This window comes from Lynx rufus, unplaced genomic scaffold (genome assembly GCF_022079265.1).
Source record: "Lynx rufus isolate CCGP_SWC_20201006 ecotype Redwood Valley unplaced genomic scaffold, mLynRuf1.p SCAF_6, whole genome shotgun sequence".
NCBI classification, from domain to species: domain Eukaryota; kingdom Metazoa; phylum Chordata; class Mammalia; order Carnivora; family Felidae; genus Lynx; species Lynx rufus.
Window position 1 is genome coordinate 25,398,694 of NW_025814878.1, and position 72,089 is coordinate 25,470,782.

Consider the following 72,089-nt stretch of genomic DNA (forward strand, 5'->3'; position numbering starts at 1 on the left):
GGGAATTTCCAAAAGGGGTTGTCCTTCCTGTTTGCTTGTTGGCTTATTTTTGTTTGTTTGTTTTTGTAGATCAGAAAGCTAGAGGATCTTCTGCTCCTAGCATAGGAAGGGCAGAGTTCTAGACTGAGCATGCTCAAAGTTGCACGACACGCTGCGAGCTCGGCCACATTGGCTTGTGCCATTATTGTGCCAAACTGTTCTCTGTCAACCTAGTTTCTAGGTTTTATGCTTGCAGTCTCTTCTGAACACACTATCAGGGGAGAAGATGTGTGTGGGGAACAGCACTAGGTGATGTAATTGGTGACCCTCCCTTTGCCCTGTGAAGGGGTATTCCTCTCTGTACCTGCTGGTTTAGCAGCATTAGAAGCCTTGCTTGTTTGATATGGAAAAAGAATGAAAAATCTAGGTATAATGCCGCAATTCTATCATTTAAAGAAACTGGCGATAAAGATAATTTCGTTTTATTCACAGTAATAAATATTTAAAGTTTTAGTGCACAAAACATAATTATTGATAGCCAGTGCAGCTCTTCGATTTTTTTAAACTGCTATTTTCAAGCTAAAGGCCAATATAAATGTAAGATTATTATTAGTATTATTATCATTATCATTATCATTATTATTAAAAGTCTTGCAACCTTACTTTATCTGCACCAGTACCTGGGGCAGAGAGAGTCAAAAGTTACAAAATTTAAATATGTTGAAGGTTCGCATGATGAAATCACAGCCTTACAATCTGCAACATTGGATCTCAAGCTCTTTCTGCCTGATGGAAGTATGGCCTCGGCATTCAGTAAAGAAATACGGGTTTATAGCTTGCAAAATGAAATCACATTTCCATAGTGAATGCTGCGATCAGTGTGCAAAGCACTGATCCCTGGGAGCCACCGAAGCGATCACGGACCAGCCTCTGGTTAGGGGCGCTGCCTACGGACTGGACTCCTGGTTCCACATTATGACATTTTAAACACAGAACTGCAGGTGCACACCCCACTCAAACATTCCTAGATCTTGAAGTCTTAAATTCCCACAAGGGAAATCATGTCATACGAAATGACAGGAGAACCTGTATCGTGTTCCTAACGTGGGCTACACACCACGAAAAAAAAAAAAAACACATGCACACACGACGATGACAGGTTCTCCTTGCAATGAATGCAGGTCATTGTGCAGAAACAGTGCAGGCAGAAATGAAGGTGCAGGGGTCTCTAAGGGAGAGAAACTGGACTGACGCATTAAGACAGAGAACCAGATACTACTTCACTGCTGCAATTTCGGTCTTGCTCCCAAGATCTGGCTCACTTGCCAATTTATTTTATGATGATATTCTAGGTAAAATTTTCATCGACTCACTCCTTCCTTTAGAAACCATCTGGGCATTCGCCTTCCGCCACGGAAGACCTTTCGTTTTTGCCACGGCATCAGGAATGAATGCACTTAGCTTGACGTCAAGCCATAGTTCGCTCGACGTGAATTCCAAGCCATGTTCACGGCTTCTCCTAAGAAAGTTTGGGTACTATTTGCTTATGATTTTAATGAGACTATTTTCCTCTACACGACTTACACATATCGGAAGGTCAAACTCAAAATAATGTTAAGTAGTCATGAATATGGCTCTTAGTTTTCTCCAGGAGAACTGTAGAAAGGGTACTCGAGACTTCAACATACATTTCACTTTCTAAGTAAAGGTCCCACAGTCTTTCTCAAACCTTCTGCTTATGGTTGGATGCACAAGTAGTTGCCTCATATAATTATTGGAATTATTAAGAACCCAAATAAAACACAAGCTTTCTTTTATTATCATTGTTTTCTTATTGCAACAAATACTCAGTTTCTTGCTGATGCAGTATTAAGCTTTTGATAGCTTGAATTTTAAATTTGGTCATCTTAAGAATGATCACAAAGGTTTTTTTTTTTTTTTTTCATTATCTACAGATTTTAACCAAAGTTACATTGTAACACACAAACGCTGTCTTGTCTTTAAGGCACAACACATCAGTATGAACATTCTGTTTGCCAAACTTAAAAAAGAGACATTTCAGACTCCCATTTCCACCCCACCCCACCCCCGCTTACCCCCTTCCCCCCCAACAAATGAAAGAAAAATTGCATCCACTTTCAAAGTCAGCTGCTAATAAAGTCACAGTAAATTATTTTCATCAATAATTTACACAAATTACAGGTCTAGATAGGATTGTCCTTATACAGTCTGAGTGCATTCCAATTCAGATTTTCTGGGCTAGGTAGGCTAAAGTCAGATTCAAACCTCAGGGCTGAGAAGATCTCCCATTTTGAGGAATGTTGTTGAGCACCACCTTGTCGGACGGAGCACGTGTTGGTACTTTGCCAGGGTAAGAGTTCTTTGCTAAAGCTGTTAATTCCAGTTAGGACTTGTTCGGTGTGTACCAGCAACCTCCACAGATTTTTTTTTTTTTAAACATTAAAGTGTTGTAAATATAAGACCATAGAGCTTCCTTTCTGTAGCACTAAAGTTTAACTTCCATTCAGCAATCTGAATTCTTCATTCTGGAACTGTCATTCCAAATATGATTTCATCCTTTAAGACAATTTATATGTGTAAAAGCCAGAGGCATTGAATCACACATAAAAATTCAGTGTACTTGAAATATATATATAAAAAAAAAATGGATCTCCAGCTAGAGAACACAGTTACAAATACTCTAATTCCAGTGCTTGATGTAGAGCCAAGAGGTCTGAATGACTTGAAATCCTCCAAAAGGGCATGTTGTGCTGTGTGTTGACAGAGGGAGGTACGGGGGAGAGAAGGGGAAGGAATGGAGAGAAATCGTAACTATTGTCTCAACGAAGCAACAGTAGACACAGAAACGTGTGGTTCACCCACATTCAAGGGAGGCATGATTGTATTTGAAGGCTTGGTAACATCAGTATCATACTGTCTTCAAATAAGAGAGAAATAGATCTGAACTGGATTTGAATATTTATAAAAGCAAATACTGAAATTTCTGAAGTGGCTTAGTATTTATTCTGGAACGTATGTATCATTACCAAGATTAGCATCTGGGGGTGCAAGCTGAGCATCAAAATCCTCCCTGGCTGAGGGGACGCGATTTTTAACCACAACACTCCTTAGGGTTCCCCTCTCGGTTAGAAACAAAATTTTGACAATGACACACTTCCTAAGTCCCAGGCTTTTTATCTATTTGAGAGGAAGAGGGTGAATTCTTTTGTATGTAAAAAATAATTTGAAGCTGGACTACGTAAGGTAGAAAACAATGCAGGGATAATCAATCTTCTTCCTTGTCTCGGGTAAGTAATAACTTAAGCCGGTAGCACTGACTTAACTCACTTCATAGTGTGGGACTGAGAGAAATTTCGCACTCCGGCATCCATTCACAATAGGAGCGATATGTACCCGAAGGAACAATAATGGGCTCTTGTGGGGAAAAATATGCTTAGACATTACAATGGTTTGTGGCTCTCCAAAGATATACCAGGATACGGTATATGTGTGGTAAATTTCATGACAAAATGTGATTAGAAAAAAAAATGTTGAAAAATTCTCCATTATGGACAATAATGAAAACAAAGAAATAATGCACTATAGCAATTAACAAAGTCAAGCATTACTTGTAATTTTGGGCTGATGGCACCTTATAGAATATATATGCATGGAATATATATCTATATATACAATGGAAATAAATATATCCATATATATAAAACAGGGAAAATAGTATAAAAGTTAAACATTCAACTAATAATCACTATTGTTATAATTCTTTGCTGTCCAATATGGTAGCCACCAACCCCATGTGTCTAGTGAGCACTTGAAATATGGCAAGTCCTGTCCAAAATGCATACTGAATTTCAAAGACTTAGAATACAAACATCACATTAGTAATTATTACATTTGTTAGGTGTCGAGTCAGTAATATTTTACACATAGTGGGCTAAAGTATATTACTAAAATTAATTCTACCTGTCTCTTTTTACTTTTCTTTTTTTTTAAATGCAGCTTCCAGAAAACTGAAAAGTACAATAATGGCTCACATTATATATTCCTATGGGGGAGTGTGGTTATACGTTCTTAAACTTTCAACTTTCTGCTAAAATTTGCAAAACAAAGCATGTTTCTAGGTCCAATGAAAGCACAGCTATTCACGTAAAGTAACATTTTGTTTTTCCATTCAGCTCAGATCTATTTATAGTAACGACATAGTACTTTGTATTTCTGCGCATGCGGTAACAGCCACATCCAAAGAAAAGCATGCATCCTGGATACTAGAGGAACCAGCCACCTGTGTTTCAAAACAGAGCTGTAAGCCTTCACCATCACCAAAACTGCACCTACATAAACAACCATTTGGAAGTAGCATTCTAACCCAGGTTCTCATCCACTTGGAGTCAGGCCTTTTTCCCCTGAAGTTTCAGGTGTAAAGCAGAGGGGAGGACAACTGTTGGGTCATATCCTGTTTTCACACCACGGGCAAACGGTGTAGACTCTATACATTTTCATTTTCAAAGGCATATAACATTCCTGGTTTGGAAAAGCGAATTTTATTAGCCCTGACCCAGACAGATGTGAATTTCGCGTAAGCTGCAATAGTTGCAAAATGTGTGCGGCAGTGGCTGCATTGACTACTTGTGTGTTAATTCTGGTGCCAACATGAAAAATCGAAACAACAGGGACTCAGGCCATTGACAAACTCCAGAAGTTATTTCAACTGTGTGCAAAGAGGAGGATTCTATGTAGCAGTCCGCACTGAAAGTGGTGTTTCTTGAGGCTGCATCCCTGGCCTTCTACAGAACGTCCTGGGAGGGGGGGGCAGGGTGCGGTCTGGGGTCACTGACACGGCTAATTGAGACCAAGAGCTCTGCGGGTGTCAGAGCCTGCACCAACTCTCTCAAGGTTATGGAAAAGCAGGAGATTTTTCAATTACGGCTTCCAATACTTGACCAAACCTTCTAAAGTAGAAGCTCCTTCTTCACTTTGCTTGATTTGAATGATCTACAAACATAAATCACGTTTTTTATCTTTCTAGTATAGCTATAAATTTTCTTAAGCCCTCTCCCTCCTGTTTTTCGAAAACAGATATCAGGTGAACACAGCAGCACATACAAGTGTCTCAGTGAAGGCTTTATTCGATGATGATTTGAGGTCTCCTCAGGATAAGGACAACATTCTTTTTATGTAAAACAAGATAAGCCAATGTGTTGCTGTTTAAAAACAGCAGTTATCATTTTGCTTTATTTTATGAATTCTATGATTTTTATCGTGGCCAGATGATAGATATTTTGCGGTCATTCAGTAAAGGAAGCATTAGATCTCAGTGTTGTTTCGACTGATGGTTTGGTGTCTAGGACCAATCTTGGAATCACTCCTCTTTTGATCTTTTGACCACTTAATGATCTTTTGATAATTTCATGGTTTTTAACTGCCTTAGTTTCTTCTTCAGAAATATGGGCCAGATGAAGGGCTTATTTAAATACCTAGGGCCTATGAGGTCTCCTGAATATGTTCAACGCCAGCTGCTTGGCTGCAATCACGCACTGACATCTCACTAAAACAGACAACATTCTTCTAGAAGATAACGAGGCATACTGCCTCTGAGTCTCTATGACAAGTTGGCACCAAAGGATCTGAATAATACACGTCATTCCAACAGCCTTTATTAATTTCGCTAGCAAGGTTTTTCTTCAGCTATTAAAAATAGCCTCAGCATTTATCACCACGGAACACGCTTACTACAAGGCGTTCACCAGGACCATAGGGCATAAAAGCTGGGTGAGCAAAAAGGGAAGAACTGAGTCACTCGTGTGATTTCTATGGAGCTCATTAAACTTATCAGGTGGACCTTCGTGTTTAAAAATGGTTCCCCCCCCATCTTTCTTAAAGATCACTGGATCTGTGTGCATGACGCACACACGTAAATAAACCTGACTGAATTTTCCTACATTTCTATCAAATTTCAGGCAAAAAATGCTAGACTCCAAATGGTTTATTTCAATGTAAGTATCGACCTTCTCATGCTCTTTACTGCTTTGCATCTATAAATTTAGATCATTTGTCAAGCTGCCATTGGGCCAAACTACAGGAATGCAAACACAAAAGCTTGCATTAGAAGTTATCACACCAACATTGTTTGAGACAGGTTACCTTTTTTGCTGCCTGTTCTTCTTCTACACCATCCCCAATTACAACATATACTACTTTTCTGCCAAACCTTTGCATTATTCGTTCAAAGCAACTTTCTTTCCCTGGAAGATAAATGAGATAAAGTTCAGAGTGAAGTTACCTGGTTAGCGGCATGTTCTTCGTCTCGGCCATCTCCGATCACAACATAAGTTATGTTAGTGCCAAACCTGGACACTATACGCTCAAAACAGCTTTCCTTGCCTGAAAAACAATGCACTGCTTATTCTTCCAGCCACTGCATTCATTAACCTAAAGATTCATAAAGTGTTAGGTTAATTTCTCTCGAACATCAATCACTTAAACTAGCTTGCAACCTCTGGGTTTACGAAATCAACCAATATGTTTGAATAATGTCAGTCTTCACTTGAGACAGATTATTAAACAAATGTGTCTCACACTCCACAAAAGCCAGTAGGGTTAAGCATCTGACCCAGAGAAAATGTCAGCGTCTTGTACATGAGCAAGAGAATTCTGGAACAACTTTGATAAGCAACTGTGAGTTTTAATATCTATTTGTTTAACCCTGCGGATCAATTGTGTCTCGTCTGAGCAGTATAGACAAGTCGGCTAAAAACAGTATTGTAAAAAAAAACTGAAGGCTGATCTGTAAGGAAAGAGGAAATACTAAGATGTAAATTTACCTTGATAAAAAAAAAAACAAAAAAAAAAAACTCCCTTCTTCAAGTGGCTAGGAGCTAGTCTGTTCAGATTAATTGTACCAAGGGTGCTGTCTGGGCCACAGCACTGGTGACACCCGTCTCCTCTGACTGCACTATGAGAATAACACCGTGGAATTTCTACATGTTCTTCATTTTACAACACTGCCATAATCCTCTGAATTTCATTCCCAGAATGTTCATGCAGTCATGGCTATTTTTGCATTTTTTTTTCTTAATCTGATAGTTCAGAACTCCAAAAAATACTAGCTTAAAGGGAAAAATAAGAATGATTGTGGTTTTTTTTTTTTCAGATTAAATATAAGGAACAATTTGACCAATAAAAAAGAATATTGTCCTTCCTAGAAGAAATGTTTATGCTGGTGTCAAATTATTTGATTTGCCAGAATGGAAGACAAAGTGTGAGACATTAATCCTGCTGCGTAAATACATACATTTATGTAAGAAGTGAATGGGATTGGTATCACGGTTCTGAATTGTATGTAGTGCCGTGACAATGTGGAATTGACATCATGAAGGCTTGGCTCTCTTTAACTATCCTCCTGGAACAGCTGCAAATGGGGGCTCTTTCTGCCTGTGCCAATATCAAAACTCGGCGAGACCCAGGGCAGGTTATTTTTGGTAGGGGATTTTAGGATTCTGAACTCTTGTCAAGGTGCCAGACCCTAAGTCTGTTGACCTTCAGGGTGCACTAGACAACCTGTTTCCCCAGTCATTTCCTTGACAGACAGTGGAATACAGGAGCTGTTTTCTTTTAACTCTTTCAGGACAGCAGAAGTCAGGAAGTTCTGTTTTTGAAAGATGCTTAGAGACTTGGTCTGTGAAAGGCAGTTAAAACTCCAAGATGGCTCCGCAGATAGATATTAAGCAAATGAACAAGGCTGGAGGTCTTTGGTTACTGATTGAACATTTTTGGAAGTGTGTATTTCTAGCCATTCGTGGGTTATAATTCATGAAATTGTTATTTTTTTTTTCTGAAGTGTAGGATCCTACTCAATCCATCTGGCACTCCCCTGTAATGTCAAAAGAGTATTTTATCTTAGATCTAGATTACTGCATCTGCAAAGAGGCAATTAAGATATTTAAGATATTAAATCATTAAGGTATTAAATACCATGGCTAAAGACACTGTCTAGTATTTAGAAAACACGTGTGGTCCTGAAGTGTAAATACAAACACATAACTAAGCAAATAGAATTGTCCAGATACTGAATTCAGAATTTCACTGGGCAACAGTTTTCATAAAATTTGCACACATACATTGGGTTTCAGGGTACTTTGTTATTTGCACTCCATTCAAATTTGCTTGACAATCTAATAGCAAAACTCATGGAAGAGGGAATCAAGCAGACAGACATATCAAGGAAATCCCCCAAAACCCAGCTGTGAGCACATTCCACACAGAGTTGGAAGTAATTGCTTACCTATTTTAGTTGCACTGTAAATATTCTCAATGGGGAAAGCACCTCCTAAACTATAGAGTAGAACCTTCGCGAGAGCTGGGATCAGTTGGGTTGTCGTTACCAAGACATTTACGCAGTTACTCCTAAGATAGGGAGGAAATATGCAGAGTTGTTTTCCAACACTAAATAATTTCGAATGGCACAGATTTTAAATTGTCACTGTGGCCTTTCAATTCCATAATAAATGGGTCCTGATAAGCTAACCTTTAAACATCAACAGTTATTCATGGAGTGCCTGCTATCTGGAAGGTACCAGGACAGGTGCGAGGAATACATCCCCAAATGGGGGAAGTGGAAGAAAACGGGCAAAACGAAGTCATGGATGAATGACGTTTTTGTCCCCCTCCCCTGCCCCCCGCATCCCAGAGAGATAGGAGAGACACAAGTAAATAGACACCTGCAATATGAAATATGTTCTATAATAAGGATCTCCTCAGGCTCCTGTGGAACCTCAGAGAAGAATACCTACCTCAGCCAATGGCAATCATGGGAAGGTTATCAGAGGGATGGCTTAGCTCTAAGTTTTACAAGTATCCAGATGAGGTAATTTTTTAGGGTGATAAGACTCTATGTCTCAGGGTTTTCAGAGCCTGGAAAAGTAGTGGACATAGGCAGAAAGAAGGTAACGGGATGGGTAAAAGTAGTTTTTGGATTTTGTGCAAGAAATAGCCCAGTGTCCCAGTCAAGGGGCTGACAGACGGGGATCCTGGAGAAGAATGAGAGGGCCCTTATTTAGTCCAGAAGACGTGACTCTCTGAATCTCCTTTCCAACAACAACATAGGGCTACATTTAATGGACCCGGTTTTAATCCATCTCCACAGGCCTTCCTCTTTGAAAGTAACAATCTTCCATTTTACAATTTACAGTTGTTTCTTTCACAGTCATATTGCAGGGAGATAAAGGAAACACCAAGAGAGTGGGAACTGTGAGGCAGAGATTCCTTCTGGCTTATGGGAAAATTGAGCCATCCTGCCTTGAGGGGCTCACACCACACACACGAAACTGGGACTCGGATTGCCTTTCTCTCCTGGTATTTTGTAGCAGGAGCCTTAAATACGTATTGGTAAGGGCCCCTAGAATTCTCTGGATTGACTGTCAGAAGCCTGGTTTCAACAGTAAGTCAGAAGAGCAAGGTGAGTGTCAACTCTTCATGGGTATGTATATACTGAGCCCCCAGTACACTTAATATCATGCTTCATATTCTTTAGACATATCCTGTATAAAGAAAAACTACATTTTATTCGAAAACAATTATAAAATCTTTATAATGACAGCCTTGTAGACATTTCCATTTGTAAGTTGTTTCCAGAGGTACCCTGATCTTGTAACAGAAGCTCTAACTCCTGGAGACAAATGATGAGATTATCACTTATATGGGCTAAAGAAACAAAGCCTTCCAGAGGTAGAACTTTAATAAGCACCACCAATGCAATCCTTAATTTTGCCAATGAGGAAATAAAGACCTGAAAAGTGATTTGCCTGCCTATCATCAGAAAGAAACTCCCCAAATAATGGCAGATTATCAGGCATAGTACACAAACACATCACTGGATCGAAATAATATTGGGAAATCTAGCGTTGCCACTTACGCCGTGTGATAACTGGAGTTATAGCATTTCTTTTTTAAATGGCATACGTTGCATACATTTATAAATTACAGATTTATAAGTGGCAAACACTGCATATATTTAAATCCAATTTATAATGCATTGTAACTTTCAATTCCAAACATCGCATATATTTATATATGGCCTGTATATACTTGTGCGAAGTATGAACAAACATAAAGAAGAACGTGAACAGGCGAACAGCATCAATAATTTAGCCATCCAGAGATGGTAACTGGTTTCTCCATTTTGTGTGTTTACTTTCAGAATTTCTATTTGTGTACAGGTTTTTTTTTTTTTCTCATTAGTACCATACTTCATATATATCTAAGTTTTTATTCTACTTTTTTCACTCATTTATATCGTGAGCCTATTCATTTATGTCATATTGTCTACTAGTCCTCTTTTCCTAACAAGACAGAATGTGTGAAGACTGTATGTGGCTCCAACATAATTCTTTAAAGTGAGGCTCACTCAGTCACTGGTTTTGATTCCTAAATATTGTAAATAATGCTGCCTTACATAGAAAAATTTCCTACACATTTAAGTATGTCCTTTGACTATACTCACAGGAGAGGAATTAGAGCTGGAGGGGGCAACCTTTGCTAAAGACTCTGATATATAATTCTGCCATTTTGTAAAAGCCTCTGTTTTTCTGATATCCTAGAAATTCTGTAAAAAAAATTACCAATATGGTCATCCCTGTGGATAGCTTAGCAAATTTCACGTCATTTAAATCTTCAATGTGTAATGACTTATTTTTCCCCTTCTTTTCCTTGTTAATATTTTTATTTCTGAAAATCACATACCCATATAGTTGCTTTAAGGCCATGCGTTTACTAATAATCTCTCTATATTATGGATAGCACACATATAATCTACACAACAAGGTAATAGCCTTGGTTTTTAACTATCTAGAACTTTTTTAGAAATAATGAAAGCCATTGACCTCCTCCGCAGGGAAATGCACATGCCCCTACATTTTGCACACGATTTCAGGGACTTAGGAGGCCTTACATCCCAGCCTCCTTGACCCTTCATCCCCATATCATCAGTTACAGAGATCACAAGGCAGCAAGTCCCATTGTAAAACAGCTTCAACTGTGGGACAATTCTTCCTTACACAGACCTAGAACCTTCCTTCCTAGGATTCCTATTCATCCCTCCTAATTCTCTCCTTTACAGACCAGAGAGAGATGTTTATTTTTGGCCTAACAGCTCAAACAGTTGACATCGGTAATCGTGTCCCATGTAGGACTCTTCTTCAAACTAAACTCCTTGGTTCCTCCCTCCAACTATTCCTTTTATGTGGTTTCCACAGCCAAAAACTCTTCTGGACACTTTGCTGGTCCAACAAGATGTTTCAAATATGTCCGAGCGCCTGCTGGAATGTGGTGCCCAGAACTAAAGCAAAGTACTCTGTTCTGGCTTTCCCAGCCTGACCCAGGACACTACGGCTCCCTTCCCGCCCCATTTATCCTTCCCACCATCGATGTGGTTGCTGCCGGTGTTGCGGCTAGAAGCCACGTGCAGGATTTCAGGCACATGCATTTACTTCCACGCTCTAATCCGGGACTCCCCTTTTACCCTGCCAAGGCTTTCTGTATCCCGGTTCCATCAGTCCACATGGTCTTTCTCTGAATGTGTGCTACTTACAGGTTTGCTATGCATGCTTCTACTTGCCCACCTAACTCAGAAGTAAAATGAGGGAACAGGATGGTGCGAAGATTCATCCCCACCCCAACTAGCTATCACTTTCCAGGTTTATATTATTTTATTAGGTAGCATTTATGGCACACGCCATACCCATGTAGTCAGAAGTCTATTCAGTTCTACTGCCTGTACCAGTAAGTCAGTATTTCTCTGTTTAGCTCAAACAACACAAGGGTTACAAGTTCTTCAAACAGGCTTGTCTTACTATTTTGCTGCATTTAAATCATGTATATTATCTATAATGGCCTAAGACACTTTAAAATATGCACTCTGTGGGTAAACTACATGCTCCTGTTTGATTGCGAGTCACATGACCTTCCTGTGGAGACTGCCAGTAGTTATGCAGAAAGAAGGGTAAAGACAAAGGATCTCCTGGCTATTCTGAGAAGCATCAACTCCCAGCTGCCACCCCCCATCCACCTCCCCCTCAACGTACATTGAAAATACTAGATTCACTACATTCTTAGGTTCCTTCAAACTCTAAAATACTCTAGGAATTAAAAAAAAAATGATGCATATTACACTATTAAAACTACATCCTGAATATAATAAATATAGAAACTGCAACAATACCACTTACCTAGTACTAATAATCGATAATGATTTAAGTGCATTTGTTAGCCAGGAGTCTGTCAGACCTTCAATCTCTGCCCTCAACTGCAACCATGCGTCTCTCTTGGCAGGGCCAAGGAGTCCTGCAACGATGAAAAGCAAGGTAGAATCAACAGATGAAAAGTTTTCAGGAAAACCTAGTTTAGCCTCCCTTCTGTCCAGTATAGATAATATCGGAAGCCGAGAGAGACTGACTTAGATCAATACTGATCCTTCATTTCAGAACTAATTACTCCTTCTTCCAACAAACATTTACCGAACAACTCAGGTTTCAGGTAGTGGGCCCCAAACTGGGGATGTAACAGTGAAAAAGTGGATCTCGGTCTCTGTACTCACTGAACCTAGAATCTGGCACGGTGGGCACCCACCACCTGCGGAGCTGCGACAGTTTTCGTGCCTGGGTCCCACTCCAAAAGACAGTGATAGAATAGAGCTGGAGAAGAAGGTGGGGCTTCACCAGTCTAGGGATTCAAACTTCAAACACTCTGGCTATCTGAACATGCTTCACTTCTTAATAATCACAATCATTACCACTTTTAACCAGCAGTGATGACATTATCCTATGTTGCCAAGTAGTACCGAAGCTATCACAAATACTCTGTTTTTAAAAAAGGCAAGAACTGCGCTTGAAATTCGGAAGCATATGACACAGTTATAAACAATGGTTAAAGCTGCAGTAATGTTGGGGTAAGAGAAGAAGCAGGCATGCTATCTTTTTTATTTCAAAAGCCCTTGTTTTTATGAAAAAAATAAGATCATGCAATCCACCAGAAATAAGTTTCTTATTTAAATTGTATTTCAGGGCATCAGGAGCACATACACAGGTAGATGATTTTTTAAAAATTTTTGTTAATGTTTATTATTGAGAGACAGAGAGAGACAGAGCATGAGCATGGGAGGGGCAGAGAGAGGGGGAGACACACTCTGAAGGAGGCTCCAGGCTACGAGCTGTCAGCACAGAGTCTGATGCGGGGGCTTGAACTCACAAACCGTGAGATCATGACCTAAGCCGAAGTTGGTCGCTTAACCAACTGAGCTACCCAGGCGCCCCAGGTGGAGGATTTTTTAAATCAAAATTTCTATTTTTTAGCAACTCATTTGTCCTTATTTCAATATAGCGATGCTAACAGATTAGCACAGAAAAATGGACTTACATGTCACCAAACTTTCAAAGCTATAATACTATTTATTACTCATCTCGTTCATTTTTAAATGATTCTAGTAATACCCTTCACGAGGGAAACAATGTCACGTCTGAATGATAAAACTTAGTTCAGATTTCTCAAAGGAATTATTTCAAAATTAAGCATATTGCCCACAATTGATGTGAAAGAGAACACCTGTTTCTTTGATTTTACTAAAGTGTCCTACATAGAGCTTTAGAGTGAATTAGGAAACCGGAATTGTCTGCTCAGGACCCTGGACAAGTCAGAAGTCTGCCGGGCCTATTTCTCACCGGGAAATGAAGATCTCTCATTTGTGTTTTTTTTTTTTTTTAATGTTTATTTATTTTGAGAGAGAGAAAGAGAAACAGAGCACAAGTGGGGGAGAGGCAGAGAGAGAAAGACACAGAATCCGAAGCAGGTTCAGGCTCTGAGCTGTCAGCACAGAGCCCCACGCTGGGCTCGAACTCACGAGCCATGAGATCGTGACCTGAGCTGAAGGTGGACGCTTAACTGACTTGAGCTACCCAGGAGCCCCGCAGATCTCTCGTTTCTAAGATCCTTTTTGGTTCTAACAACAATAATAATAACGTGAGTATTGATTATGGTTCTACATGTTTTCTTTGTTCTCTTGTAGCTACTGAGTATCTACTAAGCACCTAGGGCTAGCTGGACACTGGGGATACATGATGAACAGAAAACACAGCCCTGCCCTCATGACATGTGTGGTGTGTGTAATAATATATACTGGAGATGAAAATGTTACTTACTGTTGTGTATTGTATTCTATGATATGTATATAAATACACATTTGTATAGTATGCATAAGTATATATAGCTTATCATTCAGTATTAGATTCTGATTTAAACTCCTCAACCATCCGTCCTTTAAAAAGAGAAAGAGAGAGACAGAGAGAGAGAGAGAGAGACAGAGAGACAGAGAGACAGAAAACCCTGGGAGAAAAAATTTATATGACTTCATAGCTAATCTTAGAATCTTGCTGACCTACAACTGATCATAATAATAGAAATAATTATGGTTTATTTTACCAAGAAGAACATCCAAGATTTTAGTTTTGAGGTCACAAGTTGTAATATCACCCATACATATGAATGAAAATAAAATGGCTTAGATATAACCCACAGAGTATCTGAATATTTAAAGACCATGATGGGGTGCCTGGATGGCTCATTCGCTTAAACATCCGACTCTTGATTTCGGCTCAGGTGTTGATCTCAGGGTTCATGGGTTCGAGCCCCATGTTGGGCTCTGTACTGACAGTGTGGAGACTGCTTGGGATTCTCTCTCTCTCTATGTCTCTCTGACCTCCCCCACTCATATTCACTCTCTCTTTCTCTCTCAAAATAAATGAATAAAAAAAAACCCCATGATAATCACATTTAATACTATACATGGGAAAGATACACTGTCAGATAACGTGCCATTACAAAATACAGACTTAAGTCTTTGAAATGACATAAAGCACTGTTGATATTTATTTCTAAAAGAATTCCAGAAAGGTAATGATGACTAACAACTGTGCTCTAATGACTGGGGGCCCTCGCTTCTAGACAGGTCTTCCCGCTGCCTCAATTGCTTCCTCTGTCTGGTTTACACCAACAATGTCTGCTGACGAGGGGTAAGCGAAATGCCCTGCTGTAAATCTTAACCAAGTATCTGGGCCCAAAGAATTCCCAGTTCTTTTGGCAGAGATGCACATTTTATTTTGCACTTACATTTTTTTTTTCTGCTACCAACTCTAAGGGACTTAGAATTCTGACAGAGTAGTTCAGCATGAGCGCTCGGTAATTTACCTTAGAGTAGGATAGCCTTTAATACGGAACACGGCACTACAGTTCAAACCCTACCTCTGTCTACAGTAGCTTTATTAGAGTTAAAGAGCCGCACATACCTCCAACATTGTTCTTGTAGGTGTTGTATAATTCTTTTACTCTTCTGTAACGAAAAGCCAACTTCCTCATCCAGTCAACCCCTCCTCTTACACCTGTTGGCAAACAAAGGTTTGCACTACTTGCAGCTGCATGGAAGCCATCAGTTGCAAAACTGTAGGTACTGTAACACCCAAAATACATTAAAAAGAAATAAAAGAAATAATTACATGTGCAAAACTCCGCAGCCGAATTTCTGTAGGAAATAGCATACTGAAAGGCATGGCTTACCTTAAGTCTTGCCCATTATCATCAGAGGAAACATCATCTATGTGAACTTGATCACACTCCTGTTAAAAACATTGGAAAAGTTACTTGTTTTTCAAACGATGTCTGTATGGTGTTGGAGGGTTTTCCAGCTTTCCATTTGGCCAGGCTATGGCCAGAAGGTGGCAGCATTTGCCCATCCATCCCACTGCCAGCCTGGGGAAATGGCATCATTTCTCTTCTGAGCCCAGAAGAGTGACATAGAAACAGGTCTGAAAACATACGCCCTGTAGGTTTCTTTAGAGCCGTTTAAAGATTTTTAATCTTGAAATTATGGATAAGAAATTACCTTTGAGTCTCTACAGGAATGACTGCTGTTCACTTCCAGCCATCTCTGTTGTGCATACTTAAGTAAGGGAATAACGCTGATCTGAAGATACACAGAATTCGTTTGGTCCGAACCTCAGGTGGTTACTATTCTTTGGTGTTTGTTGAGCAACAACAGAGGGGCCTGATGCTTATGGTGCCCTGTGAGACTTCTGTGACTTCCTGCCTTTTGCTGGGCCAGGGATACCATGTAAGAACCAAGCTGATGTTATTTTAAAAGTCCTGGTCTCTCAACGCAGAAAAAAGCTAATAACCACACAAGTCGGCATTTTCTTTTTTTTTTTTTCACTTTTGTTCAAGTTTTGAAATCTTTAAGCTGAAAACAATACTTAGAAACAAAAGGGAAATAATGAAGATTTACCATCTCCAGTATGCTACAAATTCAGAGGAAAATAAACTTGAGGTACATATACCCATATAATTGACCTGATCTAAGTTACAGTGTTCTCAGAACAAACGGTAACTTTTCTGGATAAGGATTAAATTCTTTGCTGTTCTAAGAATCCTGTTCTCTCTTCAAATAATCTGAAAAGTTCCAGTGAAACAGCATGTGATCTGAAGGTGGAATCTGGCTAGGGCATTTAAAATACCGAGTACTTATGAAATTTAGGATAGGTAAGTTTAGCCTTTTGGGCTCTTTTTCTCTACTCAAATTATTTCAGTCATATTCACAGATGCTGACTGTATACATGGTACTTACTATTCAAAATCAATTTTTAAAAATTATTAACTTTGACAATAAGATGCCATATCAAACAAGGGCTTTTCAGCTACCATTTATATTCATTATAGGACCTGGGAAGTGCCTGGTACTGAAATATTTATCATCTCCGGTTTTCTATACTGAATATGTTAGATCCTATTATAGTCTGGGGTGAACTAATTGACTCAGGCTTCTTTTAAAAAAGAAAATATAGGAGCGCCTGGGTGGCTCAGTTGGTTAAGCATCTGACTTTGGCTCAGATCATGACTTGTGGTTCGTGAGTTTGAGTCTTGCACTGGGCTCTGTGCTGACAGCTCAGAGCCTGGGGCCTGCTTCGGATTCTGTGTCTCCTTCCCTACCCCTCCCCAACTCATGCTCTGTCGCTCTGTCTCTCTCTCTCTCAAAAAATGAATAAACATTAAAAAATATATAAAATATAAGGTTAGCCCAATCAATACAACTTTAGTACATAACCTGAAAATCCAGGTAAATTGAAGGTTCATGTGATTTACATAAATTATGGGTTTAGGAATTTTTGAATAAATGTCTACCAATATTCACGGGTAAGGAAGGGCTCCAAAATGTTAACCTGACCAGAAGCTCCCTGAGAAGGGTGTTTGGGTCACCTGGATATACCCCCATTTAAGGCACAATTTGGTACACAGTAATCACTCAGCAACTCTTGGTTGGCTAAATGGCAGATGTCCAGACAAATGACAGTTCTTGACAAAATTACCACAGTCATTTAAATTTTCTAAGACAACATTTCAATTATATTAAAAAATAATATTCCAGATGCTATAAGGACTGTAAGAAGATATTTACACCAAGAGTGGAGGGGAGGAGAGAGAATGGGGTACAAACCAAGGCTGCAGGTGTCAGAGTGGGATAGACTTTTGGAAAGGGTTTTTTTCCCCATTTTGACTGAGTACGGGTTGAAAAGAGTACAGCCCAGGGGCGCCTGGGTGGCTCAGTCGGTTGAGCGTCTGACTTCGGCTCAGGTCATGATCTCGCGGTCCGTGAGTTCGAGCCCCGCGTCGGGCTCTGTGCTGACCGCTCAGAGCCTGGAGCCTGTTTCAGATTCTGTGTCTCCCTCTCTCTCTGAGCCTCCCCTGTTCACGCTCTGTCTCTCACTCTCTCAAAAATAAATAAACGTTAAAAAAAAAAATCTAAAAAAAAAAAAAAAAAAAAGAAAAGAGTACAGCCCAAACTTTAACCGAAGGAGGCATTATGCTTCCAGAAAAATCTTAGGGAAAAGTATAGGAAAAAGCAACAGTAGTGGCTACTGGATTGGGCTCTCAAGGAAAGGGTGGGGAGGTTTCATTATTAGCATGAAAATTGGAAATAAAGTTCTTCCAGAACAAGGAGGCAGCAAAATAGTTCTAAAGAAGACTTATTTTTTTATTTAGAGACGGTGACATTCTTGGTGAGTATGAAAAGTGTACTAAATCACTATCAAAGTGGCATCATGTAAAGCTGCTCATTCTACTGAAGTTCTGAGATCTTTCACCACGTAAAAATTTCCATCTCTGTCTTATAATAAACAGTAATAAATAAGTAAATATCCAAAAAAGTGGGGGAAATCCTTATGAATCACTCTTTTACTTCTAATTACTTAGAAGCTATTTCTATATTTCATACCTTCTCATCCTAATTTGTGGAGAAACTCCTCTGACATTTCAAGTATTAACTCACATGATTAATTTGTACATTTTACCCCGAGATTTATTTTTCACTCCTGAGGACATCAGTGTATCAAACTTACTGGACCATGAGCTCCATATTTGAAGTTATGTTTGAGATTTTTCCAAATGGAACTTCTCTTTAAATTTATGCCTAGTTAACTATGCTTGTTGACTCTGGACTCTTGCCTGAGGATTACAGTCCAGTGAAAGAAACCTGAACTTCAATCACTTACATTTTTAGAAAATTCTAAATAATTGTTCTTCAATTAGTTTTCACTCAGAGGAATTGTGCAAGGATCGTTTTGACCCAAACCTGAAATACTAAAAACAGTGTAATGCTTGGCTTCAACAAATTTCAGTCTAAAGACTCAAACATTTGTAATAATTCTGATGCTAATGTTAAATTCTTTATTTTTGTCTTACAAGGTGACCACAAAGTTGTCACTGATCTTTATCAGTCACAACCCGCACAGCAGTCTTCTCTCACTGTTGTGAAGCTGAACTCCCCGGTGCCTTCCTTTCTGGAAGTTATTCTAACTGAAATAACATTTTATTTCAACAGGGAGTGTTCTCTTCTTAGGAGGAGGAGGAGGAGGAGGAGGAGGACGATGAGCATTTGCCTTCTCTGCAGTTGGGCAGGATGTAGAGAAGTGTCTATTAGGATTTAAATTTGTATCTTTTAAAGAATTATGTGAGAGCAGCTGCCACTATATATGTTACAGTATCTACTGAAGGATTTGAGTCTCAAATTAGATTTCTGGGTTAAGAAAAGGAACCCTGAGAGGATAAATACACCAGGAAAAAAAAAAAAGGAAACTTAATAGGCGAATGATGGAGTTACTCTCTTGAGGAATTTGCCTCTTTGTTAGCAGAAGCAGAAATAGCTTAACACCAGTTATGTAGCCCATGATTATCTTTGCTTACAAGAGGTTTACTGAAATAAAAAATTGGGTGAGAGTAAAGTTGACTTTCAAAGTCAGATGCAGGAGGAGAGCGGATATATATGTAAGTGCACTGAACGATCTTAAAAGCTACTGTTCAGACGTTATTTGTTTTGATGCTTGTTTATAAGCCTTTGGGTCTCCTTGGGCACTTCATCTAGATGTACATGCATAGGGGTCATGGGTATGTCTGTGCACATGTATGAGAGTTTAATTAACTTATATGCAGACACTCAATCATTTCACTGATTAGGTACTTACTGTTGGACCCTAAGTTGTAGTGCTTGAGTCAAGTGGAATTTTTATCACATTTGAGAACATCACTAAAAAGCTATAATCAGAAGAGAAAGTCGATACCAGTATTTTCTCAGTTACTATTTTTACCAGAGATCCTGTCGGGTATTTTAAAAATATATTTTATATAGTATATAATCCAAAATAAAAATTCTTAAAGCACCATAGGTGACCACATGCTTCTGATATGCCAATGTTCATGTCCAATGAGCTAGAAGTATTTGCAAATTCATCATATGTTACTTTCGCTTTCTTACTTTAGTATTCTGTTAAAAGTTGGGTGGTAAATTTATTCCATCTGGCTTCTAGTGTGCCACTAAAAAGCTAAAAGGTTATTTATTCCATTTATTTCTAGTAAAAAATAATTAATGAAAGAAATAAAAACTCTAAAACTTGAATAAAACCACATAAAATTTCTTCTTTCTTTCTTTCCTTTTTTGGGGGGGTTCAAAAAGATGAATAATCTTAGAATTTTCTTTAAAAAATAAGACTCATCCATTTTAACCAACAGAAAAACCAACCTAAAAGTTATCATCTTATATAAAAATTCAAGTTCCAAAGATTAAAATGTGTTTTCTATTATAATGGATAAATAAAGTCATTCTGTATACTACACTACTAATAAGTAGCAGGATTAATTTAAATCAGGTTTTAGAGAGGTGATTATTTTTTCTTATTATCTAAAACTGGCAAACTTGCCTAGGAACACTGATCTTTCATATTGGCCATTAAAGAAAACAAATAAAACCTCTTTAAACAGACAGTAATTTTATTATCCAATAAAAACAGTGACTCACTGCAGAGAAAACAACACCAAAAAAAAAAAAAAAAATGATACTACCCAGATTTCCAACACATACATTTATGGGAGATACTAAAACACAGAATTTTTACTCTTATGCCTCAAATGTAGCTAAAACTGGATTTAAGACCTTGTCAATTTTTAAAACTTATTTAAGACACTGAATAATTTAGCTTTTCTTTCTCACACACTTCTGCGAGGCATGGGGGTAGAAATATGTGTTCTGGAGCCAGAGAGACTCCAGAGTTTCAAATCCCAGTTTTACCACTTAGCTGGCAGGTAACCTTAGACGTGATTTTTATGCTTGTGGACCCTACAGTTTCTCCTTGACAAAAACAATGTGATAAACATATTTATTTCAAAGAGTATTATTTCATTAATGGAAAATCCAATACAAAGTCTGTACAAGGGGTGTTTGGCCATAATCATCTCTCTTGCCATTTAGAATATGATTATAGACACTTTTATTTCGTTGTGAAACCATGAGATGAAATGTGCATGTAAACATGTCACTTAAAAAATATTTCAGCGTAGTTGCATGTGCCTGAGAAGTACTTCTGCTCAGTGCCCAATCTGTACAGTTAGTTCCAATTTGACCATCTGAATGCCTAATAACTTAGATCAGTAGCACCCAGATTATATACCTCGTTACAGTACTTATTCAGCTACCTTGAGGCTATCGGGGAGCGGGGGTGGGGTGAGGTGGGGGGGGAGTCCTTTCATTTTGTTATTGTTGGTTTTACTCTCCCTTCGAGGTTGGGAATGAAAAGATAAATTAGAAAGAGAAAAAAATAAACGCAATGAAACCAGTCAGATGTGATATGTAAATAGCTCTGGCACCGTTTCATCCACATGGGGAGGAAATAAGGAACAATAACGTTGTCTAAAATTTGGCTTCAGATGATCTACAAAACTTAATATCTATGGCTGTTGTCCAGCGATTAACGTGAACAGTAGCCTGGAAAAGCAAATGCTGATGGGGAGGGTATCAAATGGGTTGTATAGTATGAGACAGCAAAGGAGACAGACCTCCCCTTCTGAGATATTTTTGTTTTAAACATGTGCCAGTACATAGGTATAATTAACTAATGCAATTTAGCTTTTGTTTATATTTGTATATACATTTTCCTCTTGACAGAAACTTTTACTATTCTCTTGAGCTAATTTTTTTTTTTTTTTAGATTTCTTGAAGTTATCTGCGTGTATAGAAACCATCTAAACATTTTAATGGATGGATACGACAGTTCCTACCTTTTTAAATTCTTACCTCTAAATCATTAAAAAATAAATGTGTATCAGCGAGATTAAAAATCATTTCCTCCATTCGGAGTCCAAGAGTTACAGCCATGGGGGGATCCTGAAAAGGAAAAATACATCCAATGAGGTAAAATTTCAGTGACTAGTTATTATCAAGAATATTTTAAGTGCATATTGTTGTGGGTGGTGGGGTGGGTAGACTGTATGGATTTTTACCTAGGATCCAAAATATTTCCCAATTATCTAAAAAGGGTACCTTTCCAAAGGATAATCCAAGCCACACTAAATATACAGCTACATTTGTGAATTTACAGAAATTCATACACACATGAAGACAACTTAGAATATATTTTCACGTACATCTATATGTATCTGAGGAGGAGGAAGGAAGCAAACTAGTTGATAGGACCCAGTTTACACATACTCCATGGAGAGTCTTTCGGAGAAAGATACCTGGATGGGGTACTGAAGAATGGAGCAGACGTGTACAGAAGAGGAAAGGACATCCCTTTAAGAATAACAGGTCATAAGTAGGAAAGGGAGAAAAATAGGACTTCTGGATGTCTGTAGGGCTGGAGCAGACACTGTTGTCTGAAGGTGGGCCAGGAAGAGCGGGTGACCCATGGTAAAACCACCCCTTAAATATCAATTGTGTTTGATCTACAATATAGATCGATATTTATTTGGATATGCATATGGTTTGGTCTAACCTGAATCTGACTAGAGATTAAGAGGGTAGGGTCAAGGATAACTAAAGGAACATTAACTCAGTAAAAGTAATCTAAGTAGAAAATATATACCTTTAGGAGTTTAATGAGAGTAAGGGGTTAGTAAGAAGACAAGTGACTTAATTCTTGTTTACAGAAACCAAGATATTACACAGCAGCAAGAAGCTCAGAGCCTAGACCACAGTTGGTACTTTCCCATGATTAACTATAGTTTAAAGCCTAGCATTGGAGGTGGAAGACTTTAAAAAGTAAGGAGAGTTTAGGGCTAGGGCAGTAATTCATGTACAAACATTGTGCTTAGAAAAAGAAAGAAAGGAAGAAAGAAAGAAAGAAAGAAAGAAAGAAAGAAAGAAAGAAAAAGAAAGAAAGAAAAAAAGAAAGAAAGAAAGAAAGAAAGAAAAAGAAAGAAAGAAAAAAAGAAAGAAAGAAAGAAAGAAAGAAAGAAAGAAAGAAAGAAATGATCGAGGTTGCAATGATCTCTAAAGGAGAACTGCTATAGGTTAGGTATGACTCTGGAGACACAGAAAACAAAATCCTGGAAGGGACAAATCCTCAGAATTTGAGGCCAGAATGGGTATTAACAGGGAGAAGAATATGGTTTCGAATAAAGCTGACAAGTCTAGAAGGATACTGTTGGTTTTGGCTGAGAAGTTATTTTGGAAGACTTTAGAGGGTGATTTGGGTTGAGTGGCTGGGCTAGGAGCCAGATTGTAGGGATTTGAGGAGAGAGAACCAAACTTGTGTTTTCAATGTTCTAATAAATGGCATTTCAAAAAATGTATTTAGACCTGGGGAAATTAATGCTAACTTGACTTCAATTTATGATAAGGATGAGCAACCCAAAAGGCCAAGCCGGATTCATATACACCCCTAAACTTAGCAGAAGCCCTTTCTCTTCCCACTCCTCCTCTGCAACAACCAATTGTCTGCCTATACTCCCTTCCATAATGCTTTGAGGAGGAAACCCTAGAGTAAACATATTTGAAGTGAGTGTCAGCTTCATATATTGTAGTGATTAAAACCTAGAGAACAGGAACTGAGTCGTAAGAAACAAAGAGGTCACTGAGGTGTGCTGAGCAAAGCAGAGACCTGAGGTGGGAAAAGATGAAGAGAGGGCGGTAAGAATATGCTGGATGTCAACACAATTTTCTAATTGTTTGTATCTCTTCCTTGGAGAGAATCCAAATCCTTGGAGATTTCTGTGGATTTCATAGTTAGATACTCTCCTCTCAAAAACAGATGTTCACTCTTCACATACTTGATGGCATTTGGGTATTGCGTCCTCCAGTCAGTCGGATTCGACTGCTAGATTCATTTGTCTTCCAGTGATAGGATTGTTTGGAATGGCATACCCAAACACCAAATAAATTCCATTGGCTCCAACAAATATTCGTTCAAGAACAAAAACAGATACAGGGAGTGCCCAGTTCGTGTCTCAAGGAGTTTCGGAACTCAGAGGGATCTCTTGCTGTTCCCTTCAAGTATAGAGTTCTTCCTTTTCCTTATTTCTGTTGTGGTTGTTCATGTTTTTTGTTGTTGAAAGAAAACCCCTGAAGGCTGAATTGTTTTTCAAACTATATATTTGTCTTTTTCTGTTCAGAAATTCCCATTTCTAGTCTCCGACTCTCTTTTGGGGTAGGCTGAGGATGGAAAACTTGTAAATATTCTGTCTAGTCATGGGACCATGAACAAAAAGTCTATAGAAATATCAGGAAAAATCAAATGTAATTATAGCATGAAAACATATAATTCCATTAGTGACGCTCTCTGCTTTTGAGGAATGTTCACTGATGCAAGACAATAAAACTGAACTCCACACTACTCCATTATGTTTCTGATGATTACTGCCCTAAAGATATATATTTCAGATGGGGATTCAGAAATGTCCTATTTAAAAGACTTTCCTTCTGGAGACTCGGTTGGTTAAATTCTTCTATGATTTGGCGATTTTTCTTTTTTAAGTTTTAAATGAAATGACTGAATTTCTTATATTCATGTCTCACATTCTTTGCACTTATAGATCAGATTTATGGGGCTGGGAGAAAACATACTGTTCCTCTTTGATTGCTACTTTCATTGATTCCACGCTTCTGAAGTACATAACTCTCTACGCTACCCATGGTAGGCAAATCCATGAAGAATGCATTTTGTGCATCTGATAAGCATGCGAACACAATTTTTAAAAAACCAACAAGAATTCTCTAACAAGTAAGCATACCGTATGGTATGATGAAAACTTGATTTGAGCACCCCACTGGAGGAATGCAACCCCACGGCACGAGAAGGAGCTGTGCACTGGGTTTCAGGCTATGGACGATTCCACATGACACTCTAGGGCCAGGACTTAGTAGGCATTTTGGCAAAATATCATTTGTTCGCTGGGAAAGTTTAGGTGTGAGATTTGCCGGAGTGTGAACTCGCTGTATTTTACTAAGGTTTCCAGAGAACAAGGCCTGTTGAAAGCGGGGGGGGGGGTATTGCGTCAGCCATGCCAAAGGCTTGGCGCAGATGGGCGAGGGACAGTCATGTCACGAGCCAAGGAAAACCATGTCTGTAAGAAGTGTTGATCTTGTTTCTAAGAGAATGTTTAGTGAGGGCTTACTTTCAAATATCGAGCTTCCCACCCCCATCCCCTGCAGCTTACTAAGTCACTGCAGATTACAGGACCCCATTTTTCCAGCTAAGGAGCTCCCAGACGTAAGAATCCAGGAAAGAGGACCAGCGGTTTGGTGGAGGGAGCCTTAGCAGGATCTTCGTAATGGCGGGCACGCTCTGCTTTGCCAGACTACTGTGAAGGGGCTGCCAGAGCCAGAAATTCCGTGGTTTTACCAGGCATTTGAGAGTTAAACATACTTCTGGACTGAACCCAAGTTTTATACAGAGATGTTTGCTCATTTTCATTAGATGTTTGTGGAATTATGGGCACCTTATGAATCAAGAGTTACTGCCTCTTTTAAGTTTAACTGTAGTGCGTGCTGAGTTTAGGGTCTGAAATGAAGTGATGGGGAAAGCAGGATAATAAGGGCACTCGCAGGATTTTGTGGAAGCCCTGATACATATTAGACATCTATAACAATTCCAGTAGGTTCCAAGTGTCTACAGCAGAGTTTAACATGGTGCAAACTGAACTCCTGCCAGTTTACTCTGTGTACTGCTCTATGAAAATACTTAAACTATTCCCAAGACATTTTAAGGGAGAGAGGGAGAGAGAGAGAAAGGCAGGGAGAGAGAGAAAGAGGGAGGGAGGGAGGATGAAGAAAACGAATAACTCTTGGCCCTTAAATGTGTGATTCTAAGCCAGATGTTACCAGTATTTAACCAAGTCAGGATCAAGTACGGCACTTCTCTGTATCAAAATACTAATGCCTATTAGCCATGTTAGCACAGAGCATAAATTGGAGCCAGACTGTCTGTCTCGGGGCCTCTGCCCTGCACTGGGCCATCAGCTGGAATCCCTCCTCTAGGGACACAATGTAAAAATATCTCAGGAGAGGCAGCAATTATGTATTTTTAAAGAAACAGGGAGTTTTTTTTTTTTTTTTTTTTTAAAGAACCAAAGCTCTTGGAACAGTTACTCCTTTGGGACAGGATGCACATTTGTAGACTTGTGGGCACAGAGACAGAGGATATGTGCAAATTCACCGCAGAAGAAGGAAGAACACTAGTGCTATGAACTAAGGTAGGGACAACTTGTGGGTTCGTGAGGACGCATGAACTCTTCTAATCAGTGACAAGGGATGAAATGAAACTCAGTCATGAAGCAGAAGGAATATTTTTCGATTGAGATGTTTCTCCATGACAGACAGGTGGTGGGCTGAAGGGTTCTCCTGGCGGCAGGGGAGATGGGGAGGTGGCTCAGTCGGTTGAGCGCCGATTTCGGCTCAGGTCATGATCTCATGCCTTGTGAGTTCAAGCCCCGCGTCGGGCTCTGTGCTGACGGCTCAGAGCCGGGAGACTGCTTCAGATTCTGTGTCTTCCTCTCTCTCTGCCCCTCCCTGCTGGCGCCGTGTCTATCTCTCTCAAAAATAAATAAACATTAAAAAAAAAAAAAAAGAGTTCTCAAGGGGAACGGGAGAATGGTCTCAGGAACATCCATTTCGCTAACACATATTCACTGAGTGTCTACTACGTTCACATTCTGGGCAGAGAGCAGAGAATCGACTAAGCAAAGTTTCGGCCCTTGTGGGATTAATATTATTTGTGGATGAGCTACCTAACAGACAAAATCCAAATAAATATACAGCATGTCGGGTGGTTAAAAAAAATAATCAGGGTCAGCTGATGCAGAAGGCTCTGGGGATGGGTAGTGATGGCTCATTAAAATGAGGTTCAGGGAAGGCCTTTCTCAGGAGGTAACAGTTGAGGGTAACAACCTGAAGAGGGTGATGAAAGCAGCCATGCAGAGAAGAGGAAGAGAGCAGGTGCGGAGGTGAGAGTAAGTCCGTGTGCGGAGCCGTGTGCGGCAGAGGAACACAGGTCAGGAAAGTGAAGTGGAGCAAACATTTGAAGAAAGAGGGAGTGCTTGGGGTGGGTGGTGGCTCGGTTAGTTAAGCGCCTGACTTCTGACTTTGGCTCAGGTCATCATCTCGCAGTTCATGAGTTCGAGCCCCCTGTCAGCCTCTGTGCTAACAGTGTGGGGCGTGCTTGGGATCCCCTCTCTCCCTCTCTCTGCCCCTCCTCCCCGCCCCCCATCAAAATAAATAAAGAAATAAACTTAAAAAAAAAAAAAGAGGAAGTGCTCAACTGGTTTCAGACACAGGTGAGAAGCCCCAGCACGATAAACCAGGAATCTGGCAAGGTTATTTCTCAGACCTGAAGGGACAAGCCGGGAAAGAAGGCGGCAACTGGAAAATGGGCTCCAGAGGCTCTTCTGGTGATGGTACTATTACAGCATGAAATATGACAAAGAGAATAATCCAGAAGAGTGGGGCACTGGGGACTCAGGCACCAAAGAAACTGTTTCCGGAGTGGATTTATTGGGTAAGTACGAGGTCTGTATCCAGGACATGAGTGGAGAAGGCAGAGAATATGCCTATGGTGTGAAGGTGAAGCAATTTTTTTCAATATTTCATTTTGTTTTTTCCCCCCCACCCAGGGAGGGGGGTTTTGTGTAGAATTGAGGGGAGGGGCAGCTTTGAAGGTCTGAGGAGAGAAAAGGTTTGAAACAGCCAGCCAGAAGAGTTAATGAACCCAAGAGAGTTGGGTCTACTTGAGATCTGTGGTCACATGCAGCTGATGAGACACAAGTAGAGACTTGGGTGGGGTTTTTTGCAACGTGAGTCTGATGCAGAAAAAGAAGGGTAAGAATAGCAAGGCTTCACGCAAAAGTGGGGTTCCAGGGACATCTTGGGCTGCCGGGATGATGATGTCTAAACCCAGAGGCTCTCAAACTTGACCACACATGAGAAACACCTGTTTAAAACTCCCACTGCCCACATCATACCTCACACACCAATGAAATCCTCTTTTCAGAGGTGAGATCTTATGCATCAGTAATTTCAAAGCTCTCCGGTGATTCCGATGTACAAGTAAGACAAAATCAACAGATTAGCACCTTGCTGCTCAAACGTATGGAGGCAGAATTTGTAGTTTGAAAAGATCGCCAAGTGACTCATACGCATATTAATATTTAAGAAGCACGGATCTAAGAACGCCCATGAAGATCTGGGACAGTAGGAAGACCACAGCTGGTATGATCGTCTGGTTTCCCAAGAGTTAAGTCTCTGGGTTGCCTCCAAAGGACCCTAAGACCTGAGTCAGTCTGATCACTGAGTAGAATGCCGGTTCAGTTTCATTTTCTGGGAACTGGGCTTCCCTAAGTTATGAGTAAGAGTACATTGCTCCAGTTCACTTCCATAAAGATTACCTGTGGACTTAACTTTAGGGACCAAATGGCCCATTGTGACTCTTAGCCACGTGGCCAGATCCCTGCTAAGGAGCTGGTAAAAGGGAAAAACTAGCTATTCTTTTGCTCTGATTAAGAGGATTTGTCCAAAATCCAAGGGTTTGATGTAAGCAACATATCTGTAATTGAACAGTAGTCAATAGTAAGCAATCAGAAGCCACGATGGAGGCATCACGCCGTTTATCTACCACTACCAACTCTGTTGCAATTAGAAGAGAATCCGATTGAGTACAGCTCACCCAAATCTGTTAAACTAAGGACAGAATACATACACTTCAAGGGGGATTACAGCAGTAGTAACATGCGACGCTTACAGCTGCTATGCTATACTATTGCTATTGTGGAGACTCTGGATCAATGGGATTTGTTTAATTTTTATTATTTTTGGCCCTTGTAGCCAATCATATGCCATAAGTACTTGTAGACACAAAAACAGTATAGCATTACTTTTGTAGTACATAGCATAGCAACCGGGTGGGAAGGAAGTAATCAAGTTGGTGAGAATGGCCATGGGAGGGTGAGCTGGGAAGCTCAGGACTGACAGCAGAGAGGAGGGGAGAGACGACAGCGAACACACCCAATAGGGGCGGCTTCTAGACTCGGCGGGGAAAGGTGAGTGGTACATGAGAGGAAGGTTGTAGAGAAGAGAGGCGAGATGTGAACCTAGAAAATGGACAGTTGCCGATTTAAGGAAATTTAAGGGATGTTAATAATCTAATCTGTCCTCTCCCCCTCCTCAAGATGTGAGACTGAACGAGATTATAAACTGAGATCATAAACAGGGACTAAACTTTCAAGGGAGGTTATAGAAGGCTCCTCTAGAAGATTCTGTTTTTAAGAAACTGATTACCACTCATCTTTCTGGTATATTAGTTTCAAGTGAGTAAATGTGGTGTTCCTTCAAGATCTTTCCCTTTTCTCATGTACTCCCAGCAATAACTTGGTAAGGCTGGTCCTCAATAAAGGTGAGTGCAGTGTTTGGCTACTTATGGTATCACCTAGAGCCACTGAATCCAACAGAAAAAAAAAATTCTCTGAAGGGAACATATACTCAACATATAACGTAGAGCTCTACAAGAGGAGTTAGTAGGCAGAACTGTCTCTCAAACTCCCTATGACAGAGTCTGAGAAATGTCATGGTCTCTGACTTGGTGTTACTTATATACATACACATGTACCATAATTATGTACACACTATTCACGTACACATATGTACACCCAAATACACGCACTGTGAGCAACCATGTAACACACTATCGAATTTTTGAGGCTTACAAATTCTGTACTCACTCTCTTCGTATGTGCCTCCACTTTCCTACAACAAGCCGAGTATCTCACATTATGAGATAAAACAACGGATATAAATATATGCAAATTTTTTTTTTAATGTTTATTTATTTTTGAGAGAGAGAGAGTGAGAAAGAGCACAAGCAGGAGAGGGGCAGAGAGAGACAGAGAGAGGGAGACACAGAATCTGAAGCAGGCTCCAGGCTCCAAGCTATCAGCACAGAGCCCCTACACGGGGCTTGAACTCACAAGCCGTGAGATCATGACCTGAACTGAAGTTGGGCGCTTAACCGAACAAGTTGCCCAGGTGCCCATATGCAAATTTCTTTAGAAAACATTCAGTTTTCCCCAAATAGCTTCCCAACATACAGATTTCCTTGAAACCAGATGAAGTAGGTTACACTGTAGACTGAAGTTTATCCTGTGGTAGGCAATGTGGTGACTTTTAATGCATCAACTCACTAATCCTTCCTAATCACATTATTAATTTTACTATTCTCCCTTTTTTTATATGGAAGGTCACCGAGGCTTCCGAAGCTTAAATAAGCTACCAAAATCACATCATAGTGGGAGGGAGAGCTAGAATTCAAAGTCAGGTTCATTCTCCCTCCAAAGCCAGAATGCGCTAACCATTATCACAAGACAGAGGGTAACCTACACTGGGGTTAACACTGCCCTTAGGGTGGCCTCCAATCCATGGCGCCAACACTTAATTCTAATCACTTTCTTTAAAGCATGTTGCTTGTCCTTAGTTGGCATGCACATAAGTCAATATTTATCTTCGTGACTCTCCTAAAATTTAGCTGGTGCCATTTCAGAAATCTTTCTATGTAAGTGTGTGTACACAGTTTAATATAAAAATAACCAACTGATTTGTATTGATGGTCATATTATTTCCCCAGTGCTGCTCTTATATAAAATGTTGCCTACAATGCGCAAGTAGTTCGGGAAGCCTGAATTTCAATTTTACAATACAAGGCAACTGTTCACTTTTCTTCCAGTCTTTTCCCTGACTTGGGCTACTTCCTCTGCATCCTCCTCCATTCTATGGAATAACTCTAGAGAATCATGGCTTCATAGAGTGTGCCACATTAATGCTCCAAAGTGAATCAAATCCCTACATCACTCCCTGCACCCCTCCTCCAAAGAAGAGGGATTACTACAGTTGATCAAGTAACATAATATATGCAAATAGAGAATAGGAACAATCTTCACAAACTCTAACAGATGATGGATGAGATGATTCCCTGTCCATGTCCTGCCAAATTTACAAACTCCTATCTGGAGTTTCTGGCAAAAACTATACAGGCCAACAGGTGCTCTGCTGTAAAGCCCATCATCAGCTTCATCAGTAGCAGAACTGAAACACCCATATATCTCACCCGCCATCGAGGTAAATACGAAGGAACTGTTCTGCTTGGGAAGAGAGTGGCTGACAACTGAACACAGTCAAAAAGTGATGGCAGTTTTAAGGAAGATCCTTGGAAAATTCACAATATTATTTACTTATACGTGGAACTAGGATTTTCCAGAAGGTTTTTTTTATTCATATGCAAAAGTTAGTTACACAGGGCAATTTATGAGTAAAAGGGCATTCCTAAATTATTAGGTTAACATGCATTTTATTTTTATAGGTGGTGGGGGGGAAAAAACATGAGACCAAAAGAATGCAGAAATTAAGAATGTGTCAGAGAGATGTGGGTTCTGACTGGCCGTGCCACTTACGGGCTATGTGACACAGTACTAACCACACAGGGTGATGATGAAAGTGAAGGAGATAATGCATTTAACAGGGACACGGAGCAAAATGTCAGGCACATACCAAGAATTCAAAAATGGTACTTATTTTTTATGGGTGACAGAAAGAGAGGTAAGTAGGTAGGTAGGTAGGTGTGGTTATGTCAGGACATGATTTCCTATCTCTGGCACTTACGTTTCCAGCTCCCAGCTCGGTATTTTTGAGGCCACTATAACACCGCTTCATACAAACACTGACCTCTGTGGGTCCAGAAATAACTGCCCTTAGTCATTTCTCAGTTGGGGGAAACGGTGTGTATTTTTGTTTAAGTTCCTCTGGCCTAGGATGTGGATGACAGCTTTCAGAGCCGAGTGTTACTTTTATACATGTACATTATCTCATTTAATCCATCCGGTAACCCCAGGAAGGAAACGGATTATAACCGTTTTCAGATGGAACAGGCTCACAGGTGAAATGACTTCCTAAGGCACGTCCAGAACAGGATTTCCTTCTAACTTCCAGCCGGATGCTCCTTCAGCTGGATTACTGCCTTACAGCACCCAGGACCCTGGAAACCATTCTGGGGTGACTGAGAATAGTGGGAAAGGATCGGCTACATGAGAAAAGTGCAGTTTCTCCAGCCCCTCAACATCCACATTTTACCTAGAGCAGGTCTGCCTTTGTATTGATAGAAAGATGCTCGGTGTGACATAGTTTGTGCACAAAGGATTCTCAGGCTAGAAGAACTGAAAAATTACTGTCCTACAGAAATGTTACACTCTAAAAACGTGTGCTGCGGAAACGAGATTCACGTAACAAATGAAAAGGACCGAAGACATTGACAATTTCAAGCTTAGACAACCGTTAGGTAGTAGCAGGGTTGTTTTTTGCTCTGCGGAAATAATGGCCCTGTTCACTTTTGCTATTAGCAGTGAAAAGTCCTTCTGAATTGTCAACGAATCACCAGTGTGACCTCACTTCAGTCCTCGGTCCTCAAGGTCATTACTGAAGACACTGGGGCACTGAGGAATTAAACCCGGTTACAAAGGATTCTCAACTGTAGAACACCTCAAGACCTCTAACACGATGATGTGACCATCAAATGCAGGTATTCCCTACATCTTTTTGGCCATCAGCCTATCCACAAAGACTATCAATTAACATGTTTCAGATCTCATTTTTGCAAGAAAAAAGTTGGGGAAATACTCTATTCTAGTGGTTCTTAAAGCATGGTTCATCAGCTTCAGTGGATGTTTATTCCAAATGCAAAATCTTGGGCCGCCCCCCGCCCCCCAGACCTACAGAATCAGAAATTCTGGGCGTGGGACGCAGCCATCTGTGCTTAACAAGTCCTGTGGGTTTATGGTGACTCACACACACGTTCCAGAAACACTGTTCCAGTCTAAGCCCCTACCACTTCTTACTTACTGCTCAGAAGCCTGCTCTCCACACAGCAGCCAGTTCTAAACCATCATGTGCCCACTCAGCCCAAAACCCTCCAACACACTGCACCTAGAATAAATCCCCAGTGCCTTGCGGGAGATGACACGGCCCCCTGCTCACCACTCTGTTCTTACCCTGGGTCAGTCCCTTCCCGGTTTACAACCTTCCAGCCACACTTGTTCATATTCCTGGAACAGTGGAAGACTCTTCCTGTGGCAGGGCCCTCCTGTGCCCTCTGCTTGGAATGCTCCTCCCTGCTCTCCCCTTCCCCCGACATCTGCAAAACTAGCTCCTTCTTGGAATTCAGGTCTCAGCATCATCACCTCCAGGGTCAGCCCCTCCTCCCCCACGCCACTCTCTACATGACCCAGGTTCATTGTCTTCACAGCAGTTATCACTGTCTGCAATGATTTTGTTTGCTTGTTAAGCTCCCTGAGAGCAGGATGGGGGTCTTCCTTGTGGTAAGTAAATATTTGTTAGATGAATACAGTCCCTCGTGTCCCCATTTCCACTTGTGGTGTGTGGTGAGGTTGAAGCTCCCCAAAGCCCTCTTGGTCCCCTCTGAATGACCCCTGAGCTGTGTGTGGTCTCCAGCTTCAAAAGATGGGTCTGACCTAATATCCCTTATTTAGCTATTTCTCGATATGCCAAGATATTATTGTCTTCCTGGCCAACAGACCATGCCAATTTCCTCTGATGTTAAGAAAAATGTCAACGATCAAATGCCTTTTAGAAAAATATAAATAATAATTCAATAAATAGGGTCATCTAAGTTGTTTTGCATGAAATTCAGGAAGGGTGCTCTCATTTTGATGAGAAAAAATAGAGCCTTAAACAAATTTTTCTTTTAATTTCCTTAAATTGTCCTGAGTAAAACATTATTCGACACGGTCAGTTCCAACAGGCTCCCCTCCTGTGAGAAGAGTGTAAAAATGCAAGGACTTAGCTATAAGACGGAACAGGTTTCCAGTAGATGCAACAGCATTTATCATTTCGTGCCCTCGGTCAAGTTTCCCGACCCCTCATAGCCCTGGGTTTCTGCATCCATCCAACCTGGATCACAAGAAGTTCCAGTAGAGCCTTCCAGAGAATTAAGTGGGATAACAATTGCGAAAGCGATCAATCACAATTTTTTTGAGTGTTAATTCATGCCAACTGTTCTGCTAAGTCCTTTAAACATGTTTTCTCTTTAATTCTTATTCACGACAGGCAGTACTTTTCCCATTTTACAGAAATTGAGGCTGAGGGATTAAGTAATTTGCCTGAGATCAGAGAGCTACAAGCATCAGCACTGGGTTTTCAAAGTCAAGTTTATTTAACTCGAAGGTTCTGGTCCTTAACCATTATCCCTACTGCTTGTGAAATGCCAAATACAGGCTCCATCTACCACACGGTAGGTATTTTACAGATGGAAGGTTATCTTCCCTAAACTTTCAATAGTGCCCCTGATTCTTTTCCCATTCTGTGCTGCCAGGAGGTACTGATATCTGTCTGCCACAATCCATTTCACTGAATGTTTCTTAGGTTTTGCTTCATTTTTAAAAAATTAATTTTTTTAATGTTTATGTATTTTTGAGAGAGAGGGAGAGAGAGAGAGCGAGAGCAGGGGAGGGGCAGAGAGAGAGGGAGACACAGAATGTGAAGCAGGCTCCAGGCTCTGAACCGTCAGCACGGAGCCCAATGCGGGGCTCAAACCTACCAACGACAAGTTCATGACCTGAGCCGAAGTCAGGCACTTAACCGACTGAGCCCCCCAAGGCGCCCCGCTTAGGTTTTACTCATGGATGAAAAAGTATCCCAATCATCTGAGGGAAGATAACTCAAATTATTTCAGCTTGAGGAGAACTCACGTAACTACCTACACAGTACCTCACTAATTGTCCTCACTCTTTTTAGTATATGTCACATATTGCATTCATGGCAGATGGATTGTGTATTCTGTGTGATGTGCTGTAGCAGAAACGAGATGGGCTATAGAGTCAAATAGTCCTGGGTCATCTCTGCCACTGACTGGCTGTGTGACTTTGCACATATTTTATTCCCTGAATATGCTTCCTCCTCTAGAGACGGGGAGAACCACCTCTCTCTTGCAACTGTTGTGACACTTAATGCCTGGCACACTGGGGGCACTAAATAACATTAGTTGCCCTCCTCCCCTCACTTTGCCCCGCACCTTCTGTGAGCTCTGCTATTTAAAACAGAGAGGGAGGCAAACCATAAGAAGCCCTAAATACAGAGAACAAACTGAGAGTTGATGGGGATGGGGAACACGGGTGACGGGTATTAAAGAGGGCATTTGTTGGAATGAGCACTGGGTGTTATATGTACATGACGAATCACTGGGTTCTACTCCTGAAGTCAAGACTAAACTGTATGTTAAGTAACTTGAAAATTAAAAAAAAAAAAAAGAAAGGAAAGGAAAAGAAAATGTCTCTATTCTGTATTCCAACAAAGCTTTTTGACAGTATTTTAGGATAACGAAGCTTGTGCGTGAAGTGAGCCCTGCATGTCCGGGTGGGCGTCCAGGGAAGCGACACGGTTATTTCAACGATGCACCAGTGCTGAGGGAAGCATGGGCATTTTGCTGTTAAAACTGCTCTCAGAACCAGTCTGAAAGGCAGCTCGTTATTAGATTTTTTTTTTGTGGCTCTCCACCCGTCTCTGCCTCATTACCGGTGCCCCTTCTTATCCCAAAGGGAAGTCCATATTCAGTTCTGGGATGGGTGCCACTTTATGATATTTTTGAGAAAAAGAAAAAAAAACTATATATATATATATATATATATATATATAGAGAGAGAGAGAGAGAGAGAGAGAGAGAGAGAGAGAGTCACATTTTGACCAGGCTGCTTATTTATCACCTGGAGTTCAAATGATCTTACTAGTATTTTAAAGGTCAAAACCACCACAAAAAGGATGAAGATTTGAACTGGGAAAACACTTTAAAAATCTCAAGGTCATTCCAAAAGATGAGTTCCACCACTGATCTGACACAATGGGAGCAACATGGATATCTGGGTAAAGCCTCTAATGGTGACTATTTTGAAGGGAACTTTATTTGGATTCGTATGTTCAAGTTAGATTATTTTAAACATTGATGTAACATGAAACTTGGCCATATAAAAATATTGCAATCAGTTCAGCAGGATTTACCATGTATTCCTCAGAAGCCAAAACTATTCCAGAAGAAATGCTTTAGATTATTATCTGGAAACTTTATTTAGACTGTATACTCTACCAGTAATAGAATTTTGAGTGTGCACCCCCAATTTATATACAGCTAATTTACTCATATATTATATACATATTCTTTAATTGATAATAATATGCATGTATTTACAAAGTATGTGCATTATGAAACATATAACAACACAAATTGCAAGACAAAAGTGTGTGTGCGTGTGTGTGTGTGCATACACACTATTTTCTTTCCTTATTTCAATGAAGCATCTTGTGTATATCTCGCATATATGCATACATTCTGCTCTGGAGACCACTGTTTTTAATGAGGATGACTGTCATAAAGGGGCTAAGACCTCTTTTTCTATATGGCTGGTAAGCAAAACTGTTCCCTTACGTAGCTGTTTGGTCACATATATTACCTACACTAAAAGTCACATACAACGTAGCTTCATCAAGAGTGCGGTAGTTGTATATTTCAAGTAGGAAACACTTGAGCGCAATTTCATCATTACTAGCAAGGCTTAACAAACTTGCTAAAAATTGTGTGTTGGGCTGACGTGAGACCCTAAGAAATAATGTAACACTATAAAGGCACAGGGAAGGCATTTCTGTAAGTAGAATATGTTAAAAGAACCAAAGTTAGATAACTTTGAATATGGTAATTGACTCTGGTCAGAATATGAATCCCATAGAGTCAGAGATTCACCTAGCAATGGCCTGAACCATTGTGTTTCCATCTGACAAGCACCCTGGAGGTACACTGATCTTTGTCACGGCACCTACACAGCGAACAGCAACGCGGTCCTAAGAAGCTAGCCAACCAACCGTGAAAAGCATGGCAGGAAAGAAGGAAGGGGAATCTGTCTCTGAATGTGTGTATGTGTGGGGGGGGGGGGATGTGATTTGCTGTTCATATGCTTATTCAAAGTTACAAAAAATACTGGTGTTCCTAAATCCAAAGGATCTCTCAGACAAGAGATTACTTCCTTACTTCAACTGGCATTCTATAGCAACATTTAGTTCTGAAAGTTTCCTTATTAGAGAGTAAGATATGATTTTATAATATTGAAAGCCCATTTTAATTTACAAAATAATTTTTCTAAGATGATTATGTCAGAGTAATGAGCTTGCTCTTGATGTAGAAAACCCAAAGGCATCTTGAAGAAAGAAAACAAATTCAATTTCGAATTACTTTTGTAAAATTCTCCAGTTCTCATCAAAGAACAATGAGCCACTGGAAATCAATTAAGAGCAGATTTGACAGCCTGAAACAAAAACTTAAACGTATTTAAGTTGTGCTAGATTTTTGAACAAGATAAAATTCTAACTGAGTGTCTTGGGGTAAAATTTCTTGATCCCTTACCTTGCCATACTTCTGAGCATAAGACCCTGTGAGCAGTGAGTGGAAAACGATGATGGTTTCGTCCAAGTCCCAGACAAATACACGCTGAAGAAAAAAATAAATATCAAACGATCATCAAATTCTAAGGAAACAGAAATCTCTACAAATTGAACACATCTGACTTTGTTGTTGTTGGATATAATCTCAATACCATTTCAGAAAAAGCTGTGCTACTCCATTAATTTTTTTTTCCAAATTTGCCACGCACCCCCCCTATAAAACCAGAGGGGTGAGAGTGACACAAGTAATCATAAGCTTAAAAGTCAGATGTCCTAATTTGAATGAATGTTTCCAAATACTTACTTGCAGTGAACGCCCCAAAAGTTAATCTTTCACCTCGTGGATTCATGAGACTTTTCAATTCATGCAAAGAACTAAATTTTTTTAAAGTATTTCAAAAAGTCAGTGAGCGATCCCTAAACAGAAATTGCGAAGTATAGACCTTCGGGTCAGATTAGGCCATCCGATGGGTTGTTTAGCGTGCACAGGGTTTAGAAAGATTTCAAATTATTGATCAGCATTTCAAATTCAGGAGATTTCACACAAACTTCAGGGCTCTAGCGGCAGCGGAGAAACTGGAAGATACGATAATGCTGACTGACATTTCACATGGCAGTGATGGGCAGGTCCCCTTAGACTGGGCCAATGTTCCCTAAGCTCCACAGTCTGCTGGCTCCCTGGCCCAGTTCACTCATTTATATCACCTGCTGGGTTCCTGAAGGCCTGGAATGTGCTATTGTCACTCAGCTGAAGGAAATGATTGAAGAGGCACAATGACTATTATTTTATTTTACCAAATCTGGAAATTTAGGTTTTTTTCTTAACTGAAGGTTGCGGTTGGGTAAGAAGTAACATAATATGGTTAAGAATAATTTCTCCTGGTGTTTTATAATAAAAATCAACCTGCTCAGTATGGGTATATCTCAAAAGAGCTCTCAACCAGAAAAAGATGACACATGGAGACTTTTACAGATATAAAAATGTTAACATGTATCAAATGATTGTTCTTTTCCTATTTTCAGAAGACGACTTTTCCTTTCCATACAGGTTAATTTTACCTTTTTAAATTTTATCGACACATATACACATCTTTTGTTACCTTAATACTACGAAATAGAGTGTCTCTCAGAACATCATCCTACAAACAATGGCTTTATGTTTTAAATTTCCATTTAGGCCAGTTAGAATCAAAAGATGTAATTATCTCAGGCCTAGAATTTGTAAAGTATTATCTTTTTTAAGTTGTTAGTGTTTTTAATTTTGCCATTACAATGGATGAAATCTCAAACTTGGGGTCCACTCATTTCATAACATACCTTTTTTTTTTAAGTTTGAAACCTTATGGAACTATAAGGTATAGAATATGTCACTCAGTAAAATAAAACATCATATTCCACTCTTTGAGGGTAAGGTGGCATACCTCTAGGTCACTGTCAGGAGGTGGGGAGGGATTATTTTTCCGGCCTCTTCCTCGGGACTTTGACCCAGAACTCCTGCAAGTTCTCTCATCGAGGTCTTTGATAGGTGTGGAGGGGCTCTGCACAGTATCAAACTCTCCTAGGAATAACAGGATTTGCATCAACAACAGCACTTCATTTTTAGATCATGTATGAGTCCTTGTTATTAATTATCTTAACAAATCCATATACGTCAGAGAAAGCTCCTCATGACAAAGAAAATTTATAACCCAAATAGACAAAATCGTGATTCTGTTAAAAATGTTCCAGGTCACGCAAATCCCCTGTAGTTTCAGTCTATGTGATCTATTAAACATGAGTGTGTTTTATATTCTGTATGTCCTCACCTTCCCTGTCTCTACCCTTACCCACATATTTATCTACATTTATATCTATTCTCACCTCCTTATGTCAGAGCTCAAAGGAGGAGATGTCTTCTTCTGGATCAATCCCATCTCCCCACCTGCAAATCTGACTCCCAACTGAATCATGCTCCATTAGTTAAACCCTCTCTTATCTTCCTTCCAATGTCTTGCTTTTCTGTGGGCCACAGACAAGTTTAAAATCCTTCCCATGACCTTGCCTTTCTACCTAGAAGGTATCTGCTTGTTATCTTCTCTTTTTAAAGTGGTACTCCTTAAAAGAATAGTGCATAACAGTGCTGTCCAAAAGCAATAGAATGTGAGCCACAAATAGAACCACATATATAATTTAAAATTTTCTAGAAGCCACTGTAAAAAATGTAAAGAAACATGTAGAATTAATTTTGTTCACATTAACTGACCCAATATAACCACAATGGGATCATTTCAGCATGTAACCAATATAAACAATTATCAATGACATGTTTTACATAATCCCTTCTTCATACCAAGTCTCTGAACTCCTGTGTGTATTTTACACTTACAGCAGACCTCAGCCTTTACTGGCCACACGCAAGTGCTCAACAGCCACATGTAGCCGATGGTGACAGTAACGGACAGCACATTTGTTGCCACTTCCTGACACTGGATTTGTCATAATCAGTTCACCAAAATTCTGATAAAACTACTCTGACTCAGAGTCCCCGCGAACCACCCAAGTAACAAATGCAATAGACAGACTCGGTCCTTATCTTCTTAGATTCCTGTGCTGTGTTTGATCCTCTTAAACACCACCTCCATAGTGCCATTATTTGGCAGCTGATACCTTGCAGCTTCCCAGTTCTGGAAGCTCTATCAGCAGTCCTTCTCTGTTTAGGAGGCATGGACTCCTTTTCCTCCTTCCATTCCTCATATGTTGGTATTTAAGAGTTCCAAACTTCGGTCACTCTCCTCCTCATTCCACACCATCTGGGCGACCTAACCCTTTCATAGGTTAATCACCCTCTCTGTGATGACCCACACACAAATCTATAGGTCCAGTGAGGCCACATCCTACAGCGGTTTCAGACTGCACCTAACTGACTTCTCCATGTCCCACAGGGACCTCAAAGACTGACATGTCTAAAGTTGGTGATAGGGTGTCTTATCAGGAAGGAGCACTGAGCAGTGGCAAATCTACGGGAGGAGGTTAAGATAGACTGAGGCAACAGTGAGGTGCCATAAAACCTCACAAGTCACAAGAGTCAGACTTACTCTATGACTTGGAGCACTTCACTCAATCTCTGAGTCCCAGTTTCCTTGTATATTAAAGCATGGGCAATCATAGCTACTTTGTAAATTATGGTGGTGAAAATGATATATATTTAATTTGATTTAAATCATATGCATAAAGCAAAAATTTCTAGGATGGTCTGATGGCAAGCTACAATAAATTTAAATGATAACATTTTTAAATATAAAGAAGTTATGACAATTATGCTTCATCATAAAATTAAAGAAAAAATAATTATGAAGACAGCCAACCACTTTCTGATTGAAATAACCAAATATGAACAAACTGGATGAATATTTAGGTAGTATTTTTTCTGAAATGTTCCAAATAAATAGTGATTTTTACATAGCTAACCTCTAATTATTTTTAATGGTTATAACATTTTCTTTGGAAAACATTGTGCATGTCAGGACAGCATCAAAAAAAAACAAACAAACATGTCCGTGTTTCAAATAATATTTGCTCTTAAAACGCTGTTAGCATATTTCATATCATGGGTCTCTGCTATTGACCGTTGAGAATAGACAGTGTAATACAAAGTTCTTTAGTTTCTGGTTGAATATCACCCTACCTCTAGTAAATCGTGTTTGAGCTTACTTGCACAGGTATTAAATGAGGCTTTAGGTATTTAAACACATGCCAACTTAAAAAAAATATATATCACACAATTTTTTTTTCTATTTTTAGTTATTTCTTTTTTAGCCAGAATTTTCTTATGGTTACTATGCTCTGCAAGTCAAATGTTCTTGTTTGGATAAAATACTGCTTCAAATTAAGCCTCATTTATTAAGTAAGCTTATAACAATTTTTGGATCGCATCCTATAAAAACTTGTCTTTCTACTCATTACAGACCAATTTTCAGCTGTTAACTATCACGAAGCAGCTTTGTTCTTACAGAAATACAAGAGCTGAAAGGTAAAAAAAAAAAAAACTTGCAAAATTCCAAAGCCATTGTGCTCAGTTATGGGTGACTGATTGTTGACTGGATCCATAAAGGAGGAGTTTGGCAGGAACCAGTCAGCTATTAAATGAATGAGGAGCCAGCTGCTAAAGAGCAGGAGGAGGAAGAAAGGAAAAGACTGGTCACAGGAAGTGTCCAGGTTTCAATAAAAGTAGGAGCCCTTAAAAGGGCTCTGAGAATTTGGACAAAATATGGACAGAAGTGTTTCGATGAGAGTGCAGGCATATCCTTTTAAGAAAACGAAGACGAGTAGCTCCACATTCATGAAACGTTTGGTATGTGCCACGGACTGCCTTCTTCCTTAAAAAGTTTACTGAAATATGTGTTTGGCTCTACTCACTGCTCATTATGCTGCCCGATTCTTCCATTTTACAACCTGGAATGGTTGTTTCCTTTTTCCTTCATGTGGCTAGAACTTCATTATATATGTATACGGCGCTTTGGTTATTTGTTAATCAACATTAGGCTATTTGAAGTTTTAGGCAATTACAAATAAAGCTGCTAGAAACATTTTTGTTCACATCTTGTGGACATAAGCCCCCATTCCCCTAGGGTATATGCTCAGAAGTGGGAGTGCTGGGTCAGGGGGAAGTCAGGTATTCATCTTCAGTAGACACCAACCACCTTTTTACCAATGTGGTTCTACAAATTCTCTCTGACTAGCAGTGAGATTCCCAGTTATTCCACATCCTTGCCAATACTTGGTATTGCTAGCCTTTTTTATATTAGCTATTGTGAGGGTATGTTGGTATCTCACTGTAGTTTCAATTAGCATCTTCTTGATGAATAATGATGCAAAAACACTTTTTTCCCCCCATTTGGGAACTTCTTTTTTATGAGGAAACTGTTTAAATCTTTTGTCCATTTAAAAACTTGGGTCATTTTTTTCTTATTGATTTGTCAGAGCTCTTTATTGTGAAACATTCTTTACACACCCCCCCCATATGTATATATACATATATATATATATTCTTTACATATGTGTGTATACATATATACATATGTGTGTGTATATACAGGTGTGTGTATAAATATGTGTATATGTGTGTGTACACACACACACACACACACACACACATACAGAAATATATATATCTGATTTAAATCTCACTTTGAGCCAATGAATTGGGTCCTTCATTACTCTCTTTTAACAATGGGGAAACGGGAAGGTTGTGAGATTTTAAATTAACTTATCAAGATGAAATAGCTGGTATGTGGAATGCCGGTATAATTTCAGAATCCTTGCTTTAACCACTAGGCTACCTTCCTCCACCAAACAGCAACAGATCCTCTAAAGAGGTCAAATTTATCTATCTATCAAAAGAATAGATAGACTTTATACAATTTCTGGGAGAGTGAGGGCCAATGAATTCTTTGAAAGATCTTCATAGCAAAATTGGAGGTCTTTCAGGGTGTGTGTGTGGAATCTGGGTTCCTACAGATAACCACCCAGGTAGAACTGTACGAGCCTCTATATCTTTTGAAGGCGCTATCCTTTCTTCTGATAAAGGGTAAAACCAGGAACTTGAGCTCCACTGGTCATTAAACATTTGTTGACACTTTTTTTTTTTTTTTTCTAAGAGAAAGCTGTTAATTCCAGTGTCTCTGCCAAATTTCACTCAGGTAATTGCACTAGGGAACTTTACTGCTGCAGGTAGGGAAAAGGCGAATTGTCAGAGAAGTTAAATGTGGTCAGTCCTTTCTATCTAAATCCTCTTGTTAGTTTCCATTAAATAAATGAGCACTTTCCTTTCCTTCCTGTCCTTGTGTGAAATGCCACGAAGCTATGGAAATTCTACCGAGTTCTGCCTAAGAAACTGGCTTCTTTTCAAAGAGTGAAGTGATCTTACTATATCTTTTACTTCTCTGAAGCAATTGTAAAGTTTAATTAGCTAATGTATTGCAATGTTTGCCAAGGTCTCAGAGTAAAGGATGATACTATTACAAATTACTAATTATATTTAATTTTATAGATGGTAGTTTCTTTAAATAGACTGTCAAACTGCCTAATAAGGTAAAGTCAATAACTGAATGCTATTTGCAGTTTCCAAATAACATTAGTTGTTACCAATTGCCGTAGGCTTTTTCTTGGGCCAATGCTATGTGTGATGAACAATTATTCTTTAATCAGTACAGAAATGAATAAATGCACCTTCCAAGTTTTAGATATTTAGATCCAACCTAATTCCATTTAAGTTTATCCCTAAACCACAACAATCAGCCGTCTTTTATAGAACATCAAGCATGTTTCTATTTTAAAAATTAGAGAAGTCAACAGTACATGATTTATGAAAAAATGTGGATGTAATTGTTAGGGCTCTGTTTTAACTCCAAAATGCAGCACTGGTTAACGGGAAATACTTTTCATACCCTCGAACTAAGTACCTCAAATTTCATCAATAATGAATCCCACAGTTATCAACTTGTTTGCTTTTTGGATGCATGCCAGATCTGAAAAGGCAAAAATCAAACTTAAAACTACTTTGTCTGAAGGTCTGGGATCACAGACTCCTCTAAAAATCCAGACATGTATATTATTTTAATTTTGGTTAAAAGAAGAATATAATTAAAGTAAAAATTATTTCTTCTTTAAATATAACAGCAAGTCTGATAAGATCTGAAAATTATGTCGAACTATATTTGTTGGCATTAGCAATCAATGGAAACCTGAAGAAATTGCACCCTGATAGTGAATATGAGAAAGTTACATGTAGATGTGTCATACCAAAGTCACACATTGAGAACATCTACATGCTTGCATTTAGTATTTAAATATAAATAAAATAGCTATTCTGAATATTTATTACTTTTTAGTTAATGGAAAGTATCCATCTGTGTCTATCCTACAGAGAAAACGCTTGTGATAATACTGAAATTAGAGCTAAATCAACCTTTTACTCAAAGTGTTATCCAGTGTATATGTATTTAAAAACACCATGGTTTTCACTCATGGTGGTTCTATTGTAGTAACACAGTCTGCCCGGTCCTGTCTATCATTCAGTCTCCAGTATCTTGATCATCAATTACTTCTGTGATTTTCTTTTTGAACACAGTCATCCTACCCTGTTCTCCCCCCACACTTACTATTGAGAAAAACCTTTCCCACTGTGATAAGATACCTCCTTATCTAAAGTATCTTCACTGTCTGTGAAGCAAGTATTCTGAAATCACTCATTCTTTAAATTAAGGTCATATTCTTGATGAAATGCAAGTACTGACTCAAAGAAGATAAGGACAGATTTAGATCATGGGATTTAGGCTGAAATGACGTTCAAGTGAGTCAGGCACGGAGGCATAAAATTTAAGGGCTTTGAGAATGAATGTTTCCTTCAATTTTGTACCTCCGGTTTTCCTGGCTTTACCTTAGTCCTGGCCCTGCACAGGATATAACTACTCAGAGAGGCTGAGGCTAGATGAAAAGCCTCAACGGGAGCCTTGAGGGGACAACGACCAGAAATTCAAAGGGGCTGTGTGGTCACAGGAGAAAGGATCTAAAGCGAAGATAAGAAAAAAGAAACTGAAATATAGAGGCACCAAAGACAAAGTTTAGTATACATACTAGACCATATTCCCTCAGATCCACAGTTAGATCAGAGACACTATTTTGAACAGAGAACAAAAAAGAAAGGATGTCACCATTTCATCAATTCACGATATAAGCATATGTTGGCTGTTCCTTAAAGTGTCAGCTTTATTTGAACTTCTTGTTCAAATTAGTTTTCTTGTTAATATTCCCTTTTCTGACACTCATACAATATTAATTATCTGCTTGATATTTGTCTTGTTTATCAAACGGAAGTTAAAGGAATGCAGAGAGCTCATTCCTTTAACAGTAATTGAAACATCAACAGTAATTGGTTCCTAATAGGCACTCAATAAATAATTGTTAAATGGCCTTAAGTCTTCTTGGAATCACTGGTCCAGTTAGAAAGAATTTATAGTGTTGTGCCCATGTCTCCCTATTTTCTTTCCCTTCCAACACTGGATGAAAAATAAACAGAGATGAGCCTGAATCCTGCAAATAACTGAAGTCAGGAAAAAAAAAAAAAAAAAAAAAAAAGCTTGGACATACTAATGATGTTTATAAAAGTTCTTAACTTCATTTTCCTTATTGAATCTTGATAGTTCTTTATATATTCTGGATATAAGTCCTTTAGCAGGTGTGTTTTCCAAGTACTTTCTCCAAATCTGTGGCTTGTCTTTTTATTCTTGGACAGTGTCTTTCAAAGAGCAGAAGTTCTTGATTTTATGAAGGCTAGTTTCTTTTCTTTTAGAGATTGTGTTTTTAATGTACCTATAAAATCTTTATGTAACTCAAAGCCACAAAAATTTCCTCCATGTTACCTTATAGAAGGTTTATAGTTTTAGGTGTTTTTTTTTTTTTTAAATGTTTGTTTATCTTGAAAGACAGTGTGTGAGCAGGGGAGAGAGACAGAGGGAAAGAAAGAATCCCAAGCAGGCTCCACACCGTCAGCAGGGCTCCATCTCATGAACCAAGAGATCATGACTTGAGCCCAAATCAAGAGTCAGACGCTTAAACCCCTGCACCACCCAGGCGCCCCTACAGTTTTAATTTTTATATGTATTGTATGTATGTGGCATGAGTTACGAGTCATGATTCTGTTTTGGGGTTTGCTTTTTGTCCTTGCTGTTATTGTTGTTGCTGTTTTTGCATATGGATGTCCAATTGTTCCAGCACCAGTTTTTGAAAAATAAACAAAATCCTTTATTTTCCAAATGCCTTTTGCACTTTCGTCAAAGATCCATTTTCTAGTGTATGTATATGGGTCCATTTCCACAATCTCTATTCTATTCCATTGTTCTGTGTATCTATCCTTTTGTCACTACCACACATTTCTGATAACTGTACTTTCTAAATGAGTCTTGAAATCAGGGACTGTCAATCCCCAAACTTTGTTCCTATTTTTCAAAATGATTTCAGCTACTCTAGTTCCTTTGCCTTTCCTTGTAATTTTAGAATCCTCTTGATGATTTCTCCAAAAAGTCATGCTGGAATTCTGGATAGGATTACAATGAATCTTTATTAAATTTGCTTTTAACCTTAAATACTTGAGCTGCATCAGCAAATTCAAGTCCGGTAGCACTGCAGATCAGCTTCAGACAACGGAGAATACAGTGGATTTTAAGTAAGTGCTAATCAGACAAAGATATTAAACTACCTACTAATATCCTACAAATCCTAGGAATGTAGGAAATGTTCACTGGCTAGAGCTACTGATGACTCACCGAGATGAAGGAGTGACACAGTCTCTCAAGCTTAAGGGAAATATGATCAGTTATACCCCAAGAAGATAATATTACAGCTTTTCCAAGTTGTCAAGATCTTTCAAAAGAAAGAATATCAGGCAAAAGGTTCACTGGCCTTTTTGTATCCATATCCATAACACACACACACACACACACACACACACACACACACACACACGAAGTCATTTGAAATTAAAATCTCTTAGCCATCCACATCTAAAAGAAGCGTTTTCTGAAATGCCAGAAGAAAAGCCTCATCTTATATAGTTGTACTGGCACAGATTAAACATCAGTATAACTATATCAGAACTTTCAGCCTTGCTTTTGAAAAATGTTCTTTTTCTCCGTATTATTAGACACAGCAAAACATAAAAGTATTTCACCTGGATGAAGATCTGTACCTGGTTGGCTAGTCAGTCCCGGAAGAGATTCCTGCAACTGATAGGTTGAGGTCGAAGATGATGTGCCATCAGCTGTGTTATTTGATGTCATATATGCTCCATACGTTGATGCTGAGTAATACTGTGCATACTGGTTTTGGCCAAAGGCTGTGTAGGATGGATAATCCTGAAATAACAATTGAGACATGTGTGCACTCGAAAGAGAAATTACTCCTGGCATGCTCGAAAGCAAAGCGATCACTATGGCAACTGAAAGATTAGCGTTCAGCTCCGTTTGTTTCAGAGTCCACGGTTTTGAGGGGATTCTAGCGAGTGCACATAGTTGTGAATGACCCTGCTGGTTTTGCGAACCAGGTCCCGCACATAATTCTCCATCTTCCTAAAGGTTGCATATTGCTTCACTTATCTGTAAGTACTTATCCAAGGATGTACATCATAAGGTCTTATGTACTGGAAGAGGAGAGAAGGAAATGGAATGAATTCATATTCACAGCAGTTCTTACACATCTTTTAATATCACCAGGAAGGAGACAATATGACTGCCCTTCTCAGCTTCCATAGGGACCTCAGTCTGCATTACTGTGATTTCTGTTACCCTTCTAGGTTACTCTTGATCATTATGCATGAAATAAAGAGTAAATAAAAGCCAATGGATACTAGAGTTTTTTTACCCAGCCCTTTAAAGGCTATGGCATCTAAGGTCTTGACTTAAAAGTCTGAAGTGAGGTTTTCAAATATTTAGTTCGCTTTGTTTGTTACAGGGAAAAAAGAATTGGATCAACTCCTCTGACCTGCTTTTTATTTAAAAATCCTAAGAACCTTAAAGTGATCTAAATAATCCTTCAAAATCCTTTTTACATATTAAGGTAACACATAAAAATTTGTTGCACTATTGGTGTTTAATGTATCTGGCATGTTTTAGCCCAAATTGTTATCAGTGATGACAAATCCTTGGTCAGGATTAAGATTTCGTGGTACACGTTCCTAAGGGAACAAAGTCCACATTTGATGTGGTTTCACCCCGCAAAGAAGAAATTCTTTATATAAAGTAAATATGTGTATAAGCAAATATGTGTATTATCAAAAAGGATTAAGTATAGTTGACCCTAGAACAACAAGAGTTTCAATTGTGTGTGTCCACTTACACACGGATTTTTTTTTTCGATAAATAAAATACAGTACTACAAATGTATTTTTTCTTCCTTCTGATTTTCTAAATAACATGTTCTTTTTTCCTAGCTTATTTATTGTAAGAATACAATATATAATACATATAACATATAAAGTATGTGTTAATCGACTGTTTATGTTATCAGCAAGACTTCTTGTCAACAGTGGGCTAAATTTTAGTTAAGTTTTGGAGGAGTCCAAAGTTATATGTGGAGTTTTGACTGTGTCAGGGGTTGGTGCCCCAAATCCCCCATCAACCATGTTGTCTGGTCCAACTCTAATATGGCAAAACACTAAAAATCTATTTGACTGTTCATTTCAGGACCTGATGTTCCCTCATTGCCACCTGTAAACCAAGGGAAAAAAACCTCTCAGCAATACTTCGACAAGATAATTTCTCAGAGTAAAATGTGTAGCTAGTACTTACTTTGTGTCAGGCACTGTTCTAAGACTCTAAGTCGATTTACTCATTTATTCCTCACAACCACCTATGTGGTATTTTTACCCCATTTTACACTGAAGGGGACGAAGGCACAGAGTGGTTATGTGACCTGCTCAAAGTCAGACAGCTAGCAAGTTTCAGAACTGGAAATGGAACCCAGAGAGGCTGAGGCCAACATCTGCGGGCTGAAGCTCCCTCTAAGGCTGCGAAATGCCCATACGGGCAGATGAAATTACAGGAAAGGTCCAGACTACTAGCTTCTTGTGCCTAAAACGTCTTTTTATACTCAAATGTATTTCAAAGATCTTCCCATCTCTTCATTTCCTCTACTGTCACCCTAGTCCAAGTGACCGTCACTTCCTATTGGAACCAACGGACTGTTTTTCTAATTTGTCTCATTTTTAGGTTTGGCTTTCTCCAAAGTGCTGGAAGCCAGAGTAGTCTTTTCAAAACATAAACTTTATGATGCTATTCTCCTGCTCAAAATCCTTTAATAGCTTCCCATTGGGCTTGGAATAAAATTGAAATCCCTTACTGTAAACTACAGAGCCCTACACATACAGGGAGGGCCCTGCCTATCTTCACAAGTAAGTTTCCCCATCTGCCCTCATGCACAGACTAAACCCTACCCTTCTTTGAATTCTCTAGCACACTAAGGATTTCACCTCTCAGGAGTTTGGTACCTACCACCTCCCATGCCCAAACATCCTGGCCCTCCACCAAATTCTTAGAAGCACTGGCCTGAATGTTGCTTCTACAGGTACGTCTTCCGCAAAAATCCTCCCTACTCAATATTAGATTCCTATTAATATTTTTTAATAGGACCCTGTTCTGTCTCCTCGCGCTTTTCAATTCTATATTATGTGTTTATTGGTTTATTGTTTGCTTCTCTCAGTAATTAAGAAGCTCCAGGAGGCATGAATCAGGTCCTATCCACTCCTGTCCCCTCTTACATGTCCCCAACAAATAGACCAGTTCCTAATACCTAATAACTACTCAGTAAGTATTAACTAAAATAATAGACTGGTATTCCAACCATGGTCCAAAATACAGGTTATGTTATATTGGAGCCACTGGATTTAAATTTTTTCAGACAGTACTGGATCTATTTTATAACATGAATCTGTCTTCTCCTTTATGGATCTTTTTTAAATCCTCCCAAGCAGAACACAGAAGTCTTTCTTTCATGCATATATTTCTATTAGTATATTCGTTATATCCTACCCTCTCTGTTCATATTATTTTCATATCTGTTTCTTTAGAATTGCTTCCCTCCAGACAGCAGAGAACAAGGACATTACTTTTGAAGCTTCAATGCCTAGTCAAAAGTCTAAAGTATATAAATGTTAAAAAAAAATTTTAAAAGTCTAAAGTATAGTAAGTGCTCAATAAATGTTTGCTATATCAATAAATAAGTAAAATGAGCTACCTGGATTCTGAATATTTTTAAACATAAAATAGGCATGCTGGCTTTGATGTTTCATGTTTTAAGAAACATTTTCCTAACTAATGCCAAATTAAACAGTTTAATTCTATCAAAAATACTATTTTTCCACACTGTTTAATAATCATGATTTCTGTTTTGCCTTTTGTTACATTAATAAAAATTAAAAGAAGGCAATTAGTATAATTCCTTCAGTAAATCCAAAGAGCCCACCTGTGCAATAAATTAGATTTTAGAATACATAAAAAGCCCAACAATTACGTTAAAGTAAAATAGTGTATTGCCTACCAAGGAGATCAACTACCTTTGTATCTCAACTACTCTGAGCATGACTGAGAACAAAGGAATAAAGACACAAGATTCTCAAGTGTCATTACAGTCACTCCTCAGAAACATTCATTCTTCTTCCACACATAATTCTAACAAACTAGATTTCAAAACTCACAAAATACTAAAAAAAAAAAAAAAAACATAGTTAGGAGGGGGACTAAGGACTGCTAGAGGCAAGCACAGTGACAAAAGCAAAAAAATGACAGCTGTCAGGAAAGTAGGAATCAAACGTTTATTAAAATGAATCAGAATTGGGGCGCCTGGGTGGCGCAGTCGGTTAAGCATCCGACTTCAGCCAGGTCACGATCTCGCGGTCCGTGAGTTCGAGCCCCATGTCAGGCTCTGGGCTGATGGCTCAGAGCCTGGAGCCTGTTTCCAATTCTGTGTTTCCCTCTCTCTCTGCCCCTCCCCCGTTCATGCTCTGTCTCTCTCTGTCCCAAAAATAAATAAACGTTGAAAAAAAATTAAAAAAAAAAATGAATCAGAACTAAAAAAAAAAAAAATCCAAGAGGCATTTTGTTCAATAACAAAGATTTTGGATTAAAAATGCCACAACTTAATTACTGGTTGTAATTCAACCTCTTCATTAATATTCACAATAACTTGAGAAAATAAAATTATGTTTGGTACAGCTTAAGATAATAGGAAAATATGCAATAAATTTTGCAATTCTATGCCAAATGGTTAAAAAAAAAATCACTGTTTAAAGGTTTAAAGGGCAAACTTTTAGCAACCAGAAAACCTAAAATACCCAGATTAATACAGATCCCAAGAATTCCAGATATCTAATTTTTACTACTTGAAATGCCATCTTTACTTTAAACACAGAAACCTTCTTCTAGGAGAACACGCACTCATATGACAACCTACAACTATTCTTTGGAAATCTGAAAGATATAAAAAGTCGAAATACAGAAAAGCTACGATACCTGTTGTGAACCACTAAAGTTCGTTGAATTGGAAACTGAGTTATTTGCATAAATAGTCGATGATGGGGCAAAACTAGAACCTAGAAAGAAAGAACAAATTGCATTTAAAAAGTATTTCTTTGCAAAATAATAAAAACCTTTCACTTTGCAGAATCCAATGAGAGAAATCTATTTTAAGTTTTGTTAAGGCAACGAAATGTGCAATTTGAAGTTGAAAGATTTATAAGGAAAAATGTGCTTAGTTCTATCCCTCTTGTGACAACAGTTAAAGTCTTTGGTACAGATGTCTGCTGGACTGAACAGGAGCATGTGGGAACAGTCTTAAGGACAGCAGCTAAAGACATTTAAAGGTTAAATATCTAGAAGAGCAGAGGTTCTCAAAGAATAAAATATTACACAGAGTAGTTCTAGGAAACTACTGGAACTTTCAAATGGTCATACCAACTGCATACGCACAAAAAACCATTCGAGTTAAACATCTGGATAGGGTTAGCTTAGGAAATAAACACAGAACCCACTGAGAATTAATGCTTAAAGCAACCTGTCTTTTCTTTCTTCCTATGTCCTTTCCTTAGAACCAAGAAAGATGTGAACTAGGGCTTAGACTCAAGGGAGAGCTGCTCATGCTGCAATCACCTAAGGTTCGGAAGCCCCCTAAAATTTTACTACAAGGGGTGCCTGGGTGGCTCAGTCGGCTCAGCATTCGAGTTCGGCTCAGGTCATGATCTCATGGTTCATGAGTTCAAGCCCCATATCGGGCTCTGTGCTGACAGCTCGGAGCCTGGAGCCTGCTTGGGATTCTGTGTCTCCCTCTCTCCCTCTCTGTTCCTCCCCTGCTCATGTTCTGTCTCTCTCTGTCTCAAAAATAAATAAACATTAAAAATTTTTTTCAAAAAAAAATTAAAAGTTTACTACAAGGTCAGAAGCTTAATTATTTTTTTTTTAAATTAGGGAAAAGCAAGTGTAATATCAATTTAAAGATTATTTTTTAAAAAATATGTTCTATAGAAGGGCGCCCGGGTGACTCAGTCGGTTAAGCCTCTGACTTCAGCTTGGGTCATGATCTCACGGTTTTTGAGTTTGAGCCCCACGTAGGGCTCTGTGCTATCGGAGCAAAACCCCCTTCGGATCCTCTGCCTTCCTCTTTCTCTGCCCTGACCTGCTCTTGCATGTCTGCCTCTCAGAAATAAACGTTAAAAAAAATACATGTTCTATGGAATGTACCTGTGAAGAAGTAAAATTAAAGACTACTGACACAGCTGATTGTTTTCTTAATTATTTTTTAATATCTATTTATTTATTTTGAGAGGGAGGGAGGGAGAGAGAGAGAGAGAGGGAGAATAAATCCCAAGCAGGCTCTGCACTGACAGAGCCCAGTGCGGGGCTCAATGTCACGAACCGTTAAGATCATGACCTGAGGGGCGCCTGGGTGGCTCAGTCGGTTAAGCGTCCGACTTCAGCTCAGGTCACGATATCGTGGTCCGTGAGTTCGAGCCCTGCATCGGGCTCTGGGCTGATGGCTCAGAGCCTGGAGCCTGCTTCCGATTCTGTGTCTCCCTCTCTCTCTGCCCCTCCCCCGTTCATGCTCTGTCTCTGTCTCAAAAATAAATAAACATTAAAAAAAAAATAAAAAAAAAAAAAAGATCACGACCTGAGCCCAAATCGAGTTGAACCCTTAAATGACTGAGCCATCAAGGCGCCCCTGATTATTTGTTTTATCATCGTAATTATAATATTATGTAATTACCACAAACTGACCTGGCCCAGAATACCTAATATGAAAGCATTTTAGGGGGTAAATGAGAATGTATTCATGGTCACTTTAATACTGCTAACTGAAGCTGAGTGGCTCACTGTGGCTTTCGACTGTGTGTAACTATATTTCTACCTACATTCTAGGTAAAAAGAGATCTGCCACTTTAGCTAGAAAGGTCTAAGTAATTAATTTCATTGTAGCCGATGAACTGAAATTTCAATAGTAGTTGATAAAAATATGTTCTTGTAGCCCCAAATGTATCACTAACACTATGGACAAAATGATGGAAACAAGCTTTTAATGTCTTCCTATGCCACTAAAATTCTTTCTGCACCTACTATGTACTGATCAAACATAGAGGCAAAATTAAATACTTGTCTACGGAGGATTATTTTCGGGGGGAGGTGCAAATTATATAAATATTCCTATTAAGAAATACAGTGTTCATCAAAAGGTATGTAGGAAGGAATAAAATCTGCAATCATTCAATGGTACATAGGACTTAGGAAAGCGCTAACCCAATTTTAAAGATAATCGAACAGCATTATGTACGTAAAGAGTACTGTCATGAATCTGTAAATTTCACTTAAGTAGATGCCAAATGCGTGACTGGCATGAGTTGGAGGCTACTCTGCTTGGGCCTAGTTTTATGCAAGTTAAATTAAGTATTTAAATTTGGCACGGGGCACGCTGCTTGATGTATATTCAATTACTGTCATTGCGTTTTTTCCTTCGTATTTGTCTTTCCTGATGTGAACAGCAGTGCCAATTAAAACCATTTTCATGGGGGCGCCTGGGTGGCTCAGTCGGTTAAGCGTCCGACTTCGGCTCAGGTCATGAGCTCGCAGTTTGTGAGTTCAAGCCGCGCGTCAGGCTTTGTGCTGACTGCTCAGAGCCTGGAGCCTGTTTCAGATTCTGTGTCTCTCTCTCTCTCTCTCTGACCCTCCCCCGTTCATGCTCTGTCTCTCTCTGTCTCAAAAATAAATAAATGTCAAAAAAAAGAAAAAAAACACCATTTTCCTGGATGCATCTTCTTAGTCTGAAGTCAAGGAGTCTCGGTCAAGGAATTCATCCTCAAATAACATGTTTCCTGTGTGGCTACTCACCTGGCATCTGGTAAGAATAAGGCGTCTGGCCTGGCTGGGGGGTAGAAAACCCCGGACTGTAACTGAGGCACCCACTCTGTAACGGGGACTGAGTCTGTGAAAGTCCACTCTCTGTCTTGATCCCTGGCAACATCACGCCCAGATCTGTTTGGGAAATGCATGTGCAAAGCATTTCATTAGTCAGATGACCCTACTTCTGAGTTGTAGCTTACATTAGAATATATAACCACTGGCCAGCAGGACTGCCCGCTCATAACCAAAGGAAAAGAGAGGAGATGTGAAATACCGTAAGTGGGCAGGCTGTAGGGCTGTCCTGTCTGTGAGTAGGCTGTGTAGACGGCTGGCTGCTGCATCCCCGAATACTGAGTCTGGCCTGCATAGGCAGTCATTGTTTGAGCTGCTGGTGTAGAAAGAATGTGTGGATAGGGCCTAAATATCAGAAAAATAGCATTACTGTGGCAACAAAGACTGCACATTAATTCAGACAGCTTAGATTCAGCGAAACCTTACAATAGCCAGGAGGTAATGCCCTTCTTTATCCGCAATACAATTGTAACAACAAGGAAAGGACAAGAAAGAGTCTGAATGCCAGGAGCCCAGGCTCTGCGACAAATCAGTCTAATGACTGTGGACAAATAGTTTCAACTCCGTAAAGACCTGCACCTCACCTACGAAATGAGAAATTGGGAGCAGATATTATATCTGAAGTGTCTTCCGGGTCTGTAATTCTTATTTATATCTGAAATCGTACTCCAGTGAACGTGCACACAAGGGAAGTGGAGTACAGGCCAGTCAGTGAATATGCTCCTGAGTATACTTCTACTCAGTAGGAGTGAACTAATGTTATGCAGTGGATACAAGAGTCATCAAAAGCCCTACCAAGAACTCTCTACCCAGAACTGGAAATCTTTAAAAAAAAAAAAAAAAATGAAGAAGGAAAGAAAGGAAAAAGGGAGACAGCTGCTTCCTGAAAAGAAATGGAACGCCATTCCCTTTATCATGCCAATTTTACAGAATGCTCCCAAATGGATAGCCAAACACCAGCCTCTGTTTAAGGTTATTTTCTGTAGCTGCTACAGAAAATAACATTTAAATGTGTGGGAGTCATGGATCCAATCTCTTAACATATCTGGCTGATTATAACGGAGTTCAGATATACATTTAACATTGCTCAACGTGAAGTGTCTACCGTTGTCTTCAATAAGCTGACTACTTTTGTTATAAAAACAATAGAGCACGTTATTCAAAAATACGGTTTTTAGAACTTGAAATCCCGTGAAAACGATGTAATGATCGAACAAATTATGGAGTGCTAATGTCTGAATAAAATGTAATCTTGTTAGAGTTTCCTGAAGCTACTCAGCATTTTTTGCATGTTCATTAAGAAATCAGTGTTTTCTAGTTTGAGCTTGATGCCTTTCCTCATGGTATATAAATAACCAGAATTAAGGAAAATTGTCCGGAAGAACATGAGTAGATCTCTATTTCTAGATTTGTATCGGATATTTATCTATAGGTCTAATCCAGCCAACTAGTCTATCCAAGTTTCTATCTATTCAGCTATCTATAACACATTTATGTAGATGGACATAAATGGATCCCAATTTCAAGTTATGTTGTGTGAATATAGATGAATAAAGTTAACCCTGGAAAATTCTTCTAGCAAATCTGAAAGAATCTATTGACCACTTACTTGGAAGGATATAGCTGTGGGGAGTATTGATGCGCTGATCTGGGGCTGTAGCCACTACTAGTTATTACTGTAAGACACAAAAACCAGTGCAAAAAAAGTTGCTTCATAAATACGTTTCACTAGGATGAAAAAACCAATTTGAAGACATTACTGTGCTAAAGCGATGTTTCTTAAAATTCACACACTTTCTAAACGGAAAAATTTCATTTTCTAAACAGAGACAGATGCCTAAACATCTTATTCTAATTGAACGGTTTCAAGTTTGTTGTAAGAGAATGAAATTAATTCTTGTCACAAACCCTTTCTCTCTGTCACTCTTCTGCTCTCTCACATCAGTAGCATCCTCTTTTGTATTAATACGTATGAATAATTATCTTTGATTACAGGTACTCAAGCTCTCACGATGTGAAAGTCCATTTTTAACGTTTACAAACTTTATGTTTTAAATTCCAAATATATGACAGCAACACACTGCTCTTCCTCCACATTTGTTCTACTAAAATTTTAAGAAAAACGTGAAGTCCCAAGCTGCATTTCGAAATTGCAAAACACTACCATTTTCTATTTCCTCTCCTTGTACCAATCGCAGGAGTAGTGAGAAATGCCGAGTCCGAGATTTTCAAGTAGTAGTTGGAATATGGATAGAAAGCGTGAGTGATAACGCACCACTTCTTAAGGAACACGTTTGCAAGGTACGGCAGCCATCATATTTACAAATATATTCTGAACTATCACAGAGAGTACGCTTTTGGGAAGAACGTCAAGGTGAATGTTGGGTCCTATTAACGTTTCGTCCCAAACTGGAATACATTCAGAAGTTTGGAAGTTTCTCTTTCCTTTAACCATCTGCCTTGACTAAGACAGATGTATTGCAAATACATGGACTCCAAAGTGTTCAGGCAGGTCCCTCAGAGCCAATCCATACTGGGCAAGCACACAGAGTGTCTTTATTAGGCCATCTGCTGTTCATTCACTTTTCAAAAAGATTAAAGTAGTACACAAGGCAGCGCTGGAATTAGTTTAGTCTAATCAATCATGGTTATACTTCAAAGTACTATGTCCCTTCTAAGTTGTTCATAATAATACTGGAGCTAAACTCTTCGAATTGTAAAAGTGACAAATAGGTTTAGGTTGCTAACTATTTTATGAAACATGATCTATTTCCATATCCAAATGCTATTAAGTACCCTTGTGATCTGTCATTTCATAAACACGTAGGATTGAATATATTTAAAATGCTATTTGGCCTGTAAGCTCTGAGTATGGAAAGTATATTATAGTTTTCATAGCAATCGTGCAGGAAGTATGTTTTCAAAGATACTATGAATCATTTTGGAAAATCATTGAATATGACTAGAGGTGTGTTGTGTTCTACCAAGCAAACTTTAAGTGAACTAGCCATACGTATTTGAAAATAAACGGACCAACGAACTACTTTCATAAAGACATTAGCATTAGGCTGCCTTGTGTAGGATGTTAATGTGTTGATGTGTTAATGTTAATGTCTCTTCATGTTTAAACCTTTGAAATCAATTTCATGAGAACAAGTTTGTTGTTGTTGTTGTTGTTGTTGTTGTTGTGTCGTTGTTGTTGTTTTACCACACCACAGGCACTAAATGTATATTACACAATAGCAATAGTGTTATTCCACAGGAAATCCAGTGTGATTAGTTAGCTCACAATAGTGAACGCTCTGTTTGGCAAAAATAGAGTTAAATGAGGCATAACTCCATGTGTTTTTGTGTCTTATTTATAACACGGTGCTTTGGCACACCCAAGACTTTACAGTAATCAGTTCTTCTCAAGATTGTAAATCACAAGGCTTTTCCGAAGGGACATCAAATAATGAAAAGAACCATTCACCAGAGCAGCTTTTATAAAATGAGCTGAAGAGCAAAATTATTTCAGGAAAAAACAAAACCTCCCATATATCTGAATGAATCTGAATATACAGGATGCTTCCTCCCTCGAATGAATGAATCTAGACAATCATGAAAATAATGTACCCATGCCAGTGTCAAGACTCAACCTTTGAAATGTCATGGTAATGTCTTTATATTCACTTTTTAAACAGAATGCAAAACCGTTGGCTCAGAAAACTGACACATTCTCATAAAACTTGGAGAGCTGGTGCTTCTTAACTAAAATTGACATATGTATTCTAACTCATGGATCTGCAGATAACAAGAAACAACAAAATGTGGCTAAAGTGGGGTGAGATTATGCTGACCAAAGTAAAGTCCGTTTCTCCACAGGGCAGTCTCGTCTCCAGTAGGGTTTCTGGAGATACCGTGTACAGATTTGGGAGACTTTCCTTTTATTCCCCATTGTCATTTAATTAATTAAGAGACATTACCCAAAGCACTCGGCTCATTATACTTCATCATCGCTGCACATAAAAGTAAGGAACCTGCTTGTTTTCAAAATGTCCTGAGAATTAATTACAACAAATTTCTATACAATATTACCAGATTCTCAGAGGGTGATGCAAACAATTTTAAGGTGTTACTCTAATTACTGTGACACCTTAGATCAGTGACTCTCAATGGAGTGGCAGATGGGAAGTGAGGTAGGGGGGTAGGCAGGAATTTTGCCTGCCGGGGGACATTTAAAATGTCTGGAGACATTTTTGGTTGTCATACTGCCATTCTGGGATAGATGATAGGGGTGTTGCTGAACATCTAACAATGCAGATGACAGATCTTCCACTAAAAAAAAAAAAAGTTAGCCTAATTTTTAATAGTACTGCTGTTGAGAATCCCTGACCTGGAACATTGTCCAAAAGAACCTCGCCCGTGGTGCTGGAAATATTCTATATCTGAGCTGTTCAACGTGGTGGCCACTAAAAGGTCACATGCAGCTATTAAACGCTTGTAATGTGCCTGGTGTGACGAGAGACACAATTTTTACTTTTAAAGCCAAATTTTCAATAATTTACACTTAAATAGCCACATATGGCCAGTGACGACTGGACAGCACAGCCCTGGATAATTCTTAAATGAAAACTGGCAAACTATTTGTAAAGATAATGTGACTGAATTTTAGACAGGATGACTGTTTACAGCACTTTTGTTTTCCAGTTTTGTATTTTCCAATGAGGTCTTCCAGAAGTCATGGCCAGACTGATCAGAACACTGTTCTGTACTCATTTATACCAGTGACCAGCTGGGAGGCCTGGACCATCTGGCCTTAACCACCTTTAACTTATCTGTGTCTCTGTATTCTCGCCCATAAAACAGATCAGAGACCTCCATAATTCTTTCTGGAGCTACCATTGTACGATTTTGTCACTTAGCTTTCAATTAGCTCGTGGTATACTATTTAAGGATGTCAGCAATTAGTGATTCCGTTCCTTTCCCTAAAAATGTGTTCAGAAGCCTTCACTCTGCAAAAAGTTTACAAGGGATATGGTAGGTGAACAATAAAGAATGCTAGAGTAAGCTGGTACCTATCTATCTCCTGGGAGGCAAGTGAATTGCTAGAAGGGATACAGATTAGCACATGTGAGTTTCTATGCAGACTGTATGAATTATTACCTCTCTGTGTCTGGGGTACTAATATTTATATGAATACATGGTAACTGCCCCCGATCAGTGTGTGAACAAATGAACTGGGATCATCTGTATCTATAAAAATCAAATGCATGCTACAATGATATTATACTCAAGGATATACCTCAACTATTTTCACATAAAACCTTTGTACGTGAGAATACGGATAAAACATAAGACATCTTACAGTCGAGTAACAGAATCAAGATGTAATTACCACAGATACTCTTCTAGGTTTACTGTTCATCTTTGTGCTATTCAAGTTCCTCCTCAGGTTAAAAAAAAAAAAAATCCTTTCACCGGATCATAAATTAAACAAAATAGCGGAACTTAAAATCTTTAATGAAGTCAACTTAATGCGCGTCCTTTGGGCCCACCTGGGAGTTATCAGGTATTTATATTTAAAGGGATTGACGTTTAAAGACACGCTATTGTTCTCTTTGAAGCACTGAGTCAAAGTACTGCTCTCAGGCTGGATTCTAATGCAACCAGCATGTGTCTTCCTGCAGCCCATTAACCTTTAATACTTGTCACTCAGCTGCTTACACAGGAGGATTTTTTTAAACCCGGAGAGGAAACAAGGTTATTTAGAAGGAATCAAATGGATAGTTTTACATCTCGAATGTTGGGAGAGAAGGGGGTTTTTAATGCCATTTAAATGGACAAGTTAAGGGAACAAAGGCAACTATTACAACCTAATTATCAAATTAAACACTGTATAAAATAATTACAAAGGGAGCCAGCTCTGCCTATTTCTAACAAGAACGGCAGAGGGTTGTCTTGCTGGCCACTGAAAATCCAGCAACACGATTCCAGACAGAATTTTTTAAAAATATACAGGGTTGCGACAGTAAGTTCTCAAGAAAGTAAGCCTCTTGCTAAGTTTGGAACAGTCCGCATTCTCAAAACTCCGCTCTGGTATTTATGCCGCGTGTTCGCTAGGAAGACCATGTGTATGTACCCCGATGTGTACGTAGCAACACATGAGCTTAAGGCTTTACCTGACCCAGTAAAAGTGTCAAGGGCTCCATCTCCAGAGGTGGTGGCCGCTTCACTGCTGTTCAAAGGCTCTGTTTTGACTGCAAGGAGAGACACTATGTAGAAGAATAAGTACATGTGAGTTTGAATTCTAAATTTTTATCAAAGACGCTGACTGTTCCACTAGTGGTTTTTCACGCTACCATGGGCATGCAAGAGAAAACTTGAGAAGTCGATGAGGAGAGTTTTGTTAATTTAGCTTCTAGAAAGTGGGCATGCATTTATAGAGGATTCAGTATGAGAGTCCTCTGCCTAAGCTAGTTCTCTCAGATCCGGTTTTTCAAGGCAGTCAACCTTGAACAGGGAACCGGCAGTACACTTATTTGCATGTGTAACTCACCTAGGCACACGCTGGGATTACAGTCACAAGACAGAAAAAGGGAATCACAGTCAGTCTTCAGCACATTTCATCCAAATCATAACAAAGAGATTTACTAGCTTATATTTTATTCTTCCCGAGGAGATATTATAAAGAAGAAAAAAAAAAAAAAAAGACTGACTGCCTGAGAGGACAATGGAGGCGAATGCAAATACAGAAACCATGGACCTGTTCCGGTGACGGGTGGAAAATGAGGCACTCAATAAATTTCTGCTCTAAAAAATACTAAAGAGTCCTAAGATGTTGGGCTTTTTATTTTAATGGTATAACAATTTTTATTGCATTATAGAGCTAAGCAGAGAGACAGAGGTAATTTCTACAGCAGCAAGTACATCTTCTGAAAACCCTTTAATGTGTTATTTCTACTTTGAAGTGGCGTCTTTGGCCAAAATCTTCACTTGGGAATGATGTAGGCTGGCATTTATAATTGTCACTACTAGATGCAGTGAGTGGGGGAGGGGAGCTGTGAAAAAGCCTCCACCTGTTTTTGTCACACCATATTTTCCCTTCGTGGGCAACGCTCTGCTACATAGATCACAGCAGCAAGGGGATAAACTAAATGATTTTCTACTTAACACCTCTTAGGTTTCCTGGTCATAAATGGGATGATAAAGTGAAAGAAGTTAGAAGCAAGCAGAAAACTATAAAGAAGAAAACTGAAGACTCGCCAACCAAGAGCAAACGTGACCAAAAGAATAGTGGGGTCAGAGCGTCCCCATCAACCAAGCGAGTCAGCAAAGTTACTCTGTTAGAAAAGCAATTAACTGATGGAGAAACATGCAGTAACGATTATGCTCTCTTTTCACATGGACAGAATGGACCGGACCCTCCCTCAGTGAGCCCTGAGGTTAATTTAGCATCCATGATTTAATAATATCATGAAGATCTGATGAAAGATTCAGAGGAGAACTGCAAAGGTTGGAATGAAGAAGTAAAGAAATCTGGATTACTTATCCCAGCAAAAAGGAAGTGTAAGGTTGACCTATTTTTCAATAGCAACGATAATCTAAGAATTAGTGTCTAGTTACTTGTAGGATGATAAATAATGAACTGGTGGTTAATACTTTACAGTAGTGTGGAGCAGTCCATGTACGTTGCACTTGACTACTAATTATATTTAACACAACAAAATTATTTACTACTACAAAATCATGTATCAATAGCTTGCTATGTGCTAGACCATTTACACGTAGCTAATCGTTAAAACAACTCCCACCAATGTGAACCACTTTATCCATTTTCCACCACAGGAAGCTGCTGAAGGGCGGGCTCGAGAGCTTGCGTATGTTCTACTGCAGGAGAGGAGGGAGCTAAGATCTGAACTCAGGTCTTTTTAGCTCTACATCCACAATCTCTCCACCATAACCAGCTGCCTTCCTTTAGGCATGAAAATGGCATAATTGTTCCCAGCAGGGACTCTTTACAAAGGCTTGGAGAGTGATAAGAACGGGGTTATCCCCTAGACAGCATACTTAAGAAAACTACGTTGGGGCGCCTGTGTGGCTTATTCGGTGAAGCGTCTGACTTCGGCTCAGGTCAAGATCTCGCGGTTTGTGAGATTGAGCCCCACGTCGGGCTGTCGGCTGTCAGCACAGAGCCAGCTTCATACAGATACTCTGTCTCCTTCTCTCTCTGTCCCTCCCCCACTCACATTTTCTCTCTCTCTCAAAAATAAACATTAAAAAAAAAAAAAGAAAGAACACTAGAACACTATGCTAAAAATGAAAACTTCAAGGCACACCTCAGTGGCTCAGTCGGTGAAGCATCTGACTCTTGATCTTGGCTCAGGTCATGATCTCACAGTTTGTGAGTCTGAGCCCCGCACAGGGCTCAGCACTGATGGTGTGGAGCCTGCTTAGGATTCTGTCTCTCCTTCTCCCCGCCCCTTCCCTGCTTGTGCGTGCTCCCTCCCTCTCCCTCTCCCAATAAGTAAATAAACTCTAAAAATTAAAAAAAAAAAAAATGAAAAATGAAAACTGCAAAATACGGGAATAGGCTACTAAAGTATGGTTTCCGTTTCTTTCTCACAAAATCTTATAAAAGACAATGAGCAGCCAGTTTGAAAGCAGATAAAAACAGCACACACTTCAAAGATACTTAACCGTGCCGGGTGCTGTTGCTGTGCCTTACAGATATGAACTCATTTCTTTCTCAGGACAATCATATGAGGTAGATAATATGACCATCTTACTTCTTCCAGATAATGATACTGAAGTACACAGTAGCTAAATAATTTTCCTATAGTCACACAGCTAGTAAGAGCTGGAGTTCGATGGTTTCGGAATCCAGATTCTAAACCCTACTGCCGGACAGGAAGCACTAACTAATCGAGAATCCCTTTCATCTGTATGATGACCCAGAGTGTGACCTAGATGGATGTAAAGCTCTCTCTGCGATGCAATGTCCACTTGTGACTTCTGACAAAAAAAGCAGAGTCTGAAGCCTTCCTCAAAACTCATACAAGAAGACAGTCTCTCGAAACTTCCAAATTCTAGTACTGGCTAATTTCCTAAATCTATAAATAATACTTGTAAAATAGAGAGTATTACATATTTGTGAATAGAGGAGAAAGGAGCAGAATGTGAGCTGGGTCTACGAAAGTAGTCCAGGAGCCAGACACAGGGATTAGTTATGTTACTGTGGATCCCAACTTTTTATTGATAGTGATTATAATGTCCTCAATTTGAAAGTTTCAGATGGTCAAAGGAAAAGGAAGAAAAGGGAGACAAAGAGTTTGTGGTTGCATTCATTATAGTGGAAACATCTCTCATTAAAATTTTAAAGGTCTGCATTTAGTCAAAGACAGAGAAGTTTCATTTTACTGAGAAAAGGCATCCGTAGAAAGTACATGAAGTAAAGCGTAAATGTCAAGGTATGTTCAGTATACTAACATGCATGGGTTTTAAAGCAATCACTCAACAAATGGGTGTTAACATTTGGGAAAAACTGCACGTTAATGCTCATCTATTCTTCATATGCAGATAAGAACAAAGGGGAAAAGAGGGAACTTTAATTACGCTACCACAGAAAATAAAGTATTCTCAAGTTAAGTGGGTATCAACAAACATCTCTTGAGCTTCAAGTAAAATGCAGTTATTTTGGTTTGTTTTTTTAAAAAAAAACATCAAATAATGATCAATAATTTGCTTTTTCAGGGGCAGGAAACTTAAGAGAAGTGAAATGGATATTCCGTATATGATTCGTTGGTTAGAAAGATGTTAGGATATGAATGAGTATCTTAATATTTATAATAAAACAGGTAACTCGTCTAAAGAAAACACTACTTTAACTATAAAGTTTGAACACTGCAGGTCATTTTCAATAAAGGTCCAAATATATTTGAAATGTATTCCATTTTTTGTCTTGCTTTTGTTTCTGCACTTGAAATTGATATACTATATACTTTTGTAGTGGCAGGCAAAATGTTTTTAGTTACATATGTGTAAGGCATTACTAGAAAGATAGCCATCAATGAAATATCTTACTGTTTTCTAAAACACACAAAATCCTCATTCCAAATGATTATCAGTGTATATTCAGTGTCATGTTCAAATGTATTTTTTTCTGACTGTATTTCATTTTTCTCAAATTAACACAGAGGTTCAACAGGGCTTTGAACTTATCAGGACAATGTACACAATTATTACATGCTATAAAGTGGAAGGGACACTTAAAAAAATTTTTTTTAACATTTATTTATTTTCAAGAGACAGAGACAGAGTGCAAGTGGGGGAGGGGCAGAGAGAGAGCCGGGGAGACACAGAATCCGAAGCAGGCTCCAGGCTCTGAGCTGTCAGCTCAACGCCCAATGCGGGGCTTGAACCCACCACCAGTGAGATCATGACCTGAGCTGAAGTCGGACACTTAACCTACTGAGCCACCCAGGCGTCCCTGGGACAATCTTTTATAAGAGATAGACATATTTTTCAACAAAATGAAATTTACAAATGTTTTGATATCAAAAATAATGATCATATTTTACTGCCCTTAAGAGTACTGTGGTTTTTGCCCTTCTATATGCTCAAAATAAGTAATTTAGGATCCAGGATTAATCCAGTAGTTCAGGGTTTTTCTTACAACGCAATGAGAAACTATAGATAGCCCTTTGTACAGAACTTATTATTCAAGAAGTATTTGTATTGTCAGCACCCTGCTACTACTTATGCATTTACAATTTGGATGTTTTTCAGAGAGCATTGGAAACACTGGGGAAAAAAAAGAAAAAAGTCAAAATAATTTTAATATATTGATTTTAATATATTGGTATAATTGGCTTTTATTTTTTACCTTCAAAGATAACTGGTATCTATGGATTAAATCAAGATTGTATGGGATTCTTGTCAGCTTTCAGCTATGGCTACACTGATTTCCTCCCTTCATGCCTCAACCTTCATCCAGACCCTCCTATGCATATTTTTGAAGCACATTTAACCTTGCCTGTTCAGATTATCTTTGGAACTCAAGTACAACATGAATGTACATTAATTATTTGTGGAGAAAGTCTGCTTTATTGTAAAAATTCGAAGTTGGTGTTCATTAGTTGCAATAGCAGACTTCATTCTTGAAAGAGAAAGTAACGCAAGTAATTTACATTTTACATTCACTTCCAAAATAGGCCTTTAAACTGGTGTATGCTTAAAAGACATCTATACGTTAGCTCAAAATATCCTCCTTTCTGAACCACAAAATCACCCACAGCTCCTTCTGACAGCACAGGTTCTAAAAAGGATTTCAGGCAAAGTGAGATCAGGAAGGTACAATTTATAACACTACAGGGGAGCACACAGTATCGCCTACCGGTTTTAATAATTAGTACAGCCTATGATTTATGTTCGTCTGTATCAATATATTCACCTTAAAATCTATGAGCTCCAAGTGCCTTTCATTCCTAAATATCCAGAAAGTGTTTAATTTTGTCAAACAATTTGACAAAGCAACGTATGGCTTTCATTCCAAAAAAGAAAATCTAAAAAGAGTAGAGCCACGATGGCTCTACTGCACGAACACAGAACATCCAGAAACAAATCCCTTGCATGAGTCAATCATCTAGATATTTAAAATTCTGGAAGATTCTTTCCTACGACATGTAGATTTTCAAATACAGAAAATGCTATAAACCTGATCAGAATGTCCAATTTTGGTTCCCCCAAACCTTCTCTTTAAAGTAGCTTCTTAATCTCCATGTATAATCAAATATTCCCTCCCTGTGCTATGTACCCACCTTGAACACATTATGCACTCATTGTTTTCTTGTCTGTTTCCTTCTGCTAGACTTTTGGTCCCTTGCTGGACAATATCATATTCTATAGGTCACTGGGTTCCCATTTCCTAGCACAGAACCTGGCATATAACAGGAACTTGATACGTTTTAATTGAGAAAGTGAAAATCCACTTTTTGATCCTACCCTAAGCAATCCCAACAGACATAAGTGTTTTTGTAAAGTATAGCTAATTACGAATCTTGAAACACTAAACAAATTAAAATCTTACCTATACCTGGAAGTACCTTTTCATATGACTGGCATGCATTTACATGCCTAAATATGCATATAACGAAGTATATAGAGAATACGTATAGCCCTGTATCAGGAGTGGGCAAACTTCATCCAACGTGCCAAATCTTCCCTATGGCCTGTTTCTGTGTAGTCTGTGCACTAAGAATGGCTTTTACATTTTTTAACAGTTGAAGAATATCAAAAGAAGAATATTTTTGACCTGTGAAAATGTTTTTGAATTCAAATTTCAGTATTCATAGATTAAGTTGTGTTTGAATACAGCCAAGGCCTTTCATTGATGCATTGTCTATGGCTGTTTTTGTGCAACAATAGCTTGCAAGCTTGAAATATTCACTATCTGACCTTTTACAGAAAAAGTGTGTTGACCACTGGTCTGTATGCTAGGGTATGAGCGCATTTATTACACTTTTACTGACAGTTCTACATTTTAACCATTTTATAAGCAACAAAAGCTTGAAAGGAAAATTAGTTTCTGGTATCAGTCTGCAGATGTAATTATATAATTAAGACTATGGTGTTGAAGCATTTTAAATCACTTCAAGGATAATGTAATATATTTAATTTTTTTTAATGTTTATTTATTGTTGAGAGGGACAGAGAATGCGAGTGGGTTACGGGCAGAGACAGAGGGAGACACAGAATCCGAATCAAGCTCCACACTGTCAGCACAGAGGCCAATGTGGGGCTCAAACTCACAAGCTGTGAGATCATGACTTGAGTCGAAGTCGGTGGCTCAATCGACTGAGCCACACGGGCGCCCCTAATGTAATACATTTAAAGAGTACCAATGTAGTATGGTAGGATATTAAGGTGACACTATGAACTTACTCATATTAGTAAAAACTATACAATTAAAATCTTTTTGAAAATCTCAAAGTTAATGGAAGGATTTTGTTTTTTTTTTAAATTTTTTTTTTCAACGTTTATTTATTTTTGGGACAGAGAGAGACAGAGCATGAACGGGGGAGGGGCAGAGAGAGAGGCAGACACAGAATCGGAAACAGGCTCCAGGCTCCGAGCCATCAGCCCAGAGCCTGACGCGGGGCTCGAACTCCCGGACCGCGAGATCGTGACCTGGCTGAAGTCGGACGCTTAACCGACTGCGCCACCCAGGCGCCCCAATGGAAGGATTTTGAAAAGCCACGAACTTAGCTCTTGCTTTTTCCTTTCATTATAATTTTATAGTGATCCAATTCCAACAAAAAAACTCCAAGATTACTGTCAATGGGAGAGATTATGCACCAAATCCTTGTCCGTGTTATAGACACCCAACATACACCCATACAATAAGTACTCCAACGTGATTAAAATCCATAAATTCATAAATTTCATCTCAATCTGCCACTAGGACTGTATCATTAATAATCAAAGTACACCTAATATTTTACTACTAAAAGTTTATCTTCTTTGGCCGGTTTACACATTCTAAATGCAGAAGAATTTATTACGTGACAAAGCACTGGAGAGTCTTTTAACACGATGCATGTTTTCAACTTCCTTAAAAACTATTGCCTAGTTATAATTGAATTATTAATTAAAGAAAGGGAAATATACTCATGTTTATTGGCAAACAATTTGTATATACTATCTAATTAAAAACAAAAGCTTTCCCAAGGAAATATTATCATCCTCCTTTTTAGAAAGAGATTGTAGCTTGGAGAGGTTAAGTAACTTGTTCAAGGTGACACAGCTAGTAAGTGTGCTCCTCCTCTTGGCACGGAAGTCCTCGTTTTTTTACACGGCCACATGAATCTTAACGTTAACACTAAGAACTTGGAAAATCTGATGCTTAACACTTAGAAAAATGTTTCTGGTTGAGACTAGATCTAAATCACTAAACACTGATTGTACGCATTCACTATGGTAAAGCTGTCCATGTTACATGAATATTTTAGAGCAGAACAACAGCCGTGAGCTAAAAAAAAAAAATGTTTTTCAACACACTGTTTTAAAAAAACACATCAAAACTAGAATATTTTATGATTTGAAAATTATGACATTTAAATACTGGGACCCATAAATAAGGTTTTATTGGAACCTAATGAATCTCATTTACTTATTTATGCATTGCCCATGGCTGCTTTCTGAGTTATGATGGCAGAGCTGAGTAGCTGAAACGAACGCAGTATGTTCTATAAAGGCTAAAATATTTGCTATCTGGCTCTTTACAGAAAGAGACCCCTGAGTTACAATTAAGAGAAACTAAATTCTTCAACATATTTTTAAGTATAAAAAGTATATTTTGGGGCACCTGGGTGGCTAAAATGGGTAAGCGTCTAACTCGAACTCTGTGAGTTCGAGCCCCGCATCAGGCTCTGTGCTGACAGCTGGGAGCCTGGAGCCTGCTTTGGATTCTGTGTCTCCCTCTCTCTCTGCCCCTCCCCCACTCATGCGTGCTCACGTGTGCTCTCTCTCTCTCTCTCTCTCTCTCTCTCACAAAAATAAGTAAACATTAAAAAATTTTTAAGAAAGTGTATTTTAAGTGTGGAATCGAAAAAAAAAATTCAAGCCAGAACTATAAAGATGTAAGTAATGGGCATAACGGAGTATTCTTCATTCACTGGTCATATATTTTGATTTAATCAGAGACACAGCAAGGTGCAGCCAAACTGCCTATCCTAACTTCTTTCTTGTAATGCACATTTCCAATAGGTAGGGAGGTTTTCTTTTTAATCTTAATATTGGATGATTCCATGTTAGTGTTATAGTTTTGCTTTTAGTTCTTAATTTTGTTAGTGTATTAACTTTTGATTTAGAAATAGTTTGTTTACACTTTTATATATTTTATGTATATGAAGTAAATATCTATAGTTCAATGTATTGTAAGAGTTAATATTAATTTATAATTTTAAATGTACAGCTTTCATCACTGATAATTCTTTAAATGGTGGAATTTAAAATTTTTTTTAATGTTTATTTTTGAAAGAGACAGAGACAGAATGTGAGTGGGTTAGGGGCAGACAGAGAGAGGGAGACACAGAAGCAGAAGGAGGCTCCAGGCTCTGAGCCGTCAGCACAGAGCCTGACGCAGGGCTCAAACTCGCGAGCTGTGAGATCATGACCTGAGCCAAAGTTGGACCCTCAACTGACTGAGCCACCCAGGCGCCCCTAAATGGTGGAATTTTAAATGTTTATGTTACTTTAGGTATTTTAATAGGAATACTTATTGAAGTCCATAAAATTGCAACTATCTTTTTGCCACGTTCAGAATTTAAATAAAGACAGTCTGTAGGTTATGGCGATGACTGAGGTTGTGTACATGTACAATATGCTTCACCTGCTCTTATTGATAGGAGTTAATCAAATGATATGCAGTTAGAAAAACAACAGATGCATCTGTTTGTACATTATAAAAAATGTCAGAGAAGAAGGCTACTGATCTAAGGAATCTACTATTAGAATACTAGCTGGTAAGAAAAAAAACATAGTCAACTTATCCATAAACAACAAAAAGTCACGTTTATCTCTCCTTTTTCTTTACAAGTACCGAACACAGAAAAGGAAGTGCAGACAGAAATAGCGACAGAAAGCACACCAGAAGGGCAACACCACACACCCAAACACATGCAGTGTACCATCATCTCTCATACTTGTTGCAGAAGAGGGGGTGTTGCAACTCAGCAACCAGTCTGCAGTGTTTAAAACAGTCATGTTGTCCCCTGAGAACAGGAACAGTGTAAGGGTTCATTGTCTGAATGCCTGCCCTGCGTACATGAATAGTCTTCAAAGCTTGCACTGTTTCCTGACCTTTTAGCCCAAATTATACCTGCGCTGTATGACTTTTACATTTTATTTTATCAGGTCTGTTTTAGTTCGGTTAAATATATATACCTGACGATTAGTGAATTCCCAAGGTTTGATTCCAGACTTTTAAAAAATCTTATTATACGTACACAAGTTAAGGTTTAAGTACAAATGTTCTTGCACCAGGAATCATCACTGAACAATCTTACAAATTTGCAATCCTCCAATTAATAAGCTAAGAGTATAGATGCATGTTTAGAGACAAATAAACATTATCAACAAGGAAAATGTTAATCTACAGAGGGTTTGGTGTAAAACATCATTAAATACAGGCGAGTTGCAATGCACACAACTTCACAAAAAATTTTTAGCTTGCACAGCTATTTTAAAATAAATGGGAAGAGGTGTACCAGTTTCACAAATACTTATTGAAAATTTAAAAGAAAATATGATGTGGCAAATGTTGTTATCTAATAATATGATTAGTTTATATTTTAAAACAAATTTCATATAATTTTTCTCCTATTGACTAAAACAGATATATAAAACTTAAAAACGATGGTGAATAATTTAAGAAGTAGCTTACACATAATATGTGTGTATATATGTCATCTCTGTATATTCTGATGCAAAAATTAGACCAAATTTTATGATGGCTAAATGCATTCTATAAAATCAGTAGGACAGAATATTTGAAATGACTATTATTGTTACCATATGCTTCGCCATAATTATAGGTTAATCAAATGAGAAAATATATGAAAAATTTTTATCCTCATTTTAAATACATTAGGTATTACTCTCTTTGAAAAGAAAATGCAGCAGGCATATTTTCCTATTCTCAAACCACTTTTAAGAAAAAGGTTTTTAAGAAAGAATTGGGGTAGCCTTTCCCCTACAATTCGAAATTAAACCAAAAACTAGTGTAACTAGTATAATTTCTCTTCTCTTCTCTTTTCTCTTCTCTCTCTCTCAAGATCAGAGTGCAAATCTTTTCGGTCACATTTTCTGTATTTTTTTTGAATACCGACAAGGGCAAATACAAAAAGGAAGCTTTGTTAAAAGCCCTTAAAATGTTATTCAGGGCTATTTATTCTTTCCGAAAATTTCCAGCTATCGAGGAGATGTAAAAGTTTCAATAAAATCAACAGCATGATCAATAACCTATTAGCCATATATATTCCTTGGATATAATACTGGCTAGGTTATTGCTAATAAGGTTACTTATTAGCATATCCCTCATATGTGGAATAATAGCGAACACTGAAACGTCATTCCGGGTTTCTTCAGGGTGGTACACTTACCTCCTGTCCCATTTGTGGTGACCGATGTGCTGCTGAGATTAGCCTTCTCCAGTTTGGAGCTACCAGGAGTATCACCACTTCCGACAAGAGGATGAGGACTTGCTAGGTCCTGCATTTCCATAGACCTGTGAAAGCAGGAAGCAACAGAGAGAAAGCTGAAATCTTAGCAACAATTTTTTAATAAACTACATATATCATTCTACCGAGCACATATGAAATCTCATAGTAAGAACTGAAACCGATAGCTAAGACTTCTTTGCTAACCAGGTGAACATGACAGTCCATCAACAATTAATAAATAAATAAAACTTCCACGGTAATGAGCCTCGTAATTAGTTTATTTGTAATCTTACTCTTGTATATAATGAAGTACAGAAGATAGCAGATTCTGTCATCTTAGCTGTTTGAGTTGATATGGATTATCCTCCCTCCTACATTAATCATCTTCGTTATAAACATGTAGAAATGTTGAAAATATGTGACTCCTAAAATTTGATGTCCCCAGGCACCAGTGAAATAAAGTATAAACTCAAAGCCAGAGCAGAAACTTCTGGCTGACCTTGTGGACCCAGAGCTTAAAACTGAGCCTAAGGACTGAGGGTTAGAGTTGTTACAACTTTAGTATCTATTCAGGAATAG

General features: G+C 38.8%; 1 protein-coding gene across 1 annotated transcript; it reads right to left on the reverse strand.

Annotated features, from left to right (window-relative positions):
- Positions 1–2,669: 2,669 nt before the first annotated feature.
- EYA4 (EYA transcriptional coactivator and phosphatase 4) lies at positions 2,670–60,540 on the reverse strand. The gene is made up of 15 exons (XM_047102556.1): positions 60,471–60,540; positions 55,919–55,985; positions 54,512–54,654; positions 54,226–54,348; positions 51,364–51,443; positions 47,031–47,214; positions 38,746–38,879; positions 37,287–37,370; positions 21,650–21,739; positions 15,595–15,653; positions 15,327–15,487; positions 12,219–12,333; positions 8,279–8,400; positions 6,139–6,239; positions 2,670–2,750 (listed from the first exon to the last, which is right to left on the reverse strand). Exons 3-15 carry the CDS (start codon positions 54,612–54,614, stop codon positions 2,670–2,672), a joined length of 1,437 nt encoding a protein of 478 aa, XP_046958512.1. The 5' UTR covers positions 54,615–54,654; positions 55,919–55,985; positions 60,471–60,540.
- Between the last annotated feature and the right edge of the window lie 11,549 nt (positions 60,541–72,089).

Excerpts from the sequence above, each read along its gene's own strand:
- EYA4 (XM_047102556.1), bottom strand. The coding sequence starts at position 54,614 with ATGACTGCCTATGCAGGCCAGACTCAGTATTCGGGGATGCAGCAGCCA. Across the intron at positions 38,880-47,030 it reads AGGTACAGATCTTCATCCAG|AGTTTGATACTGTGCAGAGC; the intron begins GTGAAATACTTT and ends TATTCCTAGGAG. Across the intron at positions 21,740-37,286 it reads ATGCTCAGAAGTATGGCAAG|GATCCCCCCATGGCTGTAAC; the intron begins GTAAGGGATCAA and ends TTTCCTTTTCAG.